This window comes from Miscanthus floridulus, chromosome 2 (genome assembly GCF_019320115.1).
Source record: "Miscanthus floridulus cultivar M001 chromosome 2, ASM1932011v1, whole genome shotgun sequence".
In the NCBI taxonomy this organism is placed as follows: Eukaryota; Viridiplantae; Streptophyta; class Magnoliopsida; order Poales; family Poaceae; genus Miscanthus; species Miscanthus floridulus.
Genome location: NC_089581.1, coordinates 157,540,463 through 157,612,551, shown reverse-complemented (window position 1 = coordinate 157,612,551; position 72,089 = coordinate 157,540,463). Strand labels below are relative to the sequence as shown.

Here is a 72,089-nt window from a genome sequence, read left to right as displayed (position 1 = left end):
ACTCAGCCAAATGACCATCTCTATGGCAATAGTCACAGTGGTACCTCACCTCTCTCTTGGATGGTGGTTGACTCACTCTCTTGTGGGTGTGGTTCACTCTCTGAGGCTTTTTGGCTTTAGGAAGGGGTGCACTAGAGATGTTGGGTAGAGTATCGAGTGAGTTCCGAAAGTGGTTCGGTTTGGGAACCCAAACTTGCTTGGATGGTGGAGCTTTTGGTGGTTCTTCAAACACACCATCTTTGATCATAGGCTTGGTAGACTCTAGTGGAGGGATCTTGATCAATTTGGGAGTGTTGGTGGGTTTCTCACTTGGGTTCAAACCATTATGTTCACCAACCTTGCCATAGACATGCTCACCCTTCCCACCTATAGCAAAGCCTACTCCTGATGAGTCAGTTCCCCGCCTGAACTGGCTCACCATCATGCCTAACTAAGGCTCACTGCACGACACCCAGCTCAAGATGGACCGAAGTTGTGTGTTTTCTTCCTTGGTTCCCATCTTGTCGTGCCTGCAGGACTCAAGCTCCAACACCAAAGCTTCACATCGAACACATGTAGTGGTGGTACTATCTGAGTTGGCCTTCTCAAACTTAGCAAGTTTGGCAACCTTCTCTGCCAACTCAGATTGCAAGCCTGAGCAGGACTTGCATGCACCGAGCAACCCAGAACGAGACTTTAGCTCATCACATTCATCAAGCAAAACAGCATACTTGGATTGCAAGTTAGAGAGGTTAGACATGTGTATAGCGCACTCATCGCACTCCTCCTCCTCTGACACCACTACACCACTCTTGGCAAGCTCCAACTCCTTCAAAGCAACCTCTAGCTGGTCCTTAAACTCTTTTCTCTCACGGGCAGTATGCTTAAGCAACTTATCTTGACTCATCAATGTATCATTCATAGTATCAAGCTCAAGCATAAGTGAGTCAAGTGTGGGTGGTACCTCATTTTCGTCGTCGTCGACATCGATGTCCTTTTTGAGCTTTGCTCCACTGTCAACCGCCATAGTGCAAAACCCACCATGATTTGCACCGGCAACAAAGCAGAGACCGTTGAGCTTGTCCTCGCGCTTCTTCTTGGACTCATCATCGGTCGAGGGAGAAGAAGAGTGATCATCGTCGGAGTCGTCGTTGAGGTCACTGAGGGAGGCGAGGAAGGCGCGTTCTTGAGCTTTGGCCTTCCTGTGGTACGCCTTCTTGATCGCCTCCTTGTCGAAGCCACCCTTGGCCTTGTGCTTGCTAGAGGTGTAGTCACGCTTATCCTTGCGCTTGCCGGAGTCGTACTTGTTGGTTAAGGGCTTCTTCTTGGGGCAGTACGCGACAAAGTGGTCCGGATCTCCACATCCATAGCATCCCTCCTTCGGGCCACCACTGCATCGGTGGTTCAAACAGTTGTTGTGAAACCGAGAGAACCGACTGATGACGAGTGCCAACTCATCATCCCCAAGAGACTCTAGTTGCTCCTCTGTGACTGACATCAAGCATGACAAAGAGAAAGAAGCTTGTGAAGGGTTAGTCAATGAACTTGAACCACTACCTGAGACCAAAGCCATGGTTGGTGCAGAAGGATTCTTGAGCTTGGCTTAGGTTTGGTAGTCAATCTCTGTGGACTTGAGCTTGCTGAAAAGCTCGTCAACGGTGAGGGTGTCGTAGTTGGCCGACTCGATGATCGCCGACACCTTCACATCCCATACCTTTCGATCAAGGGCATAAAGAAGCTTGAGCGCCCTCTCATGATCACTATAAGGTAGGTTGGCCTTGTTCGCTTTCATTTTGTTGACAATAGTCTAAAAGCGGGAAAACATGGCATCGATGGACTCGCCATCAAACTGAGAGAAGTTCTTGTACTCGCGCTTGTACGTCTCGTAGAGTCTAGTCTTGACTTGTGCGGTCCCCTCGTGATAGCTCTAAAGCCTCACCCAGATCTCTCGAGCTATAGTACAATCGGAGACACGCTCGAACTTAGAAAGCGAAAGACTCAAGAAAAGCACACTGCGAGCTTTGCTATTTGCGCTGTGCCGATCCTTGTGATCCTGGGTGGTACGGGCCGCAACAGGGAGCACAACGTAAGTAGCATCCTCGCAAATTTCCCAGACAAGCCAGTCAATCCCCTAGAGATGCGCAGACATGCGGATCTTCCAATAAGGATAGTTGGACCCATCAAAGTGCGGTGGTTTGCTGGAACCACGCTCCATGTCGCCTTCATGGATCACGGACCAATTAAGGTGGAATGATCCTTAACCGGCTCTGATACCAATTGAAGGACCGGAAACGGCGACCAGAGGGGGGGGGGTGAATGGGAGCCTCAAATTTCTTTCGAAATCTTCGACCACTGTCCCAACATCAATCCTCAAAAAGCATACATGAAAGACTTGATGACCACGACCCTAGAGAAGGGTGGATGCTCCCTCAGAACACAGCGGGTCACCATAGAGCAAACGGAACATAGATCGAAGACCAAACGAGCAAACTCCCAAAAGAAAACAGCACTGCTCCTGCAAATATCGGACACATCCGGTATTATATCGGACATGTCCGGTATTTTCGGACACGTCCGGTATGATCTCGGACACGTCCGGTATTTTCAGCAGCAAACTGACCAAAAGAGAAAAATCCAAAACCCCATCAAATGGTGTCCAAAAATCATGAAATTTTAACCATAGCTCTTTAGACACCAAGGGAAGGTCTCCACCAAATTTCAGCTCAAAACTCCAAAGTGAGAAATATCAGACACGTCCTTGATCATATCGAACACGTCCGGTATGAACGAGCAGTTTCTCGGGAAAAATCAAATCAAGCCATAACTTGATCAAATCAACTCCAAATGACTTGAAACTTTGCACAAGGGTTCACAAGCGAGTAGAAAGGCAACCTCTAAAGGATCATGGCCCAAAACAAACTCAAACTCCGTGAATCGAAGGAATTGAATAATCCCCCAAAAAATAGGTCAAGAACTTAAATTGCCCGGATCTACGATCTCGTGAGGAATTTGTGGATTTCCTTCAGTGAAAAGCTTCTACTCATGTCATTGATCGATCCAAGGCAATAAGAATGAACCAAAACCATCTCAAAACGAAGAAGAAACGAGAAGGAAAACAAGAGGGGACAAAAGGAGCTCGTGAAGAACACCAAAATCACATCAAGAACACAACTAAATCATGAATCTCGGAGGGCATACGATGGTTATGGCCACCGATTCCTTCAAAACCAAGTCACAATTTGAGTTGTGGACCTCTCTCATACATGGAAGCAAACTAGAGGAAGAAACCCTAAAGGAGAAAATGAAAACTAGAGGAGGTGAGGGAGATGGGGGCTCCCTCATCCTATTTAACAGGGCTATTACACATTCCCAGTTTTGCCCCTATATACAAATGAGTTGAACCGCTAAGCCCAAGGGCGTTGTTGTCCAACCCAGTGTAATCTTGATCTGACGGCCACCGCGCCTTCTCACCGGTAGCTTCGCCTCGACGCGAACTCCCCGATGCCGCCACGTGCCGTCCGTCCCTCCTCGGAACCTCCGCCCGGGTTTTGAGGCCCAAACCCGTAAACCGTCCATCCAATGGTTTTGAGGTCCAAACCATCAAACCGTCAGCGAGTAGCGTACTCCATACGCGTCCCCCGCCATCCGACGCGTGTCACCACCGTCCTCGACCGGCCGGCCCGCCAAGTCCTCCTGAGCCTCGCTCGACTCACGCGTCCGCCGTCTTGACCCAGTCAACACCGTCACTCCATGTCTTCTTGCACTTGTCGATGTCCCAAGTGTCAGCCACCGCGACTAGTCACCCGGCCTCTGGGTCCCTCGGTCCAAGCCTCACGTCCGTCCTTCACCGCTCCCGGTCTATCGGCACGGCACGTCCTCCTTGACCTTCACCTCGCCGTCGACCACCGCATCCGAGCTCCACACCTGCACACCACAAGCCAAAAGACATGTCGCACACATAGCTTTCGCCATGGTAGGGTTAGTCACCACTCAACCTACTTCGTGGATCACATTGACAATCACTCATCACAAAACGAACACACAAGGGTACTTGTCAACCTTGTGTTCGCAAAAACACAGTGCTTAGTCAACAAAAATGCGGCGGTGCATTGCCTATTTGTTAATTATCTGAGTCACCATCACCTATTGTTAATTATCTATTAAGTTATGGTTACTTTGCTCTTTAATGTTACCTATCGCATTATTGTTTTTTTAAACAATACAACACGTTGATTGTTAGAGTAGTAGCACATAACAACCTGGTATCAGAGATGTCGATCCTGCTGCCCTCCACCACTGTGCCCCTACTCTCCGCGGCAGACCCGCCAGGCACCACTACATCGCTGTCCGTGGTCTCCACGTTGGCCAGGGTGCCGCAATCCTCGCTGCATATGGCCGCGGGTGCGTCATCCTCCGCCGTGGGCGTCATGACGAACGAGCAGTTGATGGCAGCTGTCCTTGACCTCGGCAAGATGGTGGCCGGGATTCATGGGTTCCTGCTGGGGCCGCAGCCGAACCCGCCGCCGACGTCCCAGCAGCAGCTGCTGCCATCGCCGCCACCGCTTCCGGCTTGGATCGCCGGTTTGTCAAAACCCATCTACATGGCGCCCAGTACCCAGCCGCACCTACCGCCGCTCCCGACCATCGGGGCTGTCATGGCGCATGGCGGCGCCCCGGCTTCGGGCGTCCTCTACGACGGGGTGGACGGCGGCAGCCTGATGCCGACGCTCTCCACCACGTCGCCCTCGCTGGATAGCACGGGCGCTAAAGATGGCAACGGGGACCCGATCTCCAATTCCCCGCGGGGAATTCCCCTATTAGGGGACGGGGATGGAGTCAAATATGCCCCCACGGGGATCTAAACGGGGAGAAAACGTCCCCCGTCGGGTTTGGCGGGGACGGGTCTGGGGGAGCATTCCCCGTCCCCGATACCCGCATCCCCGCCCCGTTTATATACAGGCTTTGCTCTCTTTCCTGATGGCCCAACCAGCCCACGAAGGCCCAATGTCTTCTGAGTATATATAACAGCAATAACCTTAGTTCTACACCTTTGTGATGATTAATATCCTGCTTCTTGCTATTTAGCTATTTTTGGATTGTGATTCGTGGTGTACTCTAATATTGTGTCGATGAACTCATGTGAATGATGATGAATTAACATGAATGGTGATGAACAAATGCGGGGACGGGGATCCCCGATGGGGATTTTTCCCCTCGCGGGGGCGGGGATGGGGGAGAAATCGTCCCCGTGAGCTTTGGCGGGAACGGGGACGGGGATTTTTTCTCCCCGCGGGGACGGGGATGGGGAGGCAACCTCCGACGGGGAATTCCCCGTTGCCATCTTTAACGGGCGCAGCGCCCTCAGCCTCCTCACAGGACCCGCCGCCAGTTGCGTTTAGCTGCGCGGAGGACCTCGATCTCGTCCGCTGCGTCGGGGATCTCGGGCATGCGGTTTCCCCCACGGGCGGTGGGCATGCTGTTTTTCTCGCGGGCGGCGAACTCAAACTCTGCGGTGGCGGCGGTTGGGGAGGCGCTCCCCTCGTCGTTCTTCGTCGAAAGCCATCCGCTCTTCTTTGTGCGGTGCAGACCAGCATCCGTCCGGCGGGGAGAAGGCATGGTGTCACCGGCGGGAGCGCACTGTCTAGCACTGCTGCTTTCCGCCACCGACCACCGCGAGGGCGCCTTCGCTGGCCGTTGTTGCGACTACTTCTAGGTGGCCATATACATGCACCCCTTTCGTCAAGATGGTGTCCATGGGATCCAGGTGGTTGTCTACGTGCAGCTTATGCGTCGGGCTGGTGTCCGCCATCAATTGAAGAGGCTGCAAAAAAATAAAGAGTTCACATCTATTTTCGGTTGATAATAATAAAATAAGCCGAGATATAAAATGCTTGTTTTTAAGTGATAGGTTGTGTCGAAACATCGTTATAAGTTGGTTAGGTTGCAGCTCGAGGATGAGCTGCATGTCCAGGTGGGGTGTAGTGTTAGAGTATGGCAGGGGCCTATTGGGCCTGGGCTGAATGTATAGCCCATTAGTGTTAGGGTTAATTAGAGATAAGGATCGCTTGTTTAGGAGTTAAGTAAGAAAGAAATCCCTTCCCTCTTGCCCGGCCGTGGGCAAACACCCCGCGGCCGGCTCTCTCTCACCCTCGCAGCCCTAGCCATGAACAGTACGCGTGGTACTGTAGCACAGTGGGTACTGTAGCACAGCAGCCGCCGTCGCTCCCCTCCACTCTCTCCTCTCAATCCTAGTAGCACATAACATTCATGCTCAAATTATCAGGGCATTATTTGTTACTGCTGCAACGCACAGAATGGTCTGTATAGAGTTGGTGAGCCTGTGACGTCGTGCTCAATATGATCGTGTTAATTTCACAAACTTTGCCTTTTGGATTAAATGTCACTTTAACATCGATATTTAATATTTATTATCTTATCTTGCGATCCATATGGTTTTAGTATAAAAGTTTAATTATTCTATAGCAACGCACGAACACGCTAGCTAGTCAACAGAATATAATACAGTAGACACCGTCAGTTCCAGTTTTAATGTTTTATGTATTGATGTGCTTCTCCGAACTGCAAGTTTAAGATGACACCTGATCCGATAGAACTGTAGGAAAACAGTGATTGTTCGTTTAGGAACGAGAAACGGATTTACTAGGATCTAGGGCATATTTGATCCACATAATTAAAATTTACCTAGCTAAAATTTCAAAGCTAAAGTTCTCCCAGCTAAGCTTTAACAGGGATGTCTGGATCCTTCAGTTAATAGACTCAACTAAACTTTAGCTATGTTGAAATAACTAAAACTCAACTAAACTTTAGCTAGTCTTTTAGTTGTGCCGTTTCATCCCTAGCAGTTAAATTTAGCCAGCTAAGATGTAGTTGGTGATCAAGCAGTTAAATTTAGCCAGCTAAGATGTAGTTGGTGATCAAAAACAGGCCGCCAGTAAGGTAAGCCATGCGTGCAAAATGATAATCAGTGGGGTCGTCCACGAATCATGAGATCTTTTTAGAGCATGCAGTTACTTTGTTTTAACTGAAGGCAATGGTTTCATCCGTCGGTATTTGTTTTAGCCCTTTTTTTTAGTTCTTTAAAAGTGTGGTATATGCATGGAGTACTAAATATAGACGAAATTAAAAATTAATTGCACAATTTGCTTTTAACTCTATAAGATGAATTTTTTGAGCCTAATTAGTTAATATTTGGACAATAATTCACAAATACAAACAAAATGTTACTATGAAGAATCGTGCACTATGCAAACTTTGTAGGTGCAAACTTTGCCGAATTAAACGTGCCCTTAACTGAAGGCCATGGTTTCATCCGTCGGTAGCCGTACTTTTTCAGTGAACGATATTTTTCTCTCACTGCAAATTAGTAATAGTACTTTCAGTCATAGCTTATCAGCGAAACAGGCCCTTAACTGTCTTTTCTCTGCTGATTGAACGAACTGTGCATCCACAGTCTCAGCTGTGCGTCTTGGATTTTTGGGCCATTCAGGTGCAGGATCTCACTATTGCTGGCCGTGCTGCTTGCACGGCAACGAGCATGGCACTGAATTTCATGTCAGCATTGTGTCGGAGCGAGTCCTTGTTTAGTTTGGGGGTTAAGAATTCGTACTTGACACTGTAGCACTTTTGTTTGTATTTGATAATTATTGTCTAATCATGGTCTAACTAGGCTTAAAAGAATCGTCTCGTAATTTATAATCAAACTGTGTAATTAGTTATTCTTTTTATCTACATTTAATACTTCATACATATGTCCAAAAATTTGATGCGATGGAGAGAGAGTGAAAAAACTTGCAATCTAAACAAGGCCTGAGATGAACAGCGAAAACTGTCACCACTGCTGTGAGGATGATTGATGATTGACTGGACAGCGGCCCTCACCTACAAATTTAATGCCAACGTAATTGTTAATGGCCTAATATTAGCTGCATTAATCCTCTAACAAAGCCAGCTATACATGTCATTAAGACCTAGCAGAGAAATCGAGCAGCTTAATCAGTATTTTTGCTCAAGATGCAGAACTAGCATAGCTGTACTTACAGTTGCCCAGCATGTTAGTAAAGATTGTGGATGAGATTACTTGAACCATAGTATTCGGGAAATGCTCAAAGAGAGGACATTTTCTAGACGATCCTATAGAGTTACTATCATTCTTCGTTTAGAAGATCATAGAGAGTTTAATCTGACCCGTTTTCTTAATTCTTATGGACCAACCTTGTTAACTAAAGTTTGTGCCAATTACGATCCAGAAAGCACCACATATGACATGCCTGCGCAACGGGCTATACTGTGGCCCGAATTCATCACTACAGTCTACAGCCATTTGCCAGCTCATTTGAAGATCTGAAGATGCAAAACACCAGGACACCAAAGCATCAGTCTTGCTTTGTCCTTGATCGTTCGGGGCCCAAAATACATCGGCGGAGCAACAATACCTAAACCCCACTGTGCCCCCAAGCAAGATGGGCTAAATTGCGTAGAAGCCCATTGCTCCGACATGAGTCCGTGATGAACCTTCAGCGTTGCTCGGCCCATGTTGCTTGGGCGCATCTGATCGGAAGCGAGTAACGCTTCAACCACTATCTTGTCAAAAAAAAAAAAAAACCGCTTCAACCACCGAGGCACGTGGCCACCGGGAGTTGTTAGCATCCACAGGCCGGCCTGATTTGCCTCAAGTCGTACTCTGTGGTGCCAAACTGGCTATGCTCTCGCGAATGGGCGCGTGGTAGGGCTTTTCAGTGGACGCTACCCATCAGAGAAATCCTAGAGATCGTATCTTTTTTTTAGAATTTTTTTTTCAGAAATTTAGAATACACCCACGCGTTCGCATTCGATGGTACTGCACATTTTCCGCGCACCGGAGACGACGTGCCTCTTAATTTCTTCTTTGCGTGTGTACGCATACGCCCGTGTGTGTACGTGTGGTGTGAGGATGAAAACGGTACGGATATTTTCCGACCGTATTCGAAACCGAATCCGTTTAGAGGGGTTGAGATCTGTCCGTATCCGAGTCCGGATATCCAATATCCGATATCATATCCGTATCCGAATACTCAAATCGCATATTTATGATGTCGATATCCAATCGTATCATATCCGACATAGTTGACACTATCCATATTCGAATCCGAATCCGGACAGAAATATGAAAACAAATATAATATCGATGATATCCGTCCGTATCCGATCCGTTTTCATCCCTAGGTGTGAGTGTGCGTCCAAAATTGTACCCAATAAAAAACTGGCTACGCTCTCAAGATGGCACCTTGTATTGTATATACTGATAATTATATGTTAGCTCTTGCTAAAAAAAATAGATGTTAGCAATAATTAATTTTTATGCTGGTGCACCTCGCACTCACTCAGATTACTGTATACTGTAGCCTCTACTTGCTTAGTTTTATGCAATCAGTCAAGTGACAAACCTCTCGCTCATCAAGATCAGAAGAACGTCAAACAGAGCAGCTAACACACTTGCAAAACAAAGACGAGGCATGCTAGAATCTCAAGCTCTTTCCTCTCCTGCCAGGCATGAGCTCATTCGCCGTGATGTAATGTCACTCAAACATTGAAATATTTCGAATGGGTCAACCTTTGCACTGTATCTGTACTTTATTTTTTGATGCAATGAGAATTTTAACTTTAAAAAGTGAACAGCTGGCATATCATAAAGGTGAGATGGACACGTGGCCTATAATGTGGCCCCACCGCAACAACATTGGCGAAAAAGGATAACAAGGTTCGTGCGCTGCACCCTGCATGGAGCCATACAAAACTAACATAAATCAAATTTTCTGACGCATGTGGTAATCCTTTTCGGAGTTAGAAAAGTTATAGTTGTCGGACTAAGCATTCAACGCTACTACAGAAACGTTTTTTTTTTTTTTTTTAAGAAGCGGCTCGTAACTATTTGTAAGAAGCGGTTTGGCCAGCCGCCCCAACTAAACCGTCTTTACAAATTATGTATTTATATGAAGCAGTTCTCAGACCGCCTCTACAAATCGATTTGTAGGGGCGGCTGTAGTACCAACCACCCCTATAATACCTGTTTGTAGGGGCGGTTCATTCTAGAACCGCCACTACAGTACGTTTTTTCGTAAAAAAATTTAAATTTATAATTCAAATTCGACCAGAACACTGTTTGTTTCCGCGTATTCCATCCGGCGTTCGCGTTGGCGAACGCCCCACGACCAGCGTTCCGAACCCCTTAGACTACAACCACAAGAGTATTATATAAACTATAATTATAAGTCCAATTCACAAGAATATATACAATCCATCATTAAATAGACATAATTCACAAGGTAAAACCAATGTTAAATTCCATACACATTGTTATCAACGTCCTAGAGCTAGCCTTTCAGTCTCACGATGGTGTTGGTACTGAGGATTACTATCCTAAGTTAGACTCTCGGTCATGGTAGACGTCTTTGATAGTGTACAATCTAGGTCCAATATAAAGTTGCGAAGGTCACCGACGAGCTCTAAGAGTTGGTCATCGTTGTATGGGTCTCTTTTCATTTCTCTCTCTTCTTTCCACTATAAGAGAACATAGTTTCGGTTTAGTATTTCATACCATGTACGAAGTTTTTATACTACGGGTGAAGAGGTTCAAACTTACCCTTATGAGGTGTCTTCTGTATGCACCGGTGTTACTCATCATAGAATATATATAGTATCCACAATAGTATACTCCCAGGCTTCTGCTTGGAGCACTAGTGTGTTTTGCATATAAAAATGTTAAGTAATGCTTTTAACAGCCATGTAATAGAGTACTGAAGAAGTAAGTTACACTTACCGCACATTGTGTTTTTATAGCCAGCTTTTTCTTCCTTGCTGGATCATGCCTTCCGTGATGTGTAGTGATATAGAACCTAAATGCCCTAGTTCGAATTATTTTAGCAAATACAACTTGTTGGTATCCAAAAGTGAACGTTACAAGTATGTATATAAACATATAAGCTAATGAGGATTGTTGATATGTATATGTCTTGAGAATCGATATGAAGTCTTTGTATGTCACCGGGTCCCTATCTGTTGAATCAAAGACCCATGCCATGCTCCTCCCGACATCGACTGACTATACAAATCCAGTGGTTGCTGCATGGATTTAATCATAGAACTAGATAAGCTCTTTTGCATCGAATAAAATATATCGAACAAAGCTTTAAGTATAGAGTTGAACTTACTCGATGTTGTATGCTAGCCATATAGTAGAGTGCTGTTGGAGAATTTTGAAAGCCAGGGCAATGTATGCTGCAACCTTAGGGGACTCTTTCCTTAGTTTCACCGTATAGATGTGCTATTTCTCCCGAAGAGTCTTTGCAGCAGCTAGCTCTTTGGCATCCCTGTTTCCACTATTTAGGGTAATTAAAATTTGTTTGGGCTATAGCTTGAGGGTCTATATACTCGGCTTTCACACTTGGCATTTGTTTGACAATGTTCACTTGCATTCTACTAAATCACTGACGTGGGTTAGATTACAACAAAATTTAAATATTACATTCATATCATATCAGGAGGACAAGGACTTACATGCACCACATGCGAATTAGATTCATCTCCATTGCTCCCAAGTGAAAGCATGCATGTCATTGAAGTCAAAGACAATTTTCCTGGCTGGGCTTCCAAATGTGCCTGGTGGGGAAGCATGCTTGTATGAGGTCTATGCTCATTGGGAGAACACGCAAGTACCAATCATAGAATCTTCTTATTACAAGTGGTAGGCACTGGATGTCCCGGTTTGGTAGGAAGGGCTTGCCTCTTTCATATGTTTTCGGGCAATCCTTTGACCATTTGATGGCATCAACATTTGGATACTGCTTTGCAATTTGGTGGAGTTTGCTAGTGACGGCCTCCTCATAACCCTATGATGGGACTTTTTTAACATGGTTCTCAGGCTTGAACTGGTCATAGGGAATACCACTTGGACACCGATGAGACGTCTTTCATCAGAACATAAACTGGCCTTATGGTGATTGGATGCTTCTTTTGAAGTTCCCATTCAAGCACGTCCTCATCTTCTTGTGCATCACCTTCTTCAGGAGGCACTCAGTTGTTCACAGTATCGGCTGTACTTGTTGAGAAGACTAGTGGCATCTCATCATGCACTTGCTCGGTACGAGCTGGAGAAGGTTGTGGCATCTCATCAGGCACATGCTCGCTAGGGGGCGAGGAAGAATAGTGGCATCTCAGGAATATGGTGGTCATGAGACGGATGAAAATATCTTCCCGACCTCAACTAACTCGCTCCAAATTTTGGAGAGGGGGATGTGGCGAAGAAGCAGTCAATATAATGTCCAATTTGTGCTAGAGGATGAACTGTCCAATAATATCTTCGAGTAACACCAGCCCCTCAGGAGTTGCGTAGTCTATCCTCCTATTGCATGAACTCAGGCTTCACGGTATGCACCTCAACCCTAGTGTAGTCTGGCGATATCTTATTATTGTGGTGTAAGCCACCAGGAGGATGTGACACACCCGTTGCCACCTGCATCACAGTGTTCTACCAGCTGCTGAGAAACACCAAGGTGTAACTAGTTGGTTCCAGTATTCGATCGATGGGGGTTGTGGCTGTAATGGAACCTTGGCTACTAGAAACTTTTGGAGGGCTACCAACTAATGTCAGTTCTCCCGGTGGCGTCACTAATATCCATGGCTCCATAGATAGTCCTTGCTCCTCTAGCGCCTTCGCAACTAGAGCCTTCACTTGGAGCTCAAGATTAGTCTCCCGGTCTCTGCCATGTTTCTTGTACATGTACTTGTCCTCTTTGAATCCTTGCTTCTAGGTCATCCTTTTCCCTAGCCTCCTGGTGTGGCCTGTGTGCTCCTTGTTTCCCAAGACAAGGCTAAGCTCGTCCCTCTCTCTCTAGAAGGATTGAATGAGCCCTTCTCCTTGTCTTCAGCATATTTTAGTATCCTTGATACTGCCTCTTGGGTCTTCGGCTTATCAAACTTAAGATTACCGTCGAATAATTCTATACTTCTCGCATATATCCAATTCCTTAAGCGTACCTTCAAATTCGTTACATCGATATTCTCAGCAGCTATGGCCTCTTCGTCCATTATCCTAAACTACTTTTCCTTGGCATAGTAGCCACCAAGGCCTAGATGATGGTGGTGTTTGTTCCTCTTCGCCAGCTCGGTGTTACGGGCACTGAGCTCCAATGCCTTCCGGTGAAGTCTTTTGAGCCACGAGCTCCTCCTATTGACTAGGAGTTATTTTACCGAACTCGTTGAAAGGAGTTAATCCCTTTTGGATATACTTCTTGTTGAGCTTCGACCTCCAACATCGGAATGACTCTCCCATCATCCTAAAAGCATTTTTTACCAGTTCATGCTTACCCTCCGAAAATCTAAAATTGAGCTTTAGCTACCTATCCCATAGTTCATTCTTTTTGTTCTCTGGTACCTCTTTCCAGTTAGGGATTGTTGGGTTTAATTTATCTCTTACTAGGGCCTCGATCGCATTACGGAATCGTCCTCTTAATTCCTTCAGCTCAAGGATCTCCCCTGCTGGCCTGACATCTGTTATCACATAGCATGCCTTACCTGGATATAGATTTCCTTTTCTATCCCCTTATTTCTCTTAGGCTTGGTAGTCGTGGTTGTGTCTTGAGGTTGTGGAGTAGAGGCATCGTGATCCGTCTGTATGTCTGTTGCCTCTGCTCTCCTTTCCTCTACTCTGTCTTGTCCAGCGAGACGTCATGGATGTCGACGTAGTCTTTTCTAAGTTTCAGGAGGGGCCTATATATACGACAGGTCAAAGTGTTAGCAGAGGTAACACATCCAAAGCTTTAGCAAAATTTACAAGCTAAGGATTTTTCCCTACCTTCTCGTTCGGGTCAAAATCCTTGTCCAAATCTTCCTCCATTGGCCTCCTTCTGGCTTCATGTGGGAAAGGATCCTTGGGACTTACATATCCCTCTTCTAAGTCATCATCATCATCATCCTCTTCTTCTCCGCCTTCATCAACCTCTCCTGCTCTTCCTTCTGCTCCCCTCCCTCCTCGTCACACTTGCTTCTGAGTAAGCATCACTTCTAGATCCTTTTCTAACTCATTATCGAACTGCTCCTTGAGTAAGCTGGTCCTCTAGTGCTTCTCCTCATAGGTTGGTTGCTCATCATGCTCAGGGCATTGGGCTACACCATCTGGTGTCCGCGACATTATTTCACGCTTTGTTCTAATAGATGCAAGATAGTGTGCTTTAGGTACGCGAGAAGGTATAAGAAATCAAAAAGGTCTATAAACCAAAGTAGTCCTATAAAACAACAATATATAAAAAAACAAGTAGTAGCAGTAGTAGAGGCCTCAGAAACATGTCAATCATCATTTGATCTTGAACTTGGAGCATCAAGGCATCATAACAGAGAAGAGAGAAGAATGTAATGTAGGGGCATCTATTAATGATGCCAAGTTCCTCACAAGTTCTTGATCATCAGCTCATATTCCATATAATGTATGGACTTAGACAATTTCATCATCGGCAAAACAAAGGAGAGGAGAGGAGAGAGGAGAGTTGGCAAAAAAGCAACAGTTGCTTAACAAACATAGAGCAGCAGCTGATGGCAAAAGTAGCCAAAATATTGCTTAACAGACATAGAGTAGTAAGTAGTAAGTAGCAGCCATAGTTTGGGCTATTGGCCCATGCATAAGCCCACCTAGTAGTAGGAGTAGGAGGAGGAGGAGTAGTAGGAGTAGTAGGAGTAGTAGTAGGAGGAGGAGGAGGAGGAGGAGTAGGAGTAGTGGTAGTAGTAGTAGTAGTAGCAGCAGCAGCAGCAACAGCCATAGTTTGGACTATTGGCCCATGCATAAGCCCACCTAGTAGTAGGAGTAGGAGTAGTAGTAGTAGGAGGAGTAGTAAGAGGAGTAGTAGTGGTAGGAGTTGTAGTAGTAGTAGTAGTAGCAGCCATAGTTTGGGCTATTGGCCCATGCATAAGCCCACCTAGTAGTCAAAGTAGGAGGAGTGGTAGTAGAGTAGGAGTAGTAAGAGGAGGAGGAGTAGTAGTAGGAGTAGTGGTAGGAGGAGGAGGAGTAGTAGTAGCAGCAGCCACTACACACCAGCAGTATATAAGCAAAAAAACAGAGAAGAAGTAGTAGTAGGAGCAGGAGGAGTACTAGTAGGAGTAGTGGTAGGAGTAGTAGTAGTTAAGTAGAAGAGAGTAGATCTGCATATCATCACCGACAAAGCTGTTGTTTGTCAAAAAACAGAGAGGGGGCTGCATATATGGTCAGCAACAGATCAGAGAGGAGAGCACACTGCTACTATGGTCAGCAACAGAGAAGAGAGAAGAGGGCACCAACAAGTAGTAGGATTAGCACTAGAAGAGAGAATAGAGCAGTAGCACGAAAGCCCTTTGCCTCATATTTCAAGTCACATTATTCATCACATGAGAGAGAGAGAGGGAGGAAGGTTTCAGAAAAATCTCAGATTGCATTCTTAGTTGGCCCAGGACTACTAGGTCCTCCCCCAAACTAAAAAAAGACAACCCATAGCAGAGTAGTAAATATAGGAAAGCAGAGTAGTAGTAGTTAGGTAGTAGTAGCTGCACAGCAAAGCAAGCAAAAGAGAGGAATGGAGTATAGTATAGAATTATAAAAATACTAAAATTAAATATTTACTTATGTACCAAACATGATTTCTGACCAAACCAAGTGCATCGCAAGTTCACACATGATATAAGATCACCAGAAAGTAAGGTGTTCACCACCAATTCATTTTTAATGCCTTTCTTAATTAATTAATTTATTTAAGTGGAATAATAAACATATATGAAAACTACACAGTTTAATCTACAAAAATTATAGTTCATACTAAATGCTCCAAATAGGCTACTGTAAAAATTTCATCCAAAGTTACTAATAGAAACATCCTACACAAAAATAACAAGGCAGCAAGGCTGATTTTGGCCTAACTTAGAAACCCTATTGAAAAGTGTCAAACAATAGAAGCAATATTTTTCCTTGCTTCATATTAGTGTCATGGAAGAATTGAAATGAAAACCATAAACTGTATACATTTGAAGATGGAAATGAAAAAGGTCAGTGATGAGATTAGGGGCAAGCAGCAACAGATACCACATTTAGAAAGACAGATTAAGGGGAAGCTTGACCAGTTAGAACATACACCGGTATATTATCTGTAGTCAATTAGTTTTCAATTACTTTGTCTCTGAATTGGTACATATTAAACTGTTGCAATTATTTTCCAGTATCACACTAAGCTACTGGAGCAGGTCAATGAGAAAGCATTTGAACTGAGGTACCTAGAGTAGAGAACTACGTGTTACGACAAGTTACAAGTTACAATGACTTCCACAGTGGATCGTCCCTAGGCGTGCACTCCACAGGCAGCGTAACTACGTGTCGGTTTGCTGGGGCCTAGGTGCCAGTTTTGGTTTGGTAGCAACGATTGAGCGTGTTTTTGGCGTGTAAATGCGAGTGGTGTGGCCGCTCTCGCTCTGGATCCTTTTGGGGTACGTGAAAGTGGAGGGGCTCCAACTTTTGGGACGATCCACTGTGGAAGTCGTCAGTAACTTGTAACTTTCGGCAAATGACGCTGCCATCCGACTGTCCAAGTTGGTGATGTTTCAACATCAGAGCTACTGTAATGTCGGCATAAGAAGTGCTTAAGGTAATAACCTAAGAACATACAACCTAGTACAATGTATGCTCAAATCATCTGCAAACATTGATGGGAAAGTTATACGAATGTTGTGTCAGCCTGAAGAACAGATATGGATCTACGTACCTACAATCTCTATTGCTCTAAGAAAAATATTATGCGGACACTGTAGATAGAACAATCTAGCAATAAGCATATAAGACTAGCCCATGCAAGTAAAAAGATCAATCATCATCAACACATATCCACGATGCTAGCGGCTAAATTTTCTGATCGGCAATCTTTGGTCAACAGCACAACAAGGAATTTAGCAATACAACAACAGAGAGCAGAGAGGTAGGGATCCGGCCAGACCTAGAAAAAAAATTGCCCTTCTCAAGATGGTGTTGAGATCTTAAAGAATATAGCACCTCACGACCTGGTCGTAGACGAGGGAACAAGGAGGTGTACAGCACGCCAGGCGGAGGTGGAGGGCGGTGACCGACAAGGAGGCGAGGAGGACACCGCGTGGAGGCGAGGAGGACACCGCGCGCCAAACCCTAGGCTGTCATTTGCGCCGCTGCGACCTGCTGCCTTGCGTCGCAAGGAGGATGGGGAGTGGTGGAGGACCAGGAGGCGAAGGAGGAGAAGGAAGAGGAGGAGGACAAGGGTGGCTGCCGCCACATGGAGGGCCGGCCACCGCCGAGGAGGACAAGGGTGACTTAGGTAGCCTGACGACGTCGGGAGGAAGAAGAGAGCGCCCAACACATTTTCACCCGTGCGCCCTTGTTTTTATACTTAGGACGATTTGTAGGGGCGGTTCTTGAACCAGCCGCCCCTAAAAATGCATTTCTAGGGACAGTTCCTGATTCAGCCGCCCCTACAAATGCATTTGTAGGGACGGTTCCTGATCTAGCCGCCCCTATAAATGCATTTCTATTTTATTAAATTATTAATTCTATATTTTTTAAATCATAAAAACACAAAGTAAATGTATATAATATTTTGTATTATTCTATATATGCACAAATATATATAAAAACAATTGTAGTCATAAAAGTTGTAAACATAACTCAATCTTATCATGTGACTACAATTTGAATTTTAAAAATTTAAATTTTAAAACTTCGACTATAATTTTAGGACATTAAATGACCTAAAATGAAAATATTATAAACATAAAAGTTGTATAACTCATTAACATATACAACTTTTATTTTGGTCATCTTGTCATGTGACTTTGTTTAAACGATTCAAAATTTAAAATTCAAACAATTTTAACTTAAAATAATATTTTAAAAGAGTAAATGATTTAGCTGAAAAACTCATGAATACCAAAGTTGTAGAACTCATCAATATGTACAACTTTTATTTTGATCATCTTTTCATTTGACCAAATTTGAACAGTTGAAATTTTGAATTTCAATAAATGACAACTTCAAACAAGATTTTGAAACCTTAAATGATTTCAACAATAAAAGTCATGAACATAAAAGTTGTTGAACTCATCACTATCTACAACTTTTATTTTGGTCACTTCTTCATGTGCCAAAGTATTAGTAAACATTGTTCACAAATTCACATATGACTCATAGTTTCATGAACTATACGAGAGACATGTTGATTTGTGAACAATGTTTACTATCACTTTGTCAGATGAAAAAATGACCAAAATAAAAGTTGTAGATCTTGATGAGTTATACAACTTTGGTATTCATCACTTTTTTCAGCTGAAATCATTTAATGGTTGAAAATCTCGTTAGAACTTGTCATTTTTTTAAATTTGAAAACTTGAATTGCTCAAACTTTGTCAAATGAAAAGAATGACCAAATCAACACAGTAACTTGATAGGGCATGATTTTAGAAAATTTTAGGAAAAAATTATCACATTTGGAGCTAGTACGAGGGAGAAAGACTAGTTACAAATTTTACCCAGAGATTAAAAAGAAAAATCACAACTGTTTATGATGATCAATGATGAACAAGTGTGATTTCTCTTTTTAATCTATGGCTAAAACTTGTAACTAGTTTTTCTTCCTCATACTAACTCAAATGTGATGATTTTTTCCTAAAATTTTCTAAAATCATGCTCTATCATTTTAGTCTAGTCATCTATCTTTGTCACTAATTTTGAACCATTCAAATTTTGAATTTAGAAAATGACAGCTTCAAACATGATTTTCAACCTACTAAATGATTTTAGCTGTAAAGGTGATGAATATAAAAGTTGTTGAACACATCACTATCTATAACTTTTATTTTGGTCATCTTTTTATTTGACTAAAATTTGAACAGTTCAAATTTTGTAATTTCAGAAAATGACAGCTTCAAACCTGATTTTCAACCACTAAATGATTTCAGCTATAACGGTGATGAATATAAAAGTTGTTGAACACATCACTATCTCCTACTTTTATTTTGACCATTTCTTCATTTCATAAAGTGTTAAGTGATTTCATAAAGTTTTAGTAGTAATAAAGTGGATGTTGAAATAGATTCATCTAGATGTTGCAAAGGGTAGTCTCACACATATGCATAAATGTAGTCTCACACACATACATAAATATATAGTCTTACACACATACATAAATATATAGTCTCACACGCATGCATAAATGAAGTCTTACAAACACACACTTACACAAACACTCCACGTTCAACAACTAGCTAGCCCGCTGTAACGACTTTTCCCTTGACACCTTTTCGTTCCCATGGCAATATGTCTTTGGGTAGGTTCTTTTCCACAACACTGATCTTCTTAGGAAAGTCTATGAATAGCGGCATCTCATCGTAGTTATTGTAAGCTTCAACATCGTCCACGCCATCAACTCCGATAATGTGTTGTTTCCCGGAGGCAACCACGTGCTTTGTCTTCTTCTTCGGGGGGAGGTTACTTTGTGGGTCAGACATATAGAAAACTTGTGCGACACATGAAGCGAGCACCCAAGGGTCATCTTGGTAGCCTAGATTCTCGAGGTCCAGGACTCTCAATCCGATCTCGTTCAGTTGGTGTTGTTTGATCCAGCGGCATCGAAACAGGGCCACCGTTATATCCCTTCCATAGTCAAGTTCTCATATCTCTTCAATGATGCCAAAGTATTGGATCTTTCGCCCCAATCCATCGAGAGCCTCTATTCGAACGCGCTTGTTTTGGTTCACATATTTACTATCCTTTGCGTGGGTATAGTACGTATACCCATTGATGTCATAAGCATTCCAAGATGTCACTTGTCTCAGATGGCCCCTCCGCCAACCTACTGATGGTAATAGAGTCTATGGTTTCTCTAGGCGGTATGTTTTGGTCCTTCAACCATGTAGTTAGTTGTTGCTTATGCTGTTTCATGACCCAATCATCCGAACGACCATTTCTCTTCGCCATAATGATAGCCAAGTGTTCATCAATGTACGGTTGCATCAGTTGTGTACTCTGCAAGACACTGTAATGCGCCCGACTCACCTCTTTGTAATCATGGTCGATGAACACTTTTCTACCACTAGTGCCCTTCCCAGCCAGCCTACCCTTGTGACGAGAATCGGGTTTACCAATCCCTTTCTGTACTTTTAGGTACTCTTGACAAGCACTCGACTGACTTCTTTAGTACTGTAACCCTCTATCATGGAGCCCTCTGGGTATGCTCGATTATGCACGTATCGACTTAGAACCGACATGAACCGCTCGTAGGACCACATTTCATGCAAGTAGCAAGGGCCCAGCGCCTGTATCTGATGAACCATGTGAATCATGAGATGTGGCATTATATCAAAAAAGCAGGAGGTAAACACATCTCTAGTTGGTTTTGTGTCTCCACCACAAATTCATGTAGGTCACTCAGCTCTTGCTTGCCAATCGTCTTCTGTGAGATCTTTGAAAAGAAGTAGCACATGCGGGTGATGGCCATTTTCAAGAACTCTAGGCTTTATAGCCCTGATTGCAATAGGTAGAAACACTGTCAGCATCACATGACAATCGTGAGCCTTGCAGTGTGTTATTGACAAGTCCTTCATCGACACTAGCTTCTTCACATTTGCTGAAAACCCAGTGGGGACTTTGACCCCCTCAGGAAAAGTGCATATAGCTCTCTTCTCGTCTGGTGTTAGGTTGAAGCATCGCCGCGGGCAGAGTGTATTTTCCATTAGCCTCAGGTACCGGGTGAAGCTGTGGCATCACGTTTAGCTGCACCATGTCTTTCCATGCTTTCTAGACCATCCTTTGACTTGCTTGTGTCCATCAAGGTAGCAATGAGACTCTCAAAGACATTCTTCTGCACGTGCATAGCATCAATGGCATGGGGGACCTCCTAAGTCTGGCCAATAAGGCAGATACTGAAAAGAAGATCGATTGTTTCTTGAAAGGTACGCCTTCGACAGGAGGTGTGCTTCTATCTCTGTTCGTCCCATCTGGATTCTTCTTTCCATAGACGACGCATATGTTTTTCACCATTCTGTACACGTGTTCTCCATTTATGACGTCTCTCCAGAGGGGGTTCAATCTCTGGGGTGTTGTCATAAAATCTAAAGAACAATTTGCTGCGTACTTGTGACTTGTCTTTAAGAAGCGTCGGTTCCTTAGGTAAACTATCTTCTTGGATGCATCCAGGTACACCCATGTAGTACCATCCAAGCAAACCAAGCATCTCAGTCTTCCCTTTGATCTGTCCAGACAAAGCAAACAGCGCGGGGTAATCATTGGTAGTAACAAATATTATTGCTCTACATATGAAGTCCTCCTTTCAGAACGCATCGTACATCGGCTCCCCATGCCTCCATAGCCTCTCCTATTTCTTGCATCAAAGGCTCGAGGAACACATCTATATCAATGCCTGGTTGTTTAGGGCCAGAAATAAGAATAGTGAGGAGAAGGTACTTTCTCTTCTGACACAATCACATGTTGGGATGTTGTACATGGTCAAGATCACTAGGCCAAGTGCTTGTGGTCGCTCATCCTCTCATTGAAGGGATTCATTCCATCGGTGCTCAAGCCAAACCGTACATTCCTTGGGTCATCGCTGAATTCTTTGTGCTTCTCATCGAACCTTTGCCACTAACTACAATCAGCCGGTGTGTAATCTTATCATCATCCACCTTGCAGCTCATCATCCCACCATGTCATGAGTGTGGCTTCTTTAGGGTTTAGGAAGATACGTCTCAAGCAGTCGATCACTAGCAGGTACCACATTACCAAGGCTAGGAATTCTTCTCTGCTTTGCATCGTTGCCTAATGGAGTGTCCTCTGGGGGCTGAGATTCTTGTACCACCTTTTTTGTACCCTTCTTATTCCTCTTTTTCCCCATGGAGGCTTCATCCCCACCGTAAAGGTCATTGTTCTTGTACCGGCTAGCCCCACACTCGGGGATATTTATCCAGTGACTTGAATGTTTTGCCACGAAAAAGTATACAATGGTTGGGGCATGCATGATTTTTTCAACCCCCATTGTCAATGGACTTATGACCTTCTTCGCTTGGTATGTGTTGGCGGGAACTGAGTTTGGTTGTGGCAGCACCCATGACAGGAGATGCAATAGATCATTGAAACTACAGTCTAACCAGCCGTACTTAGCCCTTCAGGATGAGTAGCTCAAGCACAAAATGTAGCGATGTCCAATGTGTCGGACAACCCTTTTCAACACCATACACAGTCTCCTTCGATGCTTTTGTCACCCTTTCCAAATTTTCTAGACCTTTCAGGCTATTTAGTAAAATCTCTGGTCCAAGGGCTCGAATCATGTCCTCCAAATCATCTTCATCCTCGACACGTGCTCCACCATCATTATTGGCACCACCTTCGTCGTTACCATCCCAACCACCAGCATCACCACCTTGTTCATTGCCAAACTCTGAATCCATTCGTGCATCAAGCTCTTCTGAATATTGGGACAGGGATTCTATGGTTTCGTCGTCGTATTCCTCCTCATCCTCGTCGTTAACAATAACCGTTTCACCATGATGAATCCACACTATGTAGTCCTCAATAAATCCTCGCATAATCAAATGTGATCTGATGATAGTCACATTTGTCCATGCCATACGGTTCTTGCAATCTTTACAGGGATAAATAATTGTATCCTTATTCTCTGTCAATGTCAGTTGCATGCTTCTTTGCGGCCTCAATAAATTTATCCACCTCTTCACGGAAACCTGCCTTGAACCTTAACGAACCATACATCCAAGAGTTCCTGTACTCCATCTTTTACAACAACAACAAAACAAACATAAAGGACTACTTATTCAGATATATATATAAAATGAATCAAATTAATAATTACTTGAGAATAATTGTATATACTTCAGATATATATGAATATAAATCAAATATAATTACATGAAGCATACAAACACACCATGGTAGAAGAAAATTAATTAATGGCCCATTTATCCATAAATAATTAAAATACATATTTGTTGATTACAATAAACAATTTCAAAGACAACAATTAGCAACAATTATATTTTACCCAATATCTTTCATGCAAACCCTAGTCTAATTTCATCAAACACAAATTTACAAAACCAAAATTAATAAAAAAACCAAACCCTAGATCTAGATCTACATGCACATGAAACATCCATAAAACTAACTAATTGTTCACTAAAATCAAGAAACATGGACCAAATAAGGGTATGATCTTGTTCCCCTCCCTAATTTACCCTAGTACATTCAAAACTTGGGTCTAATTTGCTTCATAAGTAGCTTAAGCACCATAGAAGAGAGAGAAAAGTAAAACTCTAATTACTCACTAACCAACCATTAAAACTTCAAAAAAAGTGTGGAATAGCATTTTCTTACCGTTTACAACCTCTCCACCAAAGGATTTGAGACCAAAACCTTCCCCCTTAGTAGAGCAATTTTGGGAGGTGCCCAAGGCCTCCCCACCTTTCTTTCACGGGTTGGAGTGAGTGACCCGAAGGAGGAAGAAGGTGCTGCAGTTTGCTTTATATGTGGGTCATTTGTAGGGGTGGCTGGTGATAGAGCACGCCCTACAAATCGGAGGTATTTATACGCGGGCATTTGTAGGGGCGGCTCAATCACCAGCCGCCCCTACAAATAGCAATACCGGGGGCGGCTGGTGAGTGAGCCGCCCTACAAATCCGACCCATTTATAGGGGTGGCTCGTATGACCAGCCACTCCTGCTGTTCTATTTGTAGGGGCGGCTAGTCTCTGGGCTCCCGAGCATATCACTATAGGGGCGGCTCCATCACCAGCCACCCCTACAAAAAATTTGTACCGTTGCTACAAACCATTTTTTACGTAGTGCAAATTAAATTTAGTGTTACTCAGAAGGAATCCGATATATAATAACAAGGCTTCATGTCAAGCAAGCTTTTGGAAATCAAACCAAATGTTAACTATATGTATACCGGTATCAAGTTTTATACATATAATGACATTATGGCCCCGTTCGGCTGCCAGAATTTTGACTGAAACTGGCTAAAAAATACTGTTCTGACTGAATTGTTGTGAGAGAAAAATACTATTCTAGCTAAAAAAAGAAGTCGAACAAGCCGAATATGGGGTAAGCCGAACAGGGCCTATTAGTGAGTAGCGGTAATAGTGTTATTAAATAAAACAAATATATACGTTACACAACAATTACAGTCTTTACAAACCACAATAGATTGCCCTACGCTCTACACAGGAAGGTTGGCTGGGGGCACAGTGTACCAAGCATAGAATCTCCATAAAATCTTCAATTTGTAAGCAATCTTTACTCTTTACTATAGACCGAGGGGTGGGAAAATAGAAGGGTGATGACATGTCATATTGAAAGTGCATCTAGCCCTTTAATGTGTTTTGGATGATTGAATGACAACATGATTAAAGGTCTAACCTATGTGCTAAGTGTTGGATAGGAAATGAGTTATCTCATAGGTACTTGATGCAAGCCAAAATGATGTGTCATTATATAAACAATCTAGTTCAAACACAAGACAACGATGCAAAAGATATTCATGCAAGGCTTACTCCTTATAGGATTTCTACAAATAATGTGAAAGCAAGCACATTGATGTTTTTGATTAACGAGACATGAGGGATTGCATATGGATTTGTCTCGCATTCTAAAAGCTTACTACAATAAAAGACATTTATAATTGAACTTAATGGATTATTCAACACAAAGTGTGACTTGATGGCTTGAGATGGTGAAGATAGTAAGGAAATGCTTCGAGGGTACTAAGTAAGGGTGAAGGGTAAGCGGTGGCTTGGCGACCGAGGAACCTAGCTAGGGTGAAGAAGGAAGTACTTGCATTTAGTCGAGGGTACTAATCAAACCATGATGGTCACATTTGAAGTGGAGAATCAAATCTTGGATGAATCATTGAAGTGGATTGATACATTTGGAATTAACTCATATTTATTGAATACAATCAAGTCACATGCTCAAGATGGCTGTACTCAAGGAGAAAATCAAAATTGGCATGATCACACCCTCACTTGATGAAGATTGAAAGTTATGGCAATTGGTTTGAAGGGAATCAACTCAAGTGGTTCGACCTCTGTTTTTATTTGATCTTGAGTTAATAGGTATGCCATATTATTAAGAGGGATGCATCATGTTGATATATACTTATTCATAGGTGCTCAAGCCAACCTATGTGAAGTTTGAGTGTTTGATAGCAAAAAGAGCTAACCTGCATTTGCTGAGACTGGCCCGGACATGTCCGGTATTGGCCTGGCCACAACAACTTCTTCGGTGTTCTCGAGTTTGTTCGTTGAGAGTTCTAACAAGAGTCGGGAGTTCTGGGAGTCAGAAGTTCTGGCAATGGTTGGGAGTTTTGACGCCTCGTAGCGCCACTGATTTAGTGACCGTTGGAGCTGTACGGGCATTACCGAACGGACGTGTCCGGTATCCCCCAATGGCTAGTTTTTCAAAGGGGCTATAAATACCCCTTAGCCTCCACCTTTGGAGGCTGCTGATTCTGCTGACATTCTAACATGTTTTTTAGCCTTGAGAATACTCTCCAACCCTCTCTTAGTGAGTGATTGATCCAATTTGCAAAATCTATCTTGTGGGTTAAGTGAGATTCAAATTGAGAGCAAGCCACCCTTGAGCACTTGTGCATATTTGTCGATCTCGTGATATGCATTTGTTCTCTTAGACTCTTCGGTCCTAGATGACTAGGTGTCACCGGAGAGCATTCAAGAGATTGTGTTGTCCCTCGGGAAGTTTGTAACGGTTTGATTCCACCACCGTAAGGGAAGGGATCAACTAGTGGAAGGAGGAAAAGAAGTTGGAAAAGACTCCTGCTAGAGTGGCTCTCATGGTCCTCTAGAGCTAACCTTCGCTGGGTCGCTCGTAGCCCCCTCAATGGAGAGTAGGACTCGATGGAGTCTGAACTTCAGTAAAACAAATATCGTGTCTCGATCTCTCTTTACATTTGGTATTTATGATCTTTGTGTGTCATTTGAGCTTGTGAACAGGTTACCACTAAGTGCCTGTAACTTGGTGTGAAAGGAGAAATCGAAAGGAGAAAGTTGGGAGCTGGCATGCAGAACCCGTGTATATAGGACGCGTCCGGTATTTGGTCCCTGCGCTGAATTTGTATACTTGCTGCTCTAACTTGTTTGTTGTAGGGTTGTACCTAATAGACTTATTCTATATACCTTGTATTCTATGTTGGCTAACTCATGAGGGTTTTTTTCTCTGATTTAGAGTTTCCAAGTAAACACTAATCGTTTTCGTATTTTAAAGGGTTGAATTTTAGAAACACTTATTCACCCCCTCTAGGCGGCATCCTTGGTCCTTTCACGTATGGCATGCAAGGCTTAAACAAGATAAAGTTAAGGGGCCATTTGAATCCCTTCATTTAGAAGGATTAGGCTATTTGGCTTGGAATTTGATATTCTATAACTTTCTCAAGCTCACAAATAAGCCTATCTCAAATTCATAGGGTGGGAGATGGAAATGAATTCTATAGATCACTATGCTATAATTCTACTCTCCAACTTATAGCACACTCTTCAACTTATTTCCCTACAATAGAAATGCAACATATAAGTATGTCCCTTGTATGCCTAACAATAAATATACAAATATATTTCATATACAACTATATTAGCTTAATTAATCTATGTCTAAATTATAATTATTAGAATGAATTCAATTCCAAAGATCCAAACGGGCCCTAATACTACTTTAATTGCAGTAAACATTTTTAGTTGACATATTTTATTAGCAGCCTCATTACTAATAAAGTATGTTGATCCCAAAATCATTATTAAATTGCATAAGTGTGATCAGCATCAACCAACATCATCATACTCTAAGGTGAGTTCAAGCTGCTCTTAATCATGAGCACAATTGTTCTGTGGAGGTTGTATACTTTACCCAAAAGTAGTGATTCCTATTTACTTGGGTGCGTGCCTCTTAAACACTTCCAAGGTGAATGGTTGGATTTACTATGAGAACTTTCCAAAAACTTTAATAATAAGGTAGTTAGTTTGCTAAAATTTAACTAAAACCAAACAAATGAAACACCCTTGATAGGCCGAGTACCGCTACATCACAAAATCGCCCTCTTGTGCCTTTAAGTAAGCAATTAACAAACCAGAGAAACTTATTACTTAGCTAATACCATAGCCCACGTAGTATTGTGGTTGCACTGTTGTCCTTGGTGGTAGTTCCATGTTCTAATTAAATTCATTACCATTTATCATAATCAATTCCATATACATTAACTAGGTGTGTCAATAGCTCATAAAGAGCATCATATACCGTAAATAACAGGTAAACCACCTAAACATTTACTGTATTTTCATAAAACCCAAGAAATAAGGAAGGATCGAGTAAACTAGAAAATTCTTAAAGTTCCTCATATTAAGGCACATGCATGTATAAAATGTAATTAAAGTGAACAAGACATCAATATGATCAAAGAACACTTGCCTTCACCCAAAGTTTAGGTGCTGGAGCACTCACGTGTAGCACTTCTACGCACAGGTCACGACAAGCACCCAACGCAAGCAAATACACATGCAAACAAACAAACAAACATAGACAACCAAGAACAATGCATAATTCAAAAGAAAAAAAACTTAGAAACAATGCACAAAAAATTGAAAACAAAACTGTCAGATCGAAAAAACATGATCATGAGAAAGCGTTATATGTTGTATGAATATACGATAACTAAATATAAGCTGCATTCATTTTAAAATCATCAAATATGTAAAAGGATATATAAGAGACGCCCAAATTAGAATAAAGTCAAATTATATTTGTATTTGCAAAGATTGGTTTAAAACTTAGTCTCATTTTATTTATATAAATACTTCTATATTATTTAAGAAATTTACACATTTTAAATTGTTTGCATATTGGGTTTTAACTAAGCATATTATAATAAAAAACATGTACACGCTAGTCAAATTATCATTTCCTTATAGAAGAGTGGGGTATAAACCTGATTTACATTTATATTAGAAACACGTTTAAATAAACATTAATTAGATTACAAATTTATATATAATTCTAAAACATGTCATACGACAAACGTTGCTAATGACACATAGGCTAAATTAACACAATGAAAACAAGCTCACACCTCTAAGATTGTAAAACAATGAAGAATTTATAGTGGCAGGGACTTATTTTGAAGAGCGAAAGACTAAAATGTGAATATTTTTTTAAAAATGTTTATTATCCGAAACTAAAGAAGTGTTTTCACGAAAACTTCATCTTCTTCCTTATGACATGGCCGACCAAGGGATGGCTGGTCGGCTCCTTCTTGCCGGCCCTCACGGCAAGTGGTCGAGACGGCTATGAGTTGTCCGGCAGCCAATTGTCTATTCGTATTATAAAGTTTTTTTGTTTGTCAAAACACAGAATTTTGCTTTCTCTGTAAATTGGAAGGAGGTTCTACTATTTTGAATATGATGATTTGAGATTTGGCTTGTATTCTCTTGTTCATATGACTTCAGAAAACTTTTGGTTGTAGTATGCCCATGCCCGATCATGGTCATGTAGGCTACATATTGCCTCTTAGTTACTTGGTTTGCATTGACAGCTATTACCATAAATAACTTCCGTTACAATATACTCCAACGGATATAAATTTAGTCGTATATTATAGAAGAAAAAATAAAGATAGGAACCGGACGGCTGGACGTCGGGATGATCGGCGGCGCGCTGTTAGCGTCCGACTAGCGAAGAGTGGCTGCCTCTACCAAGTTCCACCTACCACCGTCCACCACCGCCGACCGCCGTGTCGTGCCGTGCCTTCCATGTGGACCACGCACCAGGCGTTTTCCATGCGCGGGGAGTGTCGCCCAAAATACAGCCGTTGCGACAGCCGCAGCAGCCCAACCGAGTGACGGTCTCGCGTGTCGTCCATTGGATTCCACTCCACCCGTCCCAAGGCTAGTAATCGATAAGCCACTAGTACAAATTTCATGTGTGACACCGTATCATTAATTTTTGGGACCCACCGCTGAGCACCATCAGCCGCACCCGCACCCTTTCCTTCTCCGGGCACTGTACCCTTATGACTGCGCCTGGACAGGGGGTCCTCCCACTTCTTCCTCCTCACACCGCTCCAGTCTCCAAGCGATAGGAATTCGTGTGATATCTGTTCGCAGTCACAGTCACCACTGTGCTCCTGGGATGGCGCCGTGCTGCCTGCCCCAAATCGACTGGGGGCTCGAACGCCCCGTTCCTTTCGCCTCGCTGCGGCACTGTGCGCGACTGTGGTCGCGCTAGCGCTGGCGCCCGCCTCGGATGCCACGTCGGCGTCGCTTGTGGGCATCACTATGGCCGCGTCGGGAACAACCTCCCGCCGCCGCAGTCCGTCATGCCGCTGCTCGAGGGCCTCGGTATTGGCTGCGTGCGGATGTACGACGCCGACCCCACCGTGCTACGCGTGTTTGCCCAACCGGGGTCGAGCTCATCGTCGGCATGCCCGACGAGTGTCTGGCCGTCGTGGCTGACCCGGGCGGCACGGCGCAGTGGCTCAAGGAGAAACGTCGTGCCCTTCCTGCAGACACAAAGATCACCGTGCTCGCTGTCGGCAACGAGGTGCTCACCGGCGCTACAGCTCCACGCTGTCGCGCAACGAGGTTTCTAGGGTTTTTAGATCTACAACGGGTGAATGATAAAATAGAGTAGATCCGTTCGGATCTGAGAAAAGAAGAAGGTTTTTCCTAACCATAACCTTAACTGGGTAAAAGAAAGAAGAGAAGGAGGGCTCGACTTCAAGTCCACTCGAAATCGAACCCTAAACCCAAATCAATTCGGCAAGAAGAAGAACAAGACCTGAAACCCTAACCCTAACTTCAATCCCTATCCCCAAATCAGTTGAATCTAAGAACACAAATAGAGAAGCAAACCAGAGGGGGATGTTGGGGAAGGGGAGGCCTACCTCGCCGCTGCGCAGCGCTACTGCCTCGACGGCGCGCGGGGAGAAGAAGGCTGAGCTAGGGGCGCTGCTCGTTGGGCTCTAGCCAAGGGGCGTCGTGGCCAGGCCGCTCGAATGGCGGTGCCCATAGGGGAGCGCGCACGCCGGCAGAGGGGGCCGACAGACGACACCGGGGCTCTTTGCTCGCTCTTGTCGTCGTTTGCTCATCGCTCGAGCGATCAGGGCTGAGAAGGGGAGAGAGGAGAGGGCGAATGGCCGCTAGGGTTCGGGGACCGTGCCGGGAGAGGGTTTTGTTTGGCCGAAACAACCGGACGGCCGTTGATTGAGATCTGACGGCGATGGAAGAATAGGCCAACTCGCGGCCTAGGTGGGCGTGTGCGGCCATGGCACTTTGTCGGCCCAGGCCCATGTTGCGGCCTGGGTGCGGCTGAGCACCGTGCAGAGTAGTGGGCCGAGCCGGTTTTGGCCGGTTTGGGCCGAGAAAGGAAGAGCAAGAGCCCGTTTCGTATTTTTCTTTTTCCAGAAAAATTGAAAAATGGAAATTGGCTCAAAAGAAAATAGAAAAGTATTTTTTCCCTATGGGTAAAATTCAAGAAAATGAGTTATTTTTTCCACTGCGTATTTTAAAGTTGTTATTTTTTATTATTAAATTCGAACCAACAGGAGAATTTAATTTTAAAAAATAGATATGTTTTTAGCTTATTATAGTATTATGGTTATTCTGACCAACGTTGATTAATGGCAATATTATGGTGAATTTTGTCATGCATTAATTTTATTTCTGCCCAACGGTGATGTAGAATTAGTGTAGAGGATAATTGTATGTTTTAATTTTGATCAATGTTGGAACTAAGGTATGCAATTGTTATTATTTTGTTTATGTTCTCACTCTATATAAATTGTGTTTTCAGGCGGATACAATTTGATGGGTTGTATCAAAGAGATCCCCACTCTCAAAGGTGACAACTACACGGAGTGGAAAAAAAGATTAACCTAGCTTTCATCTTGGCTGAGGTGGACTGGGTAGTCACCTCACCATGTCCCACTGAGCCTGTGGCACCGGTGAGGGAGACAAACGAGGCTGATGTCGCTTAGGCAACCAGAGAGAGGGATTTTGCATCCCAAAAGATGTCCTATGACCATGAGCATAGGAAATGGGTCACTGCCAACAAGAAATGTATGGCTGTGATAAAGAACATGATTAAACCTGGAATTGTGGGCTCAATCCCAGAGTGTGACACCGTTACCGAGTACCTCGATAGAATAAAGAGTCAGTTCACTGGCTCTTCAAAGACATGCTACCCAACTGATAAAGCAGCTGGTGACAGAGAGGTACTCTAGAAATGGTGGCATAAGAGAGCAAATACTAAGGATGAGCAATTTGACATCCAAGCTAAAACCAATGGATCTGGCTCTCAAGGAAGAGTTCCTTATCCATCTGATTTTTGCTTCTTTGCCAAAGGAATTTGACACTTTTGTTGTCAATTACAACATATAGCTCGAGAAATGGGACTTAGAGAGGCTCATGGCTATGTGTGTGCAAGAGGAGGAGAGAATGAAAGCTGCCAATGATGGCACTATCAATTATGTGAAAGACAACAAGAAAAAGAATAATAATGCTAACTCCTCAAAGCCAAAGGGAAAAGGGTCCCATGCTGCATCAGCCTCAGCAGAACAAGTTCACAGTAGAGAAAGACCAGTGTCTCCATTGTAAGAAGACATGACATTATAAGAAAGATTGTCCCGATTACTTAAAGATGATCATGGCAAAGAAAGATGAGAACATTATTACGTTCATAAATGAATCCCTATATGTACAGTATTTAAAATCTACTTGGTGGATTAACTCAGGTGCAACTGTTCATGTTGCTAATTCTTTACAGGGATTTCATTCGACAAGGACTACGCAAAGAAGAGAAAGGCACGTTAAAGTTGCAAATAGAATCCGAGCAGATGTTGAAGTCGTTGGTGATCTTTCTCTAGAGCTTGCTGATGGCTTTACACTTTTACTTAGAGATGTACTTTATGTTCCCCCTTTACAGAGAAACTTGATTAGTGTTTCATGCTTAGACAATGATATATGATTGCTATTTTGAAAATGGCAAATGTAAGATAACATTTAATGATGCATGTGTTGGTCTTGCTATCTTATAAAATGAGCTTTATTTGTTATCACTACGTGATGATGGGAACGTTGCGTGCGACAATGAGAATGTATCCTCGTTTGTGGATGTAAACAGAAAATAAAAAAGAGCTCACAATGCGTTGTTGAAATTATGGCACTGTCGTTTAGGCCATATTTCGAGGGGGAGAATAGAAAGACTAGTTAAGAATGATATTCTTCCTCTATTAGAGCTCTCAGATTTAGAACAATGCAGAGAATGGATAAAAGGAAAGTATGTAAAGAAAATTAAGAAAGATGCCAAACGAAGCGCATGAATTTTATAGATTATTCACATAGACATCTGTGGTCCATTTCCTGTAAAGAGTGTGGATGATTATGATTCATTCATAATATTCATAGATGATTACTCCCGTTATGGCTACATTTATCCAATCAAAGAAAGAACAGAAGCATTGGATAAATTTAAGATATTTAAGGCAGAAGTTGAAAACCAACACAATTTAAAGATTAAGATAGCCAGGTCCGACCGTGGAGGGGAGTACTACGGTCGGCATACCCCATATGGCCAAGTTCCTAGACCTTTTACAAGGTTCTTACAAGAGAATAGCATAGTAGCCCAGTATTCTACACCGGGTGAACCTCAGCAGAATGGAGTAGCTGAAAGACGTAATCGTACCCTAATAGATATGGTGCGTAGTATGATAAGTTACTCCAACTTACCGTTGAGCCTGTGATGGAGGCATTAAAAACCTCCATTCATATTCTCAATAGAGTGCCAAGTAAGTCGGTGCTCAAAATACCGTATGAGTTATGGACAGAAAGAGTACCCTCACTAACCACTTACGTGTGTTGGGGAGTCCTGCTAAGGCTAAAGTATTTTAACCCAAATATTGGGAAGCTAGATCCCAAAATAGTAAGTTGTCATTTCATTGGCTACCCAAAAAAGTCAAAAGGTTTTCGTTTCTACTGTACAGACAGACACACAAAGTTTGTGGAAATGAGACACGCTGTCTTCCTAGAGGATGAAATGATGAGGAGGAACATGGTAGCTCGAGAAATTGACCTTTAAGATAAGTGGGTGTGTGATACCCACTCCAATGATTATGAGCCATTTTTCTCACTACCTGTTGTAGCTGCACCAATAGTGCAAGATACTATTGTGACAGCACCTGTTTTTATTCCGCCTATGGCAATAACGAATGACGATGAGGAACCTATTCTTCAGGATCCTATAGAACCTATTGCCACACATGATGGGGAGCAACAACAGCCTCAAACGGAAGATATGCCAAATATGGAGGCCCCTAGAAGGTCTCAAAGAGTTAGAACATCAGCTATTCCTGCTGACTATGAAGTATACAACACTAAGAATTTCAAATGGAGGATGATCCCACCTCATTTGAAGAAGCCATGAGAATGATCAGTCATCAAAGTGGCTTGAGGCCATGGAAGATTAAATGAAATCAATGAATGCCAATAAAGTTTAGGACTTGGAGATAATTCCTAAAGAAGCCAAAACAATAGGCTGTAAATGGGTCTACAAAACAAAACTTAACTCTCAAGAGGAATATAGAGAGATATAAGCGCTGACTTGTGGCAAAAGGCTTTACACAAAGAGAAGGAGATTGATTACAATGAGACATTTTCTCTAGGTCATCATGTAAGGATTTCTTCAGAATCATAATGGCATTAGTGGCACATTATGATTTAGAATTACATCAGATGGATGTAAAGACAACATTTCTCAACGGGGACTTGGATTGAAAATGTTTACATGGCACAACCAAAAGTTTTGTCATGGAAGGAAAAGAACGAATGGGATGCCACCTAAATAAATCCATTTATGGATTAAAACAAGCTTCAAGACAGTGGTACTTGAAGTTTGATAAGACAATAAGGAATTTTAGGTTTAAAGAGAATATTGAGGACAATTGTGTCTATGCAAAATTTAAGAATGGAAAGTTTATCTTTCTTGTCCTGTATGTGGACGATATCTTACTTGCTAGTAGTGATGTCAGTCTACTACTAGAGACAAAGAAGTTTTTATTCTCAAAATTTGATATGAAAGATCTTGGTGAAGCCTCGTTCGTTCTTGGGATCAAGATTCACCGATATAGAAGTAAAGGGGTATTAGGACTGTCACAAAGACATACATAGAAAGATCTTAAAGAAATTTCAGTATGCACAAATGTAGTCCTCACCTGCTCCTATAGTCAAGGGCGATAGATATGGGGATTTTTCAATACCCCAGGAACCAATATGAGTTCGATCAAATGAAAGCGGTTCCATATGCTTCAGCTGTCGAAAACTTGTAATATACTCAAGTTTGTACGCGTCCTAACTTGGCATTTGTTACCGGGTTACTTGGTAGATTCCAGAGCAATCCTAGAATAGAACACTGAAAATTAGTAAAGAAAGTCTTGCGTTATTTGCAAGGAACGAAAGACCTCATGATGACGTATAGACGATCTGATTCACTCCATATTGTGGGATATTCAAATTCTGATTATGCGGGAGATGATAGAAAATCCACGTCTGGATATGTATTCACTCTCGCAGTGGGAGCTATTTCATGGAAAAGCTCAAAGCAAACCGTCACTACATCGTCCACAATGTATGTCGAGTTTATAGCGTGCTATGAGGCAACGGGGCAGGTGAACTGGCTAAAGAAGTTCATACCCGGTTTAAAGGTGGTTGACGACATCTATAGACCACTTAAGTTATACTACGATAATAATCCTGGCAGTACAGTATGCTCACAACAATAAGTCAAGTGGTGCTGTTAAACACATTGACATAAAGTATTATGTTGTGAAAGATAAAGTCCGGGATCATGTCATAAGTCTTGAGCATATAAGTACCGAAAAGATGCTCGCGGATGCGCTTACAAAAAGGCTTACCACCCAATGTGTTCAAAGAACATATAGCCGGCATGGGTTTAAGGGAAAGTCTATAATTCCTGGACAAAAGAAGGCCCAAAGATAAGTATCTATTTCAGAACAGAGTGGTGTGTTGTAGCTGTTAAATCTATCGGCAATTGACCGTGACGATGAAACATGCTCTATGCACTAATCTGTAATGGAATGAACAAAAGTAAATGATATAAAATTGAAAGACGGTAGTAGATTAAGGGGGAGATTGTTAGATTGATCTCTAATCCTAAACTGGGCCAACAACCTAGTTGGGTCTTTGATCCGCGCCCTGATCGGCGATGCCCAGCCCACTATGGCTGGAGAGCCCCTGTCACACTGCGCAATAAATAGAGGTGGGGGCCGACGGCTCAAGTCACGAGGTTTGCCTGAGCCGAGCTCCCCACCAACAAACCCTAAACCCGATCTAGTAACAAGCACAGCCAGTGACGAGAAGCACATCCGCCACAGCACTGCGCCGCCTCGAGCTGCGTCACCGGACTCCACTGTCTTCAACCGCTGGGTCGCCACCGCACATCACCGACGCCGACTTCACCGACCGTCGCTGCCTTAGCGCAGACACCGATTCCATGGCGGACGCGAGCGGATCCTCCTCTGTGGTGTCAGATTCGACATGTTTTTCTACTCCACCCCTCTATGTCTCTCCGGTTACAATAATAGATGTTCTAGGGCTCACGATTCTAGTCAACAGCAAGTACCCGGCTAGATCTATGCTCCTGATCCTATAGGTTCAACAGTCCCTGCACGACGCGGTGGCCGCGCTCGGCCTCGACAAGCAGATCACCGTCACCACGGCGCACAACCTCGGCGTGCTTGGGACGCCGTACCCGCCCTCGGTGGGGGCCTTCCGCAAGGACCTGCTCCCGTACCTCTGCCCCATCCTGGACTACCATGCCAGGACCGGCTCGTCGTTCCTCGTGAACGCGTATCCCTACTTCGCCTACTCCAGCGACCCCAGGGCGTGCAGCTTGACTACGCGCTGCTCGAACCGGGCTTCGTCGGCGTGCAGGACCCCAACTCCAGGCTGCACTACCCCCAACCTCCTCGTGGTGCAGGTGGACGCGGTGTACCACGCCATCACGGCGGCCAACACTGCGGCGTCACGGGTGGTGGAGGTGCGGGGTCTCGGAGACCGGCTGGCCCTCCGCGGGGGCCGCCAACAAGACGGCCGCGACGGCGCAGAACGCGGCGCGGTACAACAGCAACGCGATGCGGCTGGTGGCCGAGGGCAAGGGCACGCCGCTCAGGCCTGGGGCGCCGCTGCGCGCCTACGTGTTCGCGGTCTTCAACGAGAACCTCAAGCCCGGGCTGGCATCTGAGCGCTACTACGGTCTCTTCAAGCCCGACGGCACGCCGGCGTACCCGCTCTCGTTCAAGCTACCGCGCGACAACTCCACCTTTGGTCACGGCGGCACTGGCAACGGCGGCGGGGGGTTCGGCGGTAACGGCAATGTCAATGGCAATGGCAGCAGCGGGAACATTAGCGGCGGCGGAAACAGCGGCGGCTACTACGACATCTCGGCTTCGGCACGTGACAGTCCGGTGAGCTCTGATTCTGCCCTTCTATCCCCAATTGTTCTTGCTGGTAGGGATCATGGTTTTTTTTTTATCTTTTTCTGTTCGCGTCTTTCTGAAAAAGGAGAAGATACTTCAGGTGAATGCATCAGGCGTACTAGCTGTTTTAGCGCTCGAGAATGTCGTGCAATGATCATCATCATGCGAGTAAACGTCGTAGGTTGACTATATTCTGTGCAGAAATTAGACGGTGGAATTAGAAAATTTGCTGCATGATCAGCACCAAATTGGTCCCGTCCCGTTCGTTTCACTTGAAAAATAAATCAAAATACTATTACAGCTAATTTGTTAGAAAAAAATACTGTTCCAGCTGAAAAGACACGTCAAAAAATACGGATTATACTATTTATCCCCCACCGCGTGCACATCCTGCGTCTCGGCAAAGTGGATAAGGATGATGTGGACTTAAATCACCATCAACACGATTCTGCTGTCGCTTTTTCAATATCCTTCCTACATGGCGTTTTTTTTTCCCGTTCGCTGGTCTAAAACTTGTCTGAAACTGACGAGAAAATACTATTCTGACTGAATTGCTGGGAGAGAAAAATACTGTTCCAGCTAAAAAAAAAAGTCGAACAAGCCAAATATAGGGTAAGCCGAATAAGCCGAATATGTGAGAGAAAAACATTGTTTAGTTAAAGATGCCTGAATGATCGGAAGATCTTCACTTGTTCGTACCAGAAAAATATGTGTAACATGAAAACTAATTCCAAAAATACACTTCTGTATGTGGCTACATACATGGATGCACTATATATATGCCAAGTTTCAAACCTTTTTGTGTTACGATTTTTTTTTTGAATTACTTTTCATGTTTCTACCGATGATATGATTTTCACCACATATTTTCGAGTCCATTCCTGCATCCTAAGGTAATGGCAATTTGCGTCCTGTTGGCTTGACTTATAAGCCATACTTTTTCAATCAATAAATAGTATTTTTCTCTCACAACAAGTTAGTCAACGGTACTTTCAGTCATGGCTTATCAGCCAAGTGAACAGGACGTTGGTGTCTGCATAAACCAACAACAGATCCAGAAGTTTCACTGCTGTGGGCTACAGTACTTGTTTGGAGGTACCTGCATGCTGCATAGCGCTTGCACATTCGCACCAGGACCACAGATGCAGTCCAACATGAAATTTCTTTAGAAATGGGTGCTGACGAGTGTCTCCCCACTACTTTCGTCGTGGCTGATCTGCTTGTTGTTTGCCGTGGCTGGAATTTCATTGCTCAAGCTGTTCCCAGTCCTAATGATGTGCTCCTCGTTTGTTTCCGGCGGTGGTCAACAGGGCTACTGGTGGACGTGGGCGCAGGCGGCAATGGCAGGAGCAGTAGCCGTCCTGACAGTGTAGCGCCGCCCTCAGCGCCTTGATGCACGGCAGATCGTCAAGGGTAGGTAGGTGGAGTAGGATCAGGATGGAGCAGAGTTGCCGGTTGCCGTCCTGGGGCAGCGGCCCGCCTGATTTGCTGCTGCTCGTATGCTGTGGTTTCAGAGACCGACCTGTGAGCTGTGACTTTGAGTGACCTTACAGGGCTTCCTTTACGAGCCGTTAAAATTTCAGTAAATAAACAGTATTTTTCTCTCCGAAAGCCAACAGGATCATAAGCTTGTGAGTTCTGGTGGCATCTAAGCACTCCTAGTTAAGCAGCGCTGGATCAGTTTGCCAAATGAAAACCTTTCGAAGTACTGGTAGCGCCCCGGTAAAAATCAATTAAAATAGTGTTGCGCTGCTTCGTTGTAGACAACGCTGTTAAATCCGGTCTTTAGGTGCAAACTGGAGGTTGAATCCGTCCAATCCTTATACTTTTTTCTTGAATTGTCATCAAATATAATTCTTTTTTTTACCATCTACTTCTTTATCTAATGAGGTGAACATACGAGGATCACTGGTCATATGTTAATTGTAACCACTATCAATAATTCAATGACTTCCGCCGGTCTTGTAGTTCACCTTTTGTTCACCCTTGTTGTCGGAGACCAGTACTAGAGTACCCGAAAAAGAGGGGCTAATGGTCGTTAAACATTAATTCATCTAGGCAGTCAATGGCGCGACTACAGATCCAACCGACCCCAAGGTACGTAGGCTCCGCCTCGTCCGACCTCTAGCCCCAGGCTCCACCTCGCCCAACCCTAAGGTCATGCGATCCGCCTCGCCCGACCTCTGGGGGCGGGTCCCGTCTCGACCGACACGAGGCCGCGGGCTCCATCTCGCCCGACCTCGGAGGGCTAGCTCCGCCTCGCCCGACGCCTGAGGGCGGGCTCCGCCTCGCTCGACGTCTGAGGGACGGCTCCGCCTCGCCCGACCTCCGAGGATGGGCTTCGCCTCACCCGATGTCTGAGGGACGGCTCCGCCTCGCCCGACCTCTGAGGACTAGCACCGCCTTGCCCGACGTTTGAGGGCGGGCTCTACCTCGCCCGACGTCTAAGGGCGAGCTCCGCCTCGCCCGACGTCTGAGGGCTGGCTCCGCCTCGCCCGACGTCTGAGGGCCGGCTCCGCCTCGCTCGGCCCTAAGGCCGGAGGATCCATCTCGTTTGACGAAGACCCATACCACTGCCAACCACTCCAGGTCGCAAACGAATGGTCCTGGGTCAAAGCTCCGACACCAGAGAGGTGACCGGCATGCCTCGACACAACCCGTGGCCGTGACGGGCCATACCTGGGGATTCACATCAGGAACAACGTCGGGCGTACCGGTGTTGTTCTGCCTAACCCTCGTACGAACACTAACGGGTACGTCAGTTCGCCACGACGTCCGCTAGGACGGAGTGGAGCGCCATGACCGACGGACAACGTCTGCGCGTGGTGCCAGTGACGCACAGGGCCGCGACGTGAAGCTGTCCCTATTGATGTCTACAGGGTCGGTGGGACCCGCATAGAGGAGAAGAATGACCCGGTGATCCTAAGGGACTTCTCCTCCCTCTCGTTCCCCTCTCTTCCTCCGCTGTAACCCCTGCTTTCCCTTGGCCTATAAAAGGAAAAGCGGGGCATCCCATAAGGGGACACATCCTTTGTATCGACTGGAGGCATCACATTCGCACCCGATCGAAACCACCGGCATCGGATCATCGGATGATCGACCCATCTGATCATCTGACCAACAAACCCATCGAACCTCTAACACATAGCCGAGTAGCGACCGAGCTCTCAGCACCCATTCGTTCTTTCCACCAGAGACTTGGGACCTGTCCCTCTCTCGCCCATTTATAACCCCTACTACGAACTTTTAGTGCTAGTAACACGAGTAGCAGCAACGAACTAGATGTAGGGACATTCTGCCCGAACTAGTATAAATCTCGTGTTCTCTTAGCACACCATCCGACCAGATGCGCAATATTAGAAATTTACTTGTTGGTGGCAACTTGAAACACTGACAGTTGATGTGTCAGGTAGGGGCCTTTTGCACATCTCGACGAACACACTAGGCCTCGGATGGCTAATCACAACGTCAGCTGGGTCCCCGGCGCACACATGCGCTTTGGGGACTTGGACTTCATCGTCATGATGGAGGGGAGAGCTGGCGATGGCTCCCACCGCCGTCCAACCTCTCCACTCCATCGGCCTCGACGCAATCGCCGAGGTGCTTGAGGAGCTATGGCTGCACGCACCGGAGGCCCGCACCCCCGAGAGCAGCCAGCTCCTTGGCTTCGACTACAGAAGGTTAGAGCGCCAGCTCAGCGTCCTTTTGGGACCCCTACCATCCTGGGAGGACCTGCGCCACCTGACCTTCCCGTTCGCCATGACGGGCCATACCTAGGGATTCGCATTAGGAACAGCGTCGGGCGTACTAGTGTTGTTCTACCTAACCCTCGTACGAACACTGATGGGTACGTCAGTTCACCATGACGTCTGCTAGGACGGAGTGGAGCGCCATGAACAACGAACAACGTTTGCGCATGGTGCTAGTGACGGACAGGGCCATGATGTGAAGCTATCCCTGTTGACGTCTATAGGGTCGGCTGGACTCGCATGGAGGAGAAGAATGACCCGGTGATCCTGAGGGACTTCTCCTCCCTCTCATTCTCCTCTTTTCCTCCGCTGTAACCCCTGTTTTCCCTTGGCCTATAAAAGAGAAAGCGGGGCGTCCCATAAGGGGACACGTCCTTATATCGACTGGAGGCATCACATTTGCACCCGATTGAAACCACTGGCATCGGATCATCGGACGATCGACCCATCTGATCATCTGACCAACAAACCCATCGAACCTCCAACACATAGCCAAGTAACGATCGAGCTCTTGACACCCATTCGTTCTTTCCACCAGAGACTTAGGACATGTCCCTCTCTTGCCCGTTTGTAACCCCTATTATGAACTTTCAGTGCTATTAACACGAGCAGCAGCAATGAACTGGACATAGAGATATTCTGCCCAAATCAATATAAACCTCGTATCCTCTTAGCACACCATCCGAGTCAGACGCGCAATATTAGAAATTTACTTGTTGATGGCAACTCGAAACACCGACACTTGGCCTTGTGATGAGGACATCACTCCTATTGATGTACCCGCTGATCCTCCAACCGTCATGCAAGGTCCAATGATCCGGACTCGAATGCGTCAACTCAATTTAGAGGTGAGCTCATTCTTAAGCGATCCTTTTTATACTTTTGAGAATAGACTACTACCTAATGATGTTATCTTGCTTAGGAACATTGGAGAGGGTTATGAGGGACTTAGAGGAAGAGGTGGAGGCGTTGATGACCAGCAAGGACGTTCAACAGAAACTGAAGGCCCCGTCCAACATGATTTCGAGTCTGCCTCGGCCTCCAGGACCAGTCTGCCTTAAACTGGTCACCCAGGATGCATCCGGACTCCGTTTTCGACGATCCACATATGGCTGGAAAGCTAATTTGATAAGGAAGACAGTCCAAGTGGTCTCACATCAAAATCTCTTTAGAATCAATGGGAATCATCGAAACAATTCAGCATCCAGAATCTACCAGGGTGCTGCGATACCGTCTTTTGGTTCGATGGACCGTGTATCGTGTTTGGGCCCATTAGGGGGCACATCTAGGGGTCTTGCATGACCCTAGAGTCTTCATAAACAGCTACCACCCCTCCATTAGGGTTTGAGTTTTGCTTAGATTAATCTATCAAGAACAGTTTTGTCGTTCATCGGTTTGTGAGACCCCAACTTCGTGATATTAATCATTCATCTACAATTTGGTTGCTTTCTTTCTTGTTCTTGCTTGTGTTCTTCATTGTGTAGGCAAGGATTAACCTTCTTAGTGAGGTCAACCGGATACGTGTCTCAGTTGATAACTAGAGGAGTTATGGTGCTAAGATTGCAGGGTTCGATCTGAAGCCGGATCGGTGTGTCATTCTCCGCCACAACGATAGTTACCTATACCTGATGGAAGATCGGGATCCCCGTTCCTATTAAGTGGTTATCAGAGCTAAGGTATACCGTCATGTTCATATTTATCCCCTAGTTTAGAGTGTTTCACATTTGTCCCATAGTCCAGTGACATACTTTTTTTCCTATCCTAGAACCTTCCGCGTCATAGCCTTTGCATATTTTAGTTTCAAAGTATGTCGTGTTGAGTTTGTGTCTTGGTCGAGGTCTTGTTGCTGGTTAGGTCGTGTTAGAGTCCAGTTCGTGTGTTTTTTCCTATCGCTTCCATCAAATCTTTGCTTCTATGACCAATTTTGCGCACATTGATCCTGTTTTATCCTTTAATTCGGAGTCAATTCTTAAAACTAGTCTAGTTTTCGCATACGAACTCGGATTTCGACGTTCCATATATCAAAATCAATCAGAATTTTTTTTGGATTTGTCCTTCTCCGGCTTTGCCAGGGTTGGAAAATTTTAATTTGGTCAAAAAACTAGTCACAAGATCCTTTTCTTTGTGGTCACAAGCTTTTTGTCGATTTTGAGCACGTCTTCTGAAATTTCCACAAGCCACGCCTTTCACTTGTTTATGCTCATATTTTCTGTGGTTACTTCTTTTGTGCTCCTAAATGAAGGAAAAATATCAAAAAAAGAAAAAAAAAGTCAAAATTTCCCCAAAAAACAACGACAGCCTAAAAAATGGAAAAAAGTGAGGGGCAAAAGAAGAACAATATCTAGAGGAGCACATAGAGAAGGCCAAAGTGAGCTGTGTTAGCGTATGCTGGTCTGGTTTCTTGTTTGTGTTGTTGTTGCCATCTACCATACTTGTGTTTTCACACACCTGTCACCTTGCTATCCACCATACTTATTTGTCACACACCTAGTACTTGGAACATTTTAGACCAGCAACGAGAACAAGTACTTTGGACTATAATTCAGCATTACTTTCTGTTTTTAACTTGTGTGCCAAATATATATATTATTCTTTGTGTGTCTTCAAGCTCTGCAAACTCTTTAGATCAGTACAGAAAAAGGGCCTTGCAATCTCGGTACCACTGCCTCACAGGTATCACGAACCGGCCGTCGGTTGTGCCATCCACTGCTTGTGTTGGTAAGAACTTTGTAAGAGCTTAGTAAGATGCTTCCACTTGTTGTGAAAAGTGACACCACTACAACCACATAGTCATTTGGTAGGGATAACCTTCACCGTTTGTTCCTATTTTTGTGGTTACAATGGCAGGAGATAATTAGACTAGAGATAACAGCCCCAAGGATTTCAATGAGTGTATCAGCCAAGAGCACCTGCAAGCTGCTGTAGATAATGCCCAAAAAAGGATGAATGAGGCCATCAGGAAGGCCGTCACGGACGCACTCAGTGAACTCAATAATGGCAACAGCATGGAGAGGTTGGACAAAGGAATTTCCACGCTAACCGACAAGGTTACTGAGTTGGAAACCTTGGTGGCGGTCAACAACGATGTCTCTGGTAGCAACACCGATGGTCTATTGTTAGAAGACACGGTGCATGATGCCACCAGGAACATAGATCGAGTAGCCTTCCGACAAGCAAGATTACGACGATGTCTTTGCCGCAACACGATAGGTATGGGTGGTGTCCACCACCATCAAGGTAATAATCATCGAGTGCCCGATGATCCTTATTCTAAGATTAAGTTCACAATACCATCTTTTTCGGGTCATTATGATGCTGAGAGATATCTTGATTGGAAGATGACGGTAGAAACAAAAGTTTAGTGCCACCTTGTGCCTGAGCATCATAGAGTTCGACAAGCTACTAGTGAGTTTAAGGACTTTACCATTATTTGGTGGAATGGGCTAGCTGCACAGGATGCTTTACCTAGTATGTGGGAAGAACTTAAGATAGCTATGCGTAATCATTTTATTCCTCCTTCTTATCATAGAGACTTGCGTAAGAAATTGATGCATTTAGAACAAGAAGAGAAATATGTACAGGATTACTATGGTGAGCTCCAAAAGGGATTGATGCGTTGTAGTGTTGTGGAGGGGAACAAAGATTCCATTTGTCATTTTTATTTGGGTTTGAGGCGCGAGATTCAGGACATTGTTGATTATAAAGAATTTAATACTATCAACTAGTTGTTTCAGTTTGCTATGCTTGCAGAAAAAGAATTGTAGGGGTGTGAACAGTAGAGCAAGAGCAAGGTCAGCACCACATACACGCCACGCTCGGCACCATCTTCAGGGTTGACCAAGCCAACCACTTTTTGGGCACCTCTACCAGCGAGCAAGCGACCAGCAGCCTCTAGAGTTACCGCTACAACCTAAGGCACCTCCTGCACGACCTTTAGATTTAGGTAAAAATTTTTTGCAGGTGTCGACTAAGAGTGCTTCATCCGTTGCATCGACAGGATGCACTTCGGGCATTTAGTGCCATTGCTATCATGGCATTGGCCATGTGCAGAAGGACTGCCCAAGTCATTAGGCATACATTGCTATAGAAGATGGTTACATCAGCACCTCTGACATTGAGGATGGAGAGACCAAGATACAGATGAGGAGGACGGTGAAGTCCTTAGTGATGAGGCCACGACGTCCTATAGGAGCATCATTGTACAGCGGGTGCTCAACTCACAAGTACAGCAACCTGAGAAGCTACAACGCCATAACTTGTTCTAGATTTTCTTCGTCATCAGCAACCGTCGAGCACGTATCATTATTGATAGAGGTAGCTACAATAATTTGGTGAGTTCTGATTTGGTCAAGAAGCTTGGCTTGACCACACGCCCGCACCCACGTCCATACCATATTCAGTGGCTAAATAATTTTGGAAAAGTAAAGGTAACATAAACTTGTAGAGTTTCATTTTTCATTGGTTCTTATGCTGATTATGTTGATTGTGATGTGGTACCTATGCAAGCCTGTTCACTCTTATTGGGTCATCCTTGGGAACATGATAACGATGCTACACACCATGGTAGAAGTAATAAATACACCTTTGTGCATAAAGGAAAGAAAAATTACTTTGGTACCTTTGACCCCTGCTCAAATTATACATGCTGATAGAGAACGCACTGCTAGTTTGAATGACGTTCAATCTAAAAATCAGCAAGTTGCTAATTCTATTCTCCCGCCTAAAAAGGATAAGTCTACATCTATTTCTAAGGCTGAGGGGATTAAATTGAAGGGGGTGTTATGCTTGCAACAAAATGTGATTTTACTGAAATTTCTGATAATGATATTTGCTATGCTTTAGTATACAAACGAGCTATGTTTTCGCTTGATGATATTGTTAGCTCGGTGTCTCCTGCTATCACTAACCTTTTTGTAGGAGTATGAGGACATTTTTCTAGCTGAGATACCTCCAGGGCTGCCACCTATGAGAGGGATAGAGCATCAAATCGATTTGATTCTGGGAGCAACTTTGTCCAATCGTGCTGCCTATCGAACCAATCCCGAGGAGACTAAGGAAATTCAGCGGCAAGTCTAAGACCTTTTGGACTATGGGTATGTATGTGAAAGCCTTAGTCCTTGTGCCGTTCCTGTACTTTTTGGTTCCTAAGAAAGATGGAACTTGGCGTATGTGTGTTGATTATAGAGCCATCAATAATACTACTATTTAGTATCATCATCGTATTCCTAGGCTAGACGACATGCTTGATGAGTTGTGTGGTTCTATAATCTTCACCAAGATTGACTTGCGAAGTGGCTACCACCAAATTAGAATGAAACTTGGAGATAAATGGAAAACCGCGTTTAAAACCAAATTTGGGTTGTATAAGTGGTTAGTAATGCCTTTTGGTTTGACCAATACACCTAGCACTTTCATGCGCTTAATGAATGAGGTTTTGAGAGTGTTTATTGGTCGTTTTGTGGTAGTTTACTTTGATGATATATTGATTTATAGCAAGTCTTTTAATGAACATATGGATCAGTTACGTGTTGTTTTTAATGCTTTATGTGATACATGTTTATTTGGTAACCTTGAGAAGTGCATCTTTTGCACAGATCGAGTTTCTTTTCTTGGCTATGTTGTAACTTTATAGGGAATTGAGGTGGACGAGATGAAAATTGAAGCCATAAAGAGCTGGCCGGTTCCCCAAACCGTCACACAAGTGAGGAGTTTTCTTGGTCTTGTAGGATTCTACCACCGCTTCATCAAAGATTTTAGCACCACTGCTGCCCCGTTGCATGAGTTGATGAAGAAAGGGGTGGTGTTTCATTGGAGAAAGGCACATGAGGAGTCCGTTGACACTTTGAAGGACAAGCTCACACACGCACCATTGCTGCAACTTCCAAATTTTGATAAGACTTTTGAGCTAGAATGTGATGCTAGTGGAGTTGGCATTGGGGGTGTTTTGATGCAAGATGGTAAACCCATTGCTTACTTTAGTGAAAAATTGCATGGTCTTGTTCTGAATTATTTCACGTATGATAAGGAATTGTGTGCATTTGTCTGTTCTTTAGAGACGTGGCATCATTATTTATGGCCTAAAGAATTTGTTATTCATTCTGATCATGAATCATTTAAGTATTTTCGCTCTCAACATAATCTGAATTGTAGGTATGCTAAATGGGTTGAATTTATTGAATCTTTTCCTTATATTATCAAACATAAGAAAGAGAAGGATAATATGATTGCTGATGCTTTGTCTAGATGATATACATTACTGTCCCAACTTGATTGTCAGATTTTTAGGCTTGAATTAGTAAAAGAACAATATGTGTTTGATCCTGATTTTAAGGACGTGTTGCTAAATTGTAGAGAGGGACGTACATGGAATAAGTTTATGATCAATGATGGGTTTTTTTAGAGCTAACCGCCTATGTATTCCAGTTGGCTCCGTTTATCTTTTGTTGTTGTAGGAGGCACATGGAGGCGGATTGATAGGACATTTTGGAGCCAAGAAGACAGAGGAGGTGTTGTCCACATATTTCTTTTGGCCTAGGATGAGGCGAGATGTAGAACGGTACGTGGCTCGGTGCACCACTTGTTAAAAAGTTAAGTCGCGGTTGAACCCACATGGTTTGTATATGCCTCTTCCTATTCCTTCTACTCCTTAGGCTGATATATCTATGGATTTTGTGTTGGGTTTGCCAAGGACTAAGAGGGGGAGGGATAGTATTTTTGTGGTGGTTGATCGTTTTTCTAAGATGGCGTATTTTATTACTTGTCATAAGAGCGACGATGCTGTTCATATTGCTGACCTTTTCTTTCAAGAAATCATTCACTTGCATGGTATGTCTTCTACTATTGTTTCAGATCGTGATGTAAAATTCTTGAGTCATTTTTGGCGCACTTTGTGGAATAAATTGGGGACCAAGCTGCTGTTCTACAACATGTCATTCCCAAACTGATGGCCAAACTGAGGTAGTGAATCGAACATTGTCCACCATATTGAGAGTAGTTTTGAAGCGCAATTTAAAGATGTGAAAAGAATGTTTGTCGCATGTGGAGTTTGTATATAACAGGGTGGAATATTCCACCACCAAGGTAAGTCCTTTTTAGATAGTGTATGGTTTTAACCCTCACGCTCCTATTGACCTTTTGCCTTTACCTACCACTGAAAGAACACATAGTGATGCTAGAGAGCGTGCTGATTTTATTCATAAGTTGCATGAAACAACTAAAGCAAATATTGAAAGAATGAATGAAAAGTATAGAATTGCAGGTAGTAAAGGTAGAAAAGAAATTAAACTTGAACCGGGTGATTTGGTTTGGTTATATTTGAGAAAAGATAGATTTCCTAAGCTGCGTAAGTCTAAATTAATGCCAAGAGCAGCTGGTCCTTATAAGACAATTGAGAAAATAAATGATAATGCCTAGAAACTTGAGTTGCCACCCGAGTTCAGGGTTAGTCCCACATTTAACATTGTAGATTTGAAGCCTTATTTGGGAGAAGAAGATGAGCTTGAGTCGAGGACAACTCAGTTTCAAGAGGGGGAGGATGATGAGGACATCACTCCTTCAGATGTACCCACTGATCCTCCAACCATCATGCAAGGTCCAATGACCCGGGCTCAAATGCGTCAACTCAATTTAGACGTGAGCTCGTTCTTAAGCGATCATTTTCATACTTTTGATAATAGACTACTACCTAATGATGTTATATTACTTAGGAACATTGGAGAGGGTCATGAGGGATTTATAGGAAGAGGTGGAGGCATTGATGACCAGCAAGGACGCTCAATAGAAACTGGAGGCCCGGTCCAACATGATTTCGAGTCTGCCTCAGCCTCCAGGACTAGTCTGCCTTAAACTGGTCACCCAGGACGCATCCGAACTCCGTTTTCGACGATCCACATATGGTTGGAAAGCTAATTTGATAAGGAAGCTAATCTAAGTTGTATTACATCAAAATCCCTTCAGAATTAATAGGAATTGTTGAAACAAGTCAGTATCCAGAATCTGCCAGGGTGCTGCGACACCGTCTTTTGGTTCGATGGACCGTGTATCGTGTTTGGGCCCATTAGGGGGCACGTACAGGAGTCTTGTATGACCCTAGAGTCTTCATAAACAGCCACCACCCCTCGATTAGGGTTTGAGTTTTGCTTAGATTAATCTGTTAAGAACAGTTTCGTCGTTCATCGGTTTGTGAGACCCCAACTTTATGATATTAATCATTCATCTATAATTTGGTTGCTTTTTTTTGTTCTTGCTTGTGTTCTTCATTGCATAGGCAATGATTAGCCTTCTTGGTGAGGTCAACCGGATATGTGTCTCGATTGATAACTAGAGGAGTTGTGGTGCTAAGATTGTAGGGTTTGATCTTTCAATCTAAAGCCGGATCGGTGTGTCATTCTCCGCCACAATGATAGTTACCTATACCCAACGGAAGATCAGGATCCCTATTCCCATTACCTTGAGACATAGGTGTGTAGAGGATGATGACGGCGGTGTCGGTGGAGATAGTGAAGAACCAATCATAAGAGCGGACACGTTCTCCTTCTCACTTTTATTTTCATCATCGGATGAGCCACTTGATGATTCAATGTCCGTGAGCCAATCTTCTCCTTCTCATTTTTATTTTTTTGTTGAGGAGTGTAGGTTGCGGAGACCTCATACTTGATTTCAATTTCATCACAATATGCTTCAATGTTTGTGTTGTCAAATTCTTTTCCATTATCACTTTTTATCTTCTTGAGCTTCACTTCAAATTTATTTTATGCGCTCTTGGCAAGCTTCTTGAAACATGCGGCCACTTTGGTCTTGTCACAAAGGAAGAACACCCAAGTGTATCTAGAGTAGTCATCAACTATCACAAGACAATAGAGGTTGCCTCCCAAACTCTTGTAAGTTGTTGGTCCAAATAGATCCATGTGGAGAAGCTCTAGCACTCTTGTTGTTGACATGTAAGCTTTGGTTGGATGAGTGCCTGAAACTTGCTTACCGGCTTGACATGCACTACAAAGCTTGTCCTTCTCAAATTTCACATCCTTCAAACATCTCACCAACTTATTTTTCATTAACTTCTTGAGTGAGCTCATTTCAATATGTGCAAGTCTTCTATGCCAAAGCCACCCAAGTGATGTTTTGGTAAATAAGCATGTCTTCAAGTTTTCATCTTCAGAGATGAAATCCACTAGATATAGGTTATTGTATCTAAAGCCCTTGAAAATAACTTGATCATCATCTTTCTTTGACACGACCACTTCCTTCTCAGTGAACAAACATTGAAAGCCAACATCACACAATTGACCAATGGATAGTAAGTTGAAGCTCAATAAAGCAACATATAGCATATTTGATATTGAGTGATCATTTGATATTGCAACTTTGCCCAATCCTTGTACTTTTCCCTTTGAATTGTCACCAAATGTAATCCTTTCTTGACCATCTATTTCTTTGTCTAGTGAGGTGAACATATGAGGATCACCGGTCATATGTTGAGTGCAACCACTATCAATAACCTAATGACTTCCACCGGTCTTGTAGTTCACCTTTCGTTCACCCTTGGCCATAAGACATAGGTGTGTAGAGGATGATGATAGCGGTGTTGATGGAGATAGTGAAGAATCAATCACAAGAGCGGCCACCTTCTCCTTCTCATTTTTATTTTCATCATCGGATGAGCCACTTGATGATTCAATGTCTATGAGCCAATCACCAACAATATATGCCTTGCCATTCTTTTTCTTCTTGTAAAATTCTTTCTTCTTGTCATCCTTCTTCTTGTATGGCTTATTCTTCTTCTCATCATCATCATCACTTGAGTCATCTTTCTTGCCTTTGTACTTCTTCTTGTACTTGTCTTTCTTGGGTTTAGGGCATTGATAAGCTAGATGACCAAGATCTCTACAATTGTAGCAATTCATTTCGGAGATGGGCCCTCCTTATACTACTAGTGAAGAATTTCTTCTTCTTGCCATCAAACTTGGCACCATTCTTGTTTAGCTTCTTGAGCTTTTTGGCGGTTCTTCTCACCATGAGAGCAAGGCTTGCATCATCAATCTCATCATCACTTGAGCTATCATGATCAACTTTTCCTTTGCCCCTCTTCTCTTGGCTAGACTTGAATGCCAAATCTTTCTTCTTGATGTAAGAAGAGCCATCTTGTGGAGCGATGTGTATGTACATCTCATGTGCATTCATCTTCCCTAAAATTTGAGTTGGCATAGCGGTGGAAAGATCACCTTGATGAAGCACCGTCATAATATGCCCATAGTTATCAATGGGGAGGACACTCAAGATCTTTCTCACAACATCGGATGGTTACATTTGAGTGAGTCCAAGCCTATTGACCTCCTCTACAAGAACATTCAAGTGTGAATACATTTCATTAGCATTTTCACTAGGAAGCATTTCAAATGAATTAAGCTTCTTCATCACAAGGTGATAGCGTTCCTCACGCTCACTCTTGGTTCCCTCATAGAACGCACAAATGTCCGACCATAGTGAATTTGTGGTTTCGCACATGGTTAAAGACATCCTTGCAAAGGCCTCTAAAAAGGGTGTTTCTAGCATTTGTATTTCACTTCTCGTAGTGAACCTCATCACCTTGAAGGGTGGTAGGATCCTTAGGTTTGAGAAGCCTTGTGAGGTGGCTCTAAGCACTCCAACATCTAAAGCCTCTAGGTACATCTCCATACAAATTTTTTAATAAAGAAAATCATCTCCCTCAAAGACGGGAGGGGGTACATCCCCATGGGACATCTTGCTCTAGGCGGTTAAGCCTAATTTAAGGAGCACAAGGCTCTGATATCAATTAAAAGGATCAAGATGCCCAAGAGGGGGGGGGGGGTGAATTGGGCTAATTCTAAATTTCTTTCAATAATTAAGTCCTACACTTAGCCCATTTCACCCCCTTTTGCCTAGAAGTATTTCTATTATTCTACTGCACAAGAGAAATGCTCAAATGTAAATACTCAAAGTAAAGAGAAGGAGAGGAATGCGGCGATGTTTTTTCTAGGTATCGGAGAGTCGCCACTCCCCACTAGTCCTTGTTGGAGCATCTGCTCAAGGGTGTAGCTCCCCCTTGATCCGCGCAAGGATCAAGTGCTGTCTACGGGCTAATTCTTCGGCACTCTATTGCAGTGAATCGCCCACAACCATTCACACCATGACTTAGGTCATCCACAAGCTTCGCCGGATGATCACCAAGCTTCCAATCACCACTGAGTCGTCTAGGTGATGGCGATCACCAAGAGTAACAAGCACAAACTCATACTTGACTAAGACAAGCCTAATGAGAAAGGTGGATGCACACTTGCTACTCCCTATGCACTAATGAAGTCCTTAATCTTGGATTATCAAATCTCAATCACCCTACTAGGCTCTTGCTCTCTCTTGCACTCCAAAGGTATTTCTCAGCTGACCAAATGGGTAAGAGAGTTAAGTTGGATGAGTGGGAGAAGTATTTATACTCCCCACTTCAAAACATACCCGTTGGGGTCCAACTTAGCATTTTTGGGGTAACCAGATGCTCAGGTCAAAGTGACCGGACGCGTCCGGTCACTAGCCAATGGCTACATTGCGTCATCCTATCAGACGAATCCATTAGAGAGACCGGACGCATAGCAGCGTCCGATCCACCTGGACCTAATGCGTTCGGTCCTCAAATCTCCTCTCTGGATGCTTACTGTTGTTGACTGAACACAGCCTCTGGCGTGTCAGGTCACAACAGTCACAATGTTCGGTCCTTCGTGTGTGCTGCGCGCTCTCTGCTATAGTTGCACACACCTGCGCGTTTGATCTAAATTAGGAGCCAGCGTCCGGTTGTCCTGCTGCCCCTATAGCGTGCTATATAGTTAACCGAACGTAGCACCTGTGCGTCCGGTCTAGCATTTGGTCAGTATCCAAGTCTCCATTCACCTCAAATTCGATAACTTTTTTCAACGGCATCGACTTCAATTGACCTGTGGACTATCCTTGAGCTACCTAGTGCTAAGTTAGACAAGTGTGCACCATACCTAAACCATTAGTCTCACCTAGGTCAAGCTACTAGTCCATACCCCCCTTAATAGTATGGCCAAAGGAAAAATAAAGTCCTAAAACTACTCTAAGTGTCTCTCCAACACCAAATGACACTTAGAACTAGTCCGTCCTTAACCTTGTCGTCCACCCTTTAAAAACCAAAACGATTTCCATCGATAGGGGCATGAAAACCATAATTGCCCATTCAATTACCATTACCATGACCTAACTCAAATTGCCCCTATAAAATACACATTAGTCACAGTAATCTCGTGTCGTCATTAATCATCGAAACCCAACTTGGGGCCTAGATACTTTCACCCATGATTCGCTTCCTCCAGTCATTGGGTCGATTTATTATTTAGCCTCCAAGTCCGACTATGATTCACTTTTTGTTTCGCACTGGAGAAGCCCTTATAGCTCACTAGCTCAGGGCAAAAACACTGATCATCAGGTCGAATCAAACACTATGGGTGCAATCATTAAGATTGTAGGCTTGATTCATGCTAAGATAATCAATTTGAGAGGGCAAATGATTGCGAAAACTAGAAATAATTTTAAGACTCTTAAACATAAATTCTAATTGCACTTGTTTTTTTGTTCTAGTCTTCAACACAACACTATGTTTGCACTAAAATTGATCTAGATACAAAGCAAAAGTCTGATTGATTTCAATTTTTATCAGAGCAAATTAGATAAAATTGTGAACTACCTAACTGGAATCACATCATAGGAGGTCTAGAACTCAAGATATAAAATAAACAAGCTTGTTGTGTCAAATGATGACAAGGATTTATTGAACTCCAATTTTGTGATTAAGAAAATTTTAATAATGTTTAAACAAACAAACTCCTCATGATACTCTAGCAGAGTTCTAGATAAATCAAATCAAGTCTAAACTTATGAATAAGAAATCATATAAAACTAAAAGCTAGACATGAAAACAAAAAGTAAAGCATAGTGTCGGTGCAAAAAGTGATCAACAAGTAAATATTTATAGTTTTATCGTGCGTTGTGATCGGATGTGGCCTAGCACTCAATGACACAAGACTTATACTGGTTCAAGCAACGTGTCCTACGTCCAGTCTTAGTCGGTCAGTGACTTTATTTCTAAGCCTAGGTGCTCAAAGTCTGCTGTGGGGTTACAAACGAGTAGGAATGAGAAGGGGGTGCTAAAGGCCTAGTCGGACTCTGAACCGAAGCGGCGAGAGTGACGGGTGCTTTAATGTGCGCTAATTATTGGAGCATATGCTCGGTGTAGCTGTTGAATTCTAGAGCTGTTGAGTTGTTTGGATGCTCAGATTGTCTAGAACCAGAGAGAACGTCCAGCCTCTTTTCTTTTGAGAGCTGAGAGAACGTCGTGTGCCGAGAGAACGTCGTGTGCCCAGTGAACGTCCCTAGAGAGGAGAGAGCGCATCCCCTTTTATAGTTTGAAGGGGATAGTCTTACAAGTCAGAGAAAGAGAGAATAGATACGTGTGCTACCTAGTCTTGTTGCCCACGCTGTCGGGTACAAGACGGTCGTTGACGCCCACAATACTGTTTAAGCCAGACGCATGTGGCAGGCTCTACCGTGTTTGCCTGGTACGGCAAACATCGGTGCCTACAATATTGTTCGTGCTCTGACATGCCTGGAAAGTTGCATAATGCCCATCTGGCATGGCCTCATGGCATCGTCCTGCAGGTGTGCAGGGTATGGCAGGGTACGGTCCTCGGTATTGCCATTGACTTGAGCGTCTTACCTTATCTGCTCTGCCTGATCCCTAGGCCCTTACCAAGCAGGCGTCCCTAGTCGGTCATTCCCAGTCGGCTCCGACCGTGTCGGTCGGAGAAGCATCGTGAGCGGAGGTCCGACATATCTTTGGTCAGAAAAGGAGGTCAGAGTCGGACCGTGTCCCCACCTTGGCCAGGGCCTTTCGGTCAGGGACTAGATCATTGCCCTGGCCTATAATTATGTATCTGGGCCGGCTCGAGAGGTGCGCGTTGTCGCAACGCCATCTGCTGGGCCGAGTTTTTTGCAGGGAAGCGGGTCCATTGGAGATCCCGGGTTTATGAACCCGACACATAAGAACAATATTACCAACACATCGATTAGTAAAACCTTGATCTTTATTACCTGAATGTATAGACAAGATGACTCACAAAAGCATCCTACAAAAATTCTCAACAAATTTCTAAAACCCAAGATGAGCTTCTATTTTTCTCTCTAGAGAGAGTTAAGATAATAAATTTCAATTAGTTGTACCTACTAAATTCACCCGTGAAAATTTTAATACCTTTTTCTAGACCATACTAGTACGGTTCAGTGGCGGGCCTAGAATTTTATCATAGGGTATGTTGCCAAAAAAAATCTTATGCAATTCCGTAAAACCATTTACAATTAGGTAAAACCGTACCATATTGTAATTTGGTAAAACCACATACATTAAATAACATGATAAGTCTTAAATTCAAAGATTAAGACATATCACAATGTAAATAGTCAACTGAAATACAAAGAGTTCAAGATATAGCATAAAAGAGACTTATAATATTACTTGTTTAACATGTTTACCCGCCACTTTCTGAATGATATGAATGCCTTGATTATATCACCTTCGTTCACTTGGAAGAAAATATCCCGCTCAATAAATGTGACTGGACAACCATCAAAAACACTATCACCTAGCTTATTCCTTGACTTTGTTTTCACTATAACCAATGCAGAAAATACCCTTTCAACACTTGTTGTTGTCGCCAATAAAAACAATATCAATTTGAGAAGTAAGTAAACCATATCATACGCTTTGTGCCTTAGTGTTTTAACAAGCTTGACTGAGAGATCGACAATGTTGTCTAGACCTTTGAAGCTATTATACTATAGGGGCTTTGGCCCCTCCAGAACCTTTAAAAAAAGCTATCATCTCGTCGCATATCATCAACATAATTATCAAGTTGCAATTCAAGTTTTAGCAAATCATTGTTGGAGAAGTCTTTGGGATAAAATTCAGCCAATCTATGTACCTTTCTTGCATCAAAAGAAACACATGAGTTGGAAGGATTGAAGGTTGACATACAAGAGAGTAGCTCCATATCGATCTCATCAAACGGATTATCAAGTTGTTGACTGATTTGATCAATGACATCAATATATACTTCTCTTTTAAAATGGTCATCATTTGTTTGATTTCGGACACAGACATACCTTGCCGATTTTCCATAAGGCACGTAACATCATCCATAGTAGAAACTTCGACATCACGTTTAATGCAAAAAGAAGTCCGTGACTTCTTCAACTACCACTCTATCTTGCTCAGGATTCTGCTCTTCCACAGAAGTCTCAACCGGAGGTGGGACACTGTTTGAAGCAGCAGCAACTGCTATTGCGTGTTTCTAAAAAAAACGATGCAATGTCTCATTTCTCTTCATAATTGAATAATTCTGACTTCTGAAAAAAATCAATGTTTATGTAATGTAGGTACGGCAACTAGCTAGGCACTATAACAAAATTCACATGCGATGGTAGAATCACGTTAAGTTATAAAACTCTCAAGTCACAGGAAACAGGATATGAATGTTGATGGATTGACGCTAATTATTGGTCTATTGAATGAACTTACAAACTGGAATACAAGCAAATCACTCATAAATAAATAAATAAAAGTATGCAGGTACACAATTTTTTTAATCTCAGGGGCAAATCTACAGCTTCATACTGGGGTCAGATGACCTCGATGACTTCCATGAAATTACACTATCACACCGCTATTTTATAAGAAAAATGTCACGTATAAGCATGGTTATTTATATGCTGACGTCGGTCGTTAAAATCTGCGGCTTTCCCCCGGCCACTGCTTCTGCCATGGCTGATCAGCTTGTTGTTTGCTGTGGGTGAAATTTCATTGGCCCCGCGCCGCGCTCCCCCAAATCCTAGTCCCGAAGTCCCGAGCAGCCGAGCCCCATGGTTATCCCCACGCAGGCTCCCTTCTCGTCCTCCACTCCTTACCTCCTCCTATAGTCGCCCCCGCCGCGGCGGCCGTAAGGGATGAGGTGACAGACTAGGTGGAGCTAGGCGCTGGACATGGAGGCGCTCAGTCGTACTATGGGTCGGGCAGGGCACGACCGTTGAAGCAGGAGATCCGAACCGAGCTTGTTCCTCACTGCTAAGGTCGGCTTTTTACGGCCCATAATCGTAACTTCCGCTCCGGGCATCCAGGGGCGGATTTGTGCCTTGGGCTGCCCGGGCTATAGCCCGGGGCGAGGCCCAATAGCTGTGGAAAGTGTTTCAAAAATGGAAAAAGTCTACATTACCCTCTTTAATTTTTGTGAAAGTCTGTTTTTCCCCCCTGAACTCTAAAACCGGGTAAACCACATCCCTTAACTTTTAAAACAGTTCGTTTTACCTCCTTGACCGATTATAAGCGGTTTTCAAAGGCGTTTTTGTCCTTTTCTTTTTTATTTATTTCTGCTAAATCTTTAAAAAATCATAGTAAATTACGGAAAAACATAAAATGGAAAATTCAATTTCGTTAGACTCCACATGAGTAGATCTACACAGTGAACATATAATATAGTATGTATAATTTTTTGTTGTAGCTTTAGATCTAAGATTTTCTACAATTAATTTATAGCTGCAGTTTTTATGGTCCAATTGTGGTGAATTTTTTTATGATGGGCTAATTATTGTATGCTTGAACAGTAGTAAAAATTCTATACTCATTGGATCATGTATAACTTAGTTATAGATTCATTTAGGTGTATGCTTGTTAAAAATTTCATCACAATTGAATCATAGAAACTACATCTATGAATTAATTATAGAAAAACATAGATCTAAAGCCATAACAAAAAAATTGTACTAAAATATACCATATTATATATTAACTGTGTAGATCTACTCATAGGAAGTTCAACAAAATTGGATTTTTTATTTTATGATTTTTATGTGATTTACTATGATTTTTCAAAGATTCAGCTAAAAAAAAGATAAAACCGTCTTTGAAAACCGCTTATAACTGGTCAGGGAGGTAAACCGAACGGTTTTAAAGTTCAGGAGGTGGTTTAACTGGTTTTAGAGTTTAGAGAGGAAAAGCAGACTTTCGTAAAAATTAAGGGAGATAATGTGAACTTTTTTCTTTAGAAAAAAGAATCACATAAAAGGCCTGGCAGCCCAATAGCCCACCCCAACAAAATGACAGCCCAGCAACGATGAACCCTAGCCCTTGGCCGCAGCAAGCGAGCAGACTCGGCCTGCTCGGCTCTTTGCCTCTGCGCTTCGCTCCCTAGGAATGAAAACGGATCGGATACGGACGGATATCACCGATATTATTTTTTTTATATTTCTGTCCGAATTCGGATTCGAATACGGATAGTGTCAACTATGTCGGATAGGATACGATTGGATATCGACATCATAAATATGTGATTTGAGTATTCGGATATGGATACGGTATCAGATGTTGGATATTCAGACTCGAATACGAACAGATCTCAACCCCTCTAAACGAATTTGATTTTAAATACGGTCGAAAAATATTCGTACCGTTTTCTACCCCCAACTCCCACTCGCGACGCGGCGACGGCGCCCGCTCGCGCTCCGACTCCGGCCTCCGCACCCGGCTCCCGCCTCCCCGCCGGCCGTGGCCCCTTTCGGGTTATGCCGGCCACGCGGCTGCCCCCGCCGCTGCCGGCTGCGGCCCCGCCCGAGACCAGGGCGGGCGTCGCCATCGTAGCCCCGGAAAAGTAGACGCTGCAAGGCCCGGAACGAGCGAGATATTTCAAGGGCGCCTTTTTGGCGCGACCCCACGACATGGCGGCATATCTACTCTACAGTCTACACATGCCTTTAAATCTTTCACCCTCCTCCGCGCTCTCGGCTCCTCCCAGCAGCAGCCTTATCCCCTCCACTCTGTGTCCGCCACCGCCGCCTCCTTCCAGCTGGGTGGAAGAACCATGTCACGAATGGCTCCCCCGTCTCCGCCTCTGTCCATGAAGCCCCCGACGCTGCCCTTCTCTCCTCCCAAGAAGCCACCGTCGATGCCGGTGTACAAAGACCTGCACTTCAACCGCGACCTCTCGGCCACCAAGAAGCTCCAGGCCGGAGTGGACCTGGTGGCGCGGTTGCTGGGGGTCACCCTGGGGCCCAAGGGGAGGAACGTGGTGCTTGGCAACAAGTATGGCCCTCCCAAGATTGTCAATGATGGGGAGACCGTCCTTAAGGAGGTAACGCTCCAAAGAACAGTATGCAGCATTCAGTTAGACTTGATCTGGATTGAATGAATCGCATGATGAAGTGAAGGCACAAAACGTGCTGTTCACTCCACTGGTTACTGTTCAATTCTTGATCGATCTTGTTATCTTATTTGCAATGTTAGATCTTTTTTCACTCTGTTCTGAACACAAGTGGAAACTGCAATCTGTTATTGTTGTGGGCTTCTGGCACTATATAGTAATATATGAGATGCTTCTCGTTCTTTCCCGATCATGTCCTTTTAAAACGAATTCTTGATCATGTCCTAATACTTCCAATGGCCGTGTATCAATCACATTGTGTCGTTCAAGATCGAATTGGAAGATCCATTAGAAAACCTTGGAGTGAAGCTCGTCCGACAGGCTGGAGCAAGGACCAATGATATTGCAGGAGATGGTTGTACCACATCCATACTCCTTGCTCAAGGCCTTATTGCTGAAGGAATGAAGGTATGCCTATCTCTTCTCTAATTAGTTTCTACAATGTGAGCTCTGGTAACAGCAAAAAAAGTTGCTATCATGAAGTTTTTGATACAAAGATTCTGAGTCCTGATCCTGCATTGCTTCTTATGATTGTTTCATAAAGTAGGTTCTTGCAGCTGGAATCAACCCAGTTCAGGTTGCACGTGGCATTGAGAAGACTGCTGCTGCTTTGGTGTCTGAACTCAGACTGATGTCGCGGGAGGTATGATTTTCAAGCTTGTATTTTTTTTTGTGTGTGTAAATCACTCAAAGATCTCTTAGTGGTGTGTAACCTGTTGTTTTCTAGATTGAAGACCATGAAATTGCACATGTGGCTGCAGTTAGTGCGGGAAATGATTATGCTGTTGGAAATATGATTTATGATGCTTTTCAAAGAGTAGGTAGAAAAGGAATGGTGAGAATTGAGAATGGAAGAGGCACTGAGAACAGTCTGGAGGTTGTGGAAGGAATGCAATTTGAACGCGGTTACCTCTCTCCTTACTTTGTTACCAATCGTGGTAACACGACGGTGGAGTTCACTGACTGTCAGGTGAGGGCTCTGTTCCTCTTATTCAATGTTCTGCAGAAAAATTAGAAGAGTTACATCTTGCGTTTGCAGATACTATTGGTTGACAAGAAAATTAGTGATGCTAGTGAGATTATAAGGATACTTGACAGTGCTGTCAAAGAAAATTATCCGTTGTTAATAATTGCTGAGGATGTGGAAGAACAAGCAATGGCTGATTTGATAAAAAACAAGCTGAAAGGGACAATTAAGGTTGCAGCAGTTAAGGCCTTCTCTTTTGGGGAACAAAAGACTCAATGCTTGGATGACATTGCAATAATGACAGGAGGTACAAAACCCGATCACTAACCTAACCAATGCTATTACAGTGGCCAACATATTCTTGTTGGTTTTCAGGTACACTAGTGAGGGATGACATGGGACATATACTAGAAAAGGCAGGAAAAGAGGTTCTTGGTTTTGCTTCTAAGGTTGTAATCACGAAAGATTCAACGCTAATTGTTACCGATGGAAGCAATTGTCAAGCAGTTGAGAAAAGGGTTGCTATGATAAAAGGACAAATTGAGGTACAATTATTCCAGTCATACCTTGAATTTGTATGTTATATCTACCATGTGTGCATTATTACTGGATCCTGCAAAGTATTTTACTTTTGAACTTCCAGAACTCTAAGGAAAGGTACAACAAGAAGATATTGGGTGAGAGGATAGCAAGGCTATGTGGTGCAATTGCAATCATCCAGGTACCACACATTGTTTCAGTTTATGAAGTAAATCATTTAAGATGTAGGGGAAAAAATTCAATTAGAGTGCCGAAAATTGTATTTTTGGCCTAAATTTCAGGTTGGTGCTCAAACAATCATTGAGATGAAAGATAAGAAGCTGAGGATTGAAGATGCACTTAACGCAACAAAGGTAGCCTAATCAATCCTATCTATTCCATTTCATGTGTTGTTTTCCAACTACAAGTTCCTAAGTTTGAACCACCCTTTTGGGATAATTCAGGCAGCTATTGAGGAAGGTGTTGTAGTTGGTGGTGGATGTAGCCTATTAAGACTGTCAGAGAAGATTGACGCAATCAAGGAATCATCATTGGATAATATAGAGCAGGAGGTACTTTAGTAATTTCCTGTATTTACCTTAAAGGGTAATGTGTTTAAAAAATATTGTTAATTTGAGGAGCTATCAGCAGATCCTTAACCTTGTGTAACTTCAATTTTTTAGTAATCACCTATCCCTAAGAAAATTGACAAAATGCTATGATTCTATCATGAACTCTAATTTTGAGCTGTCCATGTTTAGGTTGGTGCTGACATCTTCAAACAAGCCTTGAGTTACCCTACCTCTCTAATAGCAAACAATGCAGGGGTGAATGGCGACTTTGTCATTAAAAAGGTTTATTATTTGCACTGATAGCCCTATCTGTTATAGTACAAGTTACACATATTTTTAAATTACAAAGTACACACAGACCACCACACAAATGTACCATACAACTGTGCACACATCTTTGTCTGAGCTCATTTTCTCTAGCTAACATGTATTGGACTTATGCTGTTCAAAGGTGTTACTGAATGATGATGCAAATTATGGTTACAATGCTGCCAAGAACTGCTATGAGGACTTGATGGCTGCTGGAATACTGGACGCATCAAAGGTAGCAAGATAGCCATAGGTGTCCAAAAACATCTCTGTCACCTTAAACTATATTGTTGATGCTGAGTGGATACTGGTGGAGTATTTGCTTACACCCACAAATATTACCAGGTTGTGAGGTGTTGCATTGAGCATGCTGCTGTGGTTGCTAAGTCCTTTCTCACCTCTGATGTGGTGATTGTTGAGGCAAAAGAAGGCAAACCTATTCGAATAAGACCCCCGATGCCTCCTAGGAACTTAATTCCCCCAATACCCGCTTCAAGTACTTCTAGAACCTTCAAATATAATAGATACATTTTCATCTCAATATCAAACTTATTGGCTTAGTTAACTGCATGTTTTCAGTTTCAGGTATTCGAGTGTAGCAGGATTCCTTTCCACCAAGAATCAGCCTCAACACACAAGAATACATGGCCGGACTGCATGCTTTCAGTTTCAGGTATTCCAGTGTAACAGGATTCCTTTCCACCAAGAATCAGCCTCAACACACAAGAATACATGGCCGGTACTTTTTTTTTAATTTCCAAGATAACAAAGCAAAGAAAACGCAGTGAAAGTTTCATGCCATGCGTGGCTTTGTATAATTGCTCCAAGAAGCTCTATGCATGGTATCACATCATTGGAGCAGCAGCAAGGGTGGATGGTGTGTGTTATATAGGGAATAAAAGGCTGAACAATTCAATTTTGATGTTCTAATGTTCCTTACCATTGTAACTATGTTTATCATTTTTTAGGGATAGATACTGTAATAGCTCTGGTCAGTTTGGATTGTTAACAAATGTTTACACATAACTTGCAACGTATGTCCAGGATTGTTACTCATTTTGTAAATATTTTGAGCAATCATGTCAAACACATATGTCGATTTAAAATTATTGATTTTGAGCTACAGCTTTGGGTTGATATCCCATTCCGCTTCTATACCAATCTTCACATAAGTTGTATTTTTCATTAATCCCACATCCCCGCCCACAACCTCAACCCCAACCCCAACACACAAGTGACACACTTTGTATGACGAGAATGCTGTAATCAAGAAAGCAAACAAACTTCTCTCAGAACCGGAGAGGAGCTCAGTGCCATTATAATCGTTCATTCTAGTGTTGGACTCAGGTTGTGCTTATGCAATAAATTATTGTAGAAAAAGTATTACCCTTGTTCTCACCGAGGCTGAGAGAACTAGAGAGCAACATACATCAATGGATGGTGCCCAATTGGCCTACTGAAATCTGGCAAGGAGCTATGGGAACTGTCCGTGCACCTCTTATGGATATGCCTCACTTCTGTTTCTCAGAATTATTCTGAACTCTAGTCAGTTATCAGTTATGAAAGGTCATGGTTTATAGGTCTATAACTATCTCTAGAGTAATTATGTTTCCAAGGCAAGATGATATTTTATTGTCAGTCATGTTGGTAGCTTTGTTATTTAACTCTCCATGTAGAACGAATGTGAGTTCAGCTCTCAGAAGGAAATTTTATAACGGCCTTTGCACAAGGCATGTAGTCAACCATTTATTATTACAGTCTTACTATTACAGTAATCTATCATAAAACTAACTGGAACATTAGTTTTTTTTATGAAACTGGAGGGGTTTGCACCCCTACAGAGATTTATTAAAAGGAGAAAACACAACAGACTATAGAGAACAGAGTACAGGAAGTAAAGTCAAGAAACAAAGAAAGAAAGGAAAAAAATAAGGCCAAACAGAAAGATTACAACAGATATTGTATCCATAGATCAAATGTGACTGAAACTTTAGTCTTTGCCCTCAGAGATAACAAAGTTAATTCCTTTTTGAAGAATTCCTTAGCTGCTTGAAGATTTGGCTGAACATTCCTGAATATGTAATCGTTTCTTGCTGTCCAGATCGTCCAGGTCATCAGGATAGCAACCATCATGAAGAAGACTGGGTGGGACTGATTCTTAATTTGCAAAATGCAGTCATTGATGTTGTTTCCACTTTGAAAAGTTATACCCAATAAGTTCCAGCAGCTCTGGGCAAAGGGACAGTCAATGAATAGATGTGAGTAGTTTCTTCCACTGATAATTGACATAGAACACAATGATAGGATTCCAACTGTAGGTTTTTCCTCCTTAAGATGTTTAGGTTGGCAGAAACATTTCCGTAGCCATTTATAAACCTGGCTCACATTTCTATGTCCCACCAGAAATTTGTAAGAGTATTCTCCCCAGTTAGAAGTCCATTTATCTTGTTGGTCTGTCAGCGGGAAGTGATCCAGGAAGGATTGTACAGACTGAACCTGATCATAAGCTTCCTCAGATAGAGGCAGAGTGAACAGTTGATGAAGATGGTGTTGCTGTGAATACACCATACTGACTGATACAGCCTTATTTGTAGCAAATGAATAGAGTTCTGGGAAGTCTTCCTTCAGGGGCTGCTGAATCCAGTTGTCTGTCAAAAAAGACAGGTGCTTCCATTTTGAACTTGAACAATAGAGAAAGATTTGAATACATCCAAGAGTTTTAAAGTATCCCTCCACCAAAAAGACCCTTTTCTTGTGTTGCTAGGCAGTTTTCCATTGCTATAGTATTTTTCCCAGATTAGAGAAACCCATGGTGTATCCTTGTGATTAAAGAACTTATCAAGGTTTTTCATAAGCAGGGCTTGATTGTGTTTTTCTAAATTGATCACCCTAAGGCCTCCCTCTTCTTTGGGGACACACCATTTCCCGTGCTGCTTTTGGTGGTTTTTTTGAGTTAATTTCAGCTCCCCTCCAGATATAGTGCTTTCTAAATTTATCAATTTGCTTGATAACTCCTTTGGGTAAGGCTAAGGCACTCATATGAAAGGTGGGAAGTGCTGATAGGACAGCATTTGTTAACTCAAGTTTTCAGAGAGAAAAGATGATGTGCAAACCAATCTTCTTTCACATTTTGTTACAAGAGGCAGAAAATCTTCAACTTTAGGCTTGATAATTCCGAGAGGAAGACCAAGGTAGGTGAAAGGAAAAGAGCCTTTTGAACATCCAAAGGAATTTGCCAAGTGGTTGAGCTTTTCAGGGGGAGGTTGATTGGAACCATCATTGATTTATTATTGTTAACCTTTAATCCGGTGGATTCAGAAAAGGAGTGCAGGACAGATTTTAGGAAGAGTTGTCGTCTGGTGTCTCCTTCAAGGATAATGAGGGTATCATCAGCATATTGGATTACAGGAAAATCAGAGGTTTCACTCAAAGGAATTGGAAGGTTGAGAAGACCTCTCTCTCTAGCTTTGTTGAGAAGTGATTACAGAAGATCAGCAGCCAAAACAAACAGGAGGGGAAAGAGGGTCCCCTTGCCTGACTCTTTTTTTTTACAGTGGATTGCTTTCCCTGGCACATCATTAAGAAGGACATTGGATGTACCAGAGGAGAGGATGTTTCTAATCCAAGAGATCCAACGAGGGCCAAACCATTGGCTTCCATGATTTTTAAGATAGTTTGGTGCTCAAACTTATCTAAGGCCTTTTCAAAGTCAAGTTTGAGAATGACTATTTCTTTTTTGGAGTGATGACAAATGTGAAGGTATTGGAAGGACTAAGCCAAACAGTCCTGAATTGTTCTTTTTTAGATAAAACCATATTGATTTTTATGAATTGAAGAGGGAATGACAGTATGCAGTCTATTGGCCAAAATCTTGGTGATAATTTTCATGGAGCCATCGAGAAGAGAGATAGGTCTAAAATCAGAGATGCAAGTGGGGCTGCTGGTTTTACGGACCAGTGTTATGAAGGAGGAATTGACGCTTTTGCAGGCAGACACTGTTGTTCTAAAAACCCCAGCAAAGTTCATAGAAATCCTGTTTGATTGTTGGCCAACACTTTTTGATGAATTCATTTGAGAAGCCATTCGGCCCGGGTCTAGGAGATTTATCATTAGGAAGTCTTTTGACTACTACATCAATTTCAGAGAAAGAGAAGTGAATTTCAAGGGAGTCAAGGCCCTGAAATTGATGGAGAAGAGAAGGAAGATCATAGAGAATACCATTGAAATCAGACTGAAACATTAGTACGACAGTCTTATTGAAGCGCTTGATATCCTTGTGTAGGCTTTGTTCAGATCCAGCATATAAAGTTTTGGACGTCATATTAGACGAAGGTATCGTATGGAGTGTTCGGATACTAATAAAAATTTATTAAGCCTAATTAATTCATCATTAGCGAGACGAATTTATTAAGCCTAATTAATTCATCATTAGCACATGTACCGTAGCACTTTATTGTTAAATTATGAACTAATTAGACTTCAAAGATTCGACACAATTAGTTATTTTTTTAATCTATATTTAATACTTTTGTCCAAACCTTCTATGTGACCTGGTGTAAAGTTTCGAGCTGCTAACTTTTCATGCCACTCTGCTTCGCTGAGTCTGTTACTCTGTTCCCTGCTTTCTTTGACTTGGAAGTTGGAATAGGATGCCAAAGCATGTCACTGTCAGGGCAAACACTTTTGGATAGAAAAGTTTATTCACATTATTCCACCCGGGTTTGATCACGATTAGTATTCACACACACTCCGCGCTAAGAGCGAAACGCACGCTACCGCTACACAAAGACCCGTCTCGCTTCCATTGAAGCGGGGCGATAAACGATGCAGCCATGGAACTTGCGTGTGCCGCATCTGACAGCTCAGTTCGTCTACTGGACCTGCACGTCGATGACCTTGCGCTCCACCTCGGTCTTGGGCACGGTGACGAGGAGCACGCCGTTCTTGAGCTCGGCCCGCACCATGCTCTTGTCGCACTCGCCCGGCAGCGCCAGGCGCATGTCGTAGGAGCTCACGCCGCGCTGCTTCCACCACCCGTCGCCGCCGCTGCCGCCCTCCGCGGCCTCGTCGTCGCCCCTCCTCCTTGTGCTCCCCTCGGATGATCAGCGCGTCGTCCTCCACCATCACCTTCACCTCGTCCCGCGCGAGCCCCGGCATGTCGAACCGCATCTTCACCTCCTTCTCGTCCTCCACGATGTCCCACGGCAGGCGCACCTCGCCGGTCGCCGCCGGGAACCTCCGCGTCGCCATGGGGAACCCCACGGCGTCGTCAAACAGCCGGTCCATCGTGTCCAGCATCTGCCGCATCGTCCGCATCGGCGACATCGGATCGACTAACCCTGCATGCACGCGTGACCACGTGATGTTTAGCCTCCTCTGCTTTGCAGTGCAATCCTCTGTAGGAGAACCAGTCATGAACTGAGGACGACTTACCGAACGGGGAGATGTCAAGCGGTGCCGCGCGGCGCGGGCGGCGCTGCACGGCTTTGCCCTGCTGCTGTCTGTTGCCGCCGTTTTGGCTCACCTGTACGTCGACACTGTTGTCCCTGTTCTCCTGCGCCGCAGGCGCCACGGCGAGCGAGCGTGCTCTCCCGGTCGACTCGAACCCGTGCGCCGGCCTCGCCGCCCTCCAGGCGCGGACCGGGAGGCGCGCGGCGGGGGAGAGCCGGCTGGCAATCGTGAACGGAGCAGCTGCCATTTCGCTACTTGGGGCTACAGGAATCTGGGAACCGACTGCTCGAGACTGTCGTAAGAACCGAACTTGTTTTGGGTGCCGATCAGGATCACTGCCTGTGCTTGCGCTTTGCTTTCCTGGAGGGAGACCGTGGATCTACGGCTCCTTTTATAGGTCAAGTCAGGAGTGTGGTGGAAGTGTGGGGAAAGGCGTTGAAGCTTCCGGACAGCTGCCGCATGGCCTCGTACTGGGGAGTGCGAGGGGTCCTCCACGCTTGTCGGCTTCTCTTGAACATTCTCGTGCGCTCCGAGCCGCTTCGGAGATGATGTCATCTGTCGATTTGCGCCGCTTTGAGTTTCGTGGGCCTTTCTCCGTGGCGGAGAATCGCAAGGAGCTTTATCACGGGCCGGCTATATTGGGCCTAACCGGGTGGCGGTGAACAATGAAACAATGTAGGCCATTAAGTGTTACCCAATTACAAGCCCATGATGAAGCCAGTTACAAGGCTTGTTATTGGGTTGCACAAGGCCAGCGAGTTAGCGCCAATCTTCCGGTCAGAAGTCCGAACTGTAGCTGGGCCACCGAGAGGCGGATGGGCATAGGCCGCAGCTGAATGCTGTCCTTCGTCTAGCCCACATACGCCTGTCAGTTGTTAAGCCTCATCACGGGTTTCTTTTTTTCTTCCTTGGAATCACAACATATGTTATATTTTTCATATACGTTATTTACTTTCATACGTTATATTTTCACATACGTCATACGTATTTGCGAGGAAGAACAGCAGCATAATTAACTTTGAGGAGGGTCTTTTGTTCTTTTTCTTTTTTGCCCATACGTTTTTCTTTTATATATATATATATTTTTTTTCTACTTTCTCCGTCCTATAATATAGTGTACCGAAACATTAAAACTATATCAAATATAAAGCATTTTAGAGGATAGGAGATAATTTTGTATTAAGTAATGGCATAAATTTGATAGATATTATATCGTTACTTGCTATTTATGAACCAATCTCCATTAATCACACCGATTATATAGCGTCTAATTAGGAAATGAAGTAAGGGTATATTTGTCTTTTGAATTCTTCATTAGTTTGTCCAAAAATCTTCAGAATACACTATATTATATATCTAGAATACACTATATGCCTTCCATAAAAAAAAGACGCTATGGGATGTGTGCTGGTTAAATTTAATTTTTCTCAAGTATGATTAGCTTTATAGAAAATATTGACAACATTTATATCACTAAATAAATTTATTATAGAAATATATTCCATGATTTATCTAATGATAAAAATTATGCAATATAAATATTAATATTTTTTATATATAATTGGTCAAAGTTAAAAATGTTTGACTTCTCAAGAAGTGAGAATGATATCTTTGCTGGACGGAGGGAGTAGTTTTATTTCCATTTTACCTATTTACTTTTGATCATTATTTCCTTTTTTAGAGACAAAAAGCAATGTTGAGACTTGCTTCTATTCTTAGTTGGATATAGATGCGGAACTATAGTTATTTTTTTGTCAACCTCTCTCTAAAATATGTATGAGAAAATTGGCTAAAATTAAAATATTTTGACTTAGAGTAAACTAAATAGCCTTAGGCCCTGGATCCTTGGAATTGAATTTATTTTAATAAGTGTAATTTAGACACATATTAATTATGCTAATATGGTTTTATATGGATTATATTTGTATATTATCGTTGGTTATATGAGAGAGATACTCATGTGTTGTATTTCTACTGTAGGGGAGCGAGTTGAAGAACGTGCTATAAATTGCAAAGTAGAAACATAGAATGGTGATATATAGAATCAATTTCTATATCCCACCCTATAAAATTGAGATAGAATTATATGTGAACTTTGAAAAGTAGTGGAATGTCAAATTTTCAAACCAAATAACATAATTTATTAAGTGGATTCCAAATGAAAAGATCCAAACAATCCCTTATATTTTTTTTATTGAAGGAAGTAATACTTACAAGAGAACATAAACGAAATGGCGGTGTCTGCAACCTACCCTGGAGCATTTTTAGCAATTTTGATTGGATGGTTAGTTACGTGATACTGATATTTAACAGCAACACTTTCCTATACTAGCCAGTAAAATTGCAAAATAGAAAGGTGTTTGGCGCCTTTACTAGCACGTACACGCTTGATGTGGATAGTCAATCGTTCATCACATCGCCCAGTACATCAAACCCTTCTCGAAGACTTGCTAGTTTACCCTTCTTCAAACGAGCTATTTAATTGCGAGTCAAAGATTAGGTGAGCGCACGTTAACCTGCTGTCTGATGTGCAAGTAATACTCAGAGGACTGAGACCACCCTTTAATTTCCGCCGCCTATAGCAAAACAGTCCAATTGATCACCGAGCAAACAAGCGTTTCTGGCATGTTCGGCACGGCTGAAAAATAAACCAAAATATTATTCCGGATGATTGTTGCGAGACAAAAACATTGTTCTGTCTAAAAACATTATTCACATAAACAGTGCTCTTGTGCGTACGCTGGCCAGCCCAGTCCCAGCCGGCCGGCTAGCCAGCCGAACGGTCTTCTGTCTGGTGATTAATCGATTCCATGCTTGCTGAAACTACTGGTCCCGAGAAAATAATGTAAATCTTGTAGCCAGATACGACACCCAGACCTGGACACCTGGTAGGGCTCGACCGAGGGCACTGGCATTACGCCATTACCTGAAAAAACGGCGTGCGATGCTCATTTGCCAGAATTCCAACTGTCAAGTTGGCCAGAATTACATTGGATCAAGGAGTAGCATTGAAAGTGCAATCAAGCTTTAATTATGAATTTTGATGATAATAACCACATAATTAAAGAACTAATGAGATTTATTGAGATGACAAGCAGAGAATTTATCTTCGTTGATGCTACATGAAATGGAGGAGCCTCCAACTACAAATATAGATGGCTTCAAACTCAAAAAAAGGTTTAAGATTCTTTTATATCTTGAATTTGAGTATAGAAAAAAAAACGTACTATAAAGGGGGATACGATGCTTAAGCTAATACGTGCTACCAAGTGCTCAAACAACCATAAGCATCCTCAGATTCACAGTCAAGACGGTATACACTTCACTATTACCCTTGCTGTTTTGCGGGGTGCGAGCTTCGACTCGTCCGATCCCTTGGGTGCGAGCTCTGGTTCGCCCGACCCTTTGGTCGCGGGCTTCGGTTCGCCCGACCCTTTGGTCGCGGGCTTCGGCTCGCACGACCCTTTGGTCGCAGGCTCCGTCTCGCCCGACCCTTTGGTCGCAAGCTCTGTCTCGCCCGACCCTTTGGTCGCAGGCTCCGTCTTGTCCGACCTCTTGGGTGCAGTGTGCGTTGAGAGCTGGGGTATATACACCTTTTTTCTTTTCTCGCCAACGGCTATCTATGAATTAAAGTGACCGTTGGGGACTGGGGGGTATATATACCTTTCTCCTTCCTCCCCAACGGTAAGCTAAATGAACCAACCTACTCTCTTTTTCCTCACTTCAGCACACCTAAAATAGAGCAGGAGCTCTCTCTCTCACTCCATTGTTGACCTAAAGCCCCAAACAAATCCATTGATTTCTCCATCAATCCTTGAGGAAAAAGGGTCCACAACTTGATTAGAGAGCAAACTCCATTGATTCCTAAACTCTAAAGAGCACTTGGTTCACGTTTTAGCAGCGGTTGTGTTTGTTACTCTTGGAGCTTGGCTCCTAGCCGGCTAGAGCGGCACCCGTGGAGCTTGCCAACTTATGTGGGAGCCCTAGGAGATTTGTAACCACCTCTTGCAGCGAGTAAAATCACTCCTCATCTCAAGAGTTCACTCTCTTGACTTGAGAACGAGGTAGGGTTGCAAATCCCTAAGCCTTAGTGGTACACCTCAACAACGTGGACATAGGCAAGCCTTGGTGGCGAGCTGAATCACGAGATAAATCCTTGTGTCATCTTGTACTTGTGTTGCTTTACTTGTGTCCTTATTGTTGTTGAGGTGATTTCTAGAATTGAGGTCGATCTACTTGTGTGTGGTGTTGTTAACACTGGATTTTGGTCGATTCTGGAAGATGACAGGTAGACCCACATGCGGGAAGAAGGGTGTTCGGCAAACAACGCAAGCGGTCGGCTAAATGCTTGTGTGGTCGGTTATTCTGGAAGGCGGTAACTCCATTCGGGAAAACAGAAGATGGCAGGCAAGACCGATCGGAAAGATGAGAGTTGTATTAATAAAGGAATCTATAAGTTTAGGGTAAGGAATCGTAAGTTTCCAAGTTTGTTTAGAAGTTCCTTTGTAAATCGTAGTCCTTTAGGACTCACATTTTGTCTAGGGTATAAATGTTGACCCTCGACCATTGTAAGAAGGGTTCACAACCAAATCAATACAACCAGCCCCGTGCCAACTTTCGAGTCCTCTTGTCGTGTCGTCGAGTTCTTCGAGAGGAATCATCGATCCGTCGACCTCCGTAAGTTCCGACAACCTTGTTATCATGTTTAGTATCATGCGGTGGATTTAGACATGGTGCAAGCAGTCTTGTTTGTTTTCAATGGTCATGCGGCGGATCTTTGCTTAACAATCAAGAAGTCTTTGCTTATGCTTCGTTTATGAGTAGATACCGTGCGGCAGGCGTTTACTCATATGCTTAGTGAAGGCGAGATAGTTATCGGCTCTATATTAGATATGGCAAATCTAAATAGATTCATTAAGTTATCCAGTGTTGCATGTTTTAAACCTCTTATATACTTGTAACACACTTCTGCCCAATCTAGATTGATATTGTTCGGACTTCTTTCTCTTGTGATTTTACTCGTGCTTCAACGATCATTGTCTATTCTTATATTACCCTTGCAAAATAAATAACATGCTCATAGTGGCCGAATTGTCTTAATCTAGATTGTCACATGTTGTGGGTTCATGCATGTTAATCACGTTTAAGCTTTAACGAAACTAGGTATCGTGCGGCAGATGCAGGTTTTAGTTTAGTTTAATCGCTTTTATTTGTACGTTCCTTCTTCATGGATCCCAATTCGGTTGGATTGCCGAGCTTGGTTATGCATTAACTCATAATTAATTTCACTTGTTCAAACGTGTCTTCCTATGCACATGCATTCGGCAATTAGGTTTTTACGTGCATTTACCTTACGATTAGCTGAATGGTTTATGAATTTGTTGGCAGACAGCTCTCTATAGCCGTATGTCGTTGTAAGTGGCTTCAGGGCCGTACATGTGGAACTGTCCGGTATTACCCGACATGTTCCGGTTTGACATTTAATTGTTTTATCCCTTGTTAGTTTTCAGGTCAAACTGACTGGCACGCTTCCGGATCACGAAACACCCAGGAACCCAATTGAAGCCACGCTTTTCGGCTTGCTGTGTGTGAGGCACAGTACGTCATATTTTGTGTCAACACACTTTTTGGCACGCCCGGTGGGACAGTCTGCTAGTTCAAGATGGCATCTGAGATCAATAATGATCATGT

General features: G+C 43.4%; 1 protein-coding gene and 2 pseudogenes across 2 annotated transcripts; 2 read left to right on the top strand and 1 right to left on the bottom strand.

Moving 5' to 3' along the window:
* The first annotated feature begins 29,202 nt into the window (after nucleotides 1–29,202).
* Nucleotides 29,203–37,935, top strand: LOC136540270 (glucan endo-1,3-beta-glucosidase 10-like; annotated as a pseudogene).
* Nucleotides 37,936–58,052: 20,117 nt separating this feature from the next.
* Nucleotides 58,053–61,869, top strand: LOC136540269 (ruBisCO large subunit-binding protein subunit beta, chloroplastic-like). Of its 2 annotated transcripts, XM_066532270.1 has the most exons (13): nucleotides 58,053–58,511; nucleotides 58,851–58,988; nucleotides 59,128–59,223; nucleotides 59,308–59,550; nucleotides 59,620–59,854; nucleotides 59,923–60,092; nucleotides 60,191–60,268; nucleotides 60,369–60,440; nucleotides 60,531–60,638; nucleotides 60,828–60,920; nucleotides 61,090–61,182; nucleotides 61,293–61,443; nucleotides 61,527–61,869. In XM_066532270.1, the coding sequence occupies exons 1-13, from the start codon at nucleotides 58,242–58,244 to the stop codon at nucleotides 61,544–61,546; spliced, it is 1,767 nt and encodes a 588-aa protein (XP_066388367.1). In that variant the 5' UTR covers nucleotides 58,053–58,241; the 3' UTR covers nucleotides 61,547–61,869. The 2 variants fall into 2 exon arrangements, with proteins under 2 accessions (XP_066388367.1, XP_066388366.1); XM_066532269.1 differs by having other exon boundaries at nucleotides 61,293–61,869.
* A 3,815-nt stretch (nucleotides 61,870–65,684) lies between these two features.
* On the bottom strand, nucleotides 65,685–66,778 carry LOC136540268 (small heat shock protein, chloroplastic-like; annotated as a pseudogene).
* Nucleotides 66,779–72,089: the final 5,311 nt, after the last annotated feature.

Excerpts from the sequence above, each read along its gene's own strand:
- LOC136540269 (XM_066532269.1), top strand. The coding sequence starts at position 58,242 with ATGTCACGAATGGCTCCCCCGTCTCCGCCTCTGTCCATGAAGCCCCCG. Across the intron at positions 58,989-59,127 it reads TTATTGCTGAAGGAATGAAG|GTTCTTGCAGCTGGAATCAA; the intron begins GTATGCCTATCT and ends TTCATAAAGTAG. Across the intron at positions 60,269-60,368 it reads GTGCAATTGCAATCATCCAG|GTTGGTGCTCAAACAATCAT; the intron begins GTACCACACATT and ends CCTAAATTTCAG.